The sequence below is a fragment of the Ranitomeya imitator genome, chromosome 2 (genome assembly GCF_032444005.1).
Source record: "Ranitomeya imitator isolate aRanImi1 chromosome 2, aRanImi1.pri, whole genome shotgun sequence".
In the NCBI taxonomy this organism is placed as follows: domain Eukaryota; kingdom Metazoa; phylum Chordata; class Amphibia; order Anura; family Dendrobatidae; genus Ranitomeya; species Ranitomeya imitator.
This window is the reverse complement of record NC_091283.1, coordinates 284,674,778-284,746,866: the sequence shown is the minus strand read 5'-3', so window position 1 is coordinate 284,746,866 and position 72,089 is coordinate 284,674,778. Positions and strand designations below refer to the sequence as shown.

The window sequence follows — 72,089 nt, the reverse complement described above, 5'->3', positions numbered from 1 at the left end:
GTTTCTCATAGGACATGGTTTGCAGACCAGTCACCATTCTGGTCGCTCTTTTCTGAACTTGCTCCAGTTTGTTGATGTCTTTTTTAAAATGTGGTGCCCAAAACTGGACACAGTATTCCAGGTGAGGTCTGACCAAAGAGGAGTAGAGGGCAATAATTATTTCGGGTGATCTAGACTGTTTGCTTCTGTTAATACATCCCAGAATTGAATTTGCCTTTTTTTTGCTGCTACATCACACTGTTGACTCATATTCAGTCTGTGATCAATTAGTATACCCAAGTCTTTTTCACATGGGCTGTTGCTTAGCCCTATTCCTCCCATTCTGTATATGCTTTTTTCATTTTTATTGCCCAGATGTAGTACTTTGCATTTTTCTTGGTTAAAAACCATTCTCTTAGTTGCTGCCCACTGCTCCAGTTTATATATATCTTTTAGAATCCTCTCTCTCTCTTTTCTCTAGTATTAGGTATCCCTACTAGCTTTGTGTCATCAGCAAATTTAATCAGTTTACCCTCAATTCCTTCATCTAAATAATTGATAAAGATGTTGAACAATACAGGGCCCAGGACAGAGTCCGGTGGTACCCCATCTGAGAAATTCTTCCAATTGGATGTGCAGCCATTTACGACCACTCTTTGGGTCCGATCACTAAGCCAGTTAAAAATCCACCTAACAGTTGCCTTGTCCATTCCATACTTAGACATATTTTTTTCAATAAGGATTGTGTTAGATACTTTGTCAAATGCTTTGCTGAAGTCAAGATATACTATATCTACATCATTTCCCTGATCCACCCAGTCAGTGATTCTGTCATAGAAGGAAATTAAGTTAGTCTGACATGACTTATTAGTTACAAACCATGCTGACTGTTTAATCACTTAATTCTTATCCAGATACTTACATACATGTTGTTTAATAATTTGTTCAAATATCTTTCCTGGTATAGAAGTCAGACTCATCAGCCTATACTTCCCTGGGTCCACCTCCTTCCCCTTTTTGAAGATAGGAACAACATTTGCTCTTCTCCAGTCTTGTGGGACTTCTGTTCTCCAAGAATTTTCAAAGATTATGGAGAGTGGTTCAAAAATTTCTTCTGCTATCTCCTTCAGTACTCTGGGGTGTAATTCATCTGGACCTGGAGACTTGAATTCATTTATGTTAGCTAAGTGTTTCCTAACTATCTTTCTGTTAAGTTCATATATATTTGGACAGAGACAACATTTTTCTAATTTTGGTTATATACATTACCACAATGAATTTTAAACAAAGCAATTCAGATGCAGTTGAAATTCAGACTTTCAGTTTCATTTGAGGGTATCCACATTAAAATTGGATGAAGGGTTTCGGAGTTTCAGCTCCTTAACATGTGCAACCCTGTTTTTAAAGGGACCAAAAGTAATTGGACAGATTAAATAATTTTAAAGAAAATGTTCATTTTTAGTACTTGGTTGAAAACCCTTTGTTGGCAATGACTGCCTGAAGTCTTGAACTCATGGACATCACTAGACACTGTGTTTCCTCCTTTTTGATGCTCTGCAAGGCCTTCACTGCGATGGATTCCAGTTGCTGTTTGTTTGTGGGCCTTTCTGTCTGAAGTTTAGTCTTTAACAAGTGAAATGCATGCTCAATTGGGTTGAGATCAGGTGACTGACTTGGCCATTCAAGAATATTCCACTTCTTTGCTTTAATAAACTCCTGGGTTGCTTTGGCTTTATGTTTTGGGTCATTGTCCATCTGTAGTATGAAACAACGACCAATCAGTTTGGCTGCATTTGGCTGGATCTGAGCGCACAGTATGGCTCTGAATACCTCAGAATTCATTCGGCTGCTTCTGTCCTGTGTCACATCATCAATAAACACTAGTGACCCAGTGCCACTGGCAGCCATGCATTCCCAAGCCATCACACTGCCTCCGCCGTGTTTTACAGATGATGTGGTATGCTTTGGATCATGAGCTGTACCACGCCTTTGCCATACTTCTCTCTTTCCATCATTCTGGCAGAAATTGATCTTGGTTTCATCTGTCCAAAGAATGTTCTTCCAGAACTGTGCTGGCTTTTTTAGATATTTTTTAGCAAAGTCCAGTCTAGCCTTTTTATTCTTGATGCTTATGAGTGGCTTGCACCGTGCAGTGAACCCTCTGTATTTACTTTCATGCAGACTTCTCTTTATGGTAGATTTGGATATTGATACGCCTACCTCCTGGAGAGTGTTGTTCACTTGGTTGGCTGTTGTGAAGGGGTTTCTCTTCACCATGGAGATTATTCTGCGATCATCCACCACTGTTGTCTTCCGTGGGCGCCCAGGTCTTTTTGCATTGATGAGTTCACCAGTGCTTTCTTTCTTTCTCAGGAGGTACCAAACTGTAGATTTTGCCACTGCTAATATTGTAGCAATTTCTCGGATGTTTTTTTTTCGCAGCTTAAGGATGGCTTGCTTCACATGCATGGAGAGCTCCTTTGACCGCATGTTTACTTCACAGCAAAACCTTCCAAATGCAAGCACCACACCTCAATTCAACTCCAGGCCTTTTATCTGCTTAATTGCGAATGACATAACGAAGGGATTGCCCATACCTGTCCATGAAATAGCCTTGGAGCCAATTGTCCAATTACTTTTGGTCCCTTTAAAAACAGGGTGGCACAAGTTAAGGAGCTGAAACTCCTAAACCCTTCATCCAATTTCAATGTGGATACCCTCAAATGAAAGCTGAAAGTCTGAACTTCAACTGCATCTGAATTGTTTTGTTTAAAATTTATTGGGGTAATGTCTATAACCAAAATTAGAAAAATGTTGTCTCTGTCCAAATATATATGGACTTAACTGTACATATCTTGTATTTTTCTATTCCCTTAATAGGACAGTGAAAATCAGTTGATGTAACATTTCCTTTCTGAGAGAAAACAGATGAAAAATAGGAATTTAAAAGTTTGGCCTTCTCAACATCCTTTCTTACCATTTTATCATTTCCATCCTGTAAAAATCCTATAGCATATTTGACTTTTCTTTTACTTTTGACATATCCCCCAAATCCTTTTTTATTACTTTTGACATCTCTTGCAAGCCTTAATTAATTGTCAGCTTTAGTTAATCTGACTCGTGCCCTGCAGGTTCTGCAGACAGCATTATATTCTTTATATATACCTCCCTCTTTCCATTTGATAAACATTTCTTTCTTCCTTTTTAGCATGTGTTTAAGTTCTGTGTTCATCCATCCTGGTTTCCTTAAATGCTTCCTATTCTTCCCTCTTTTTGGAATTGTTAACGATTGTACTTTCAGAATCTCGTTTTCAAGATTTCCCAAGTAATTTCAAATGGCAGCTTTCTGGCTTTAACCCCTTAACGACCGCCGATACACCTTTTAACGGTGGCAGTTAAGGGTACTTAAACTACAGCGCCATTAATTAACGGTGCTGTGGAAAAAGTGTACAGCGACCCCAGAGTCGGATTTTCTCTGGGGTTTCGGTTGCCCGGGGTAGCCGAGACCACAGTGAATATGATTTGGGTCGGTTTTTACCGACCCCCAGGTTGCGATCGTCAGTAATTAACCGCTTACCGGCGACCACAAAAAAACCCCCAAAACACGATTTCCCATTTAATTTCTCTGTCCTGCGATGTGATCGCACAGTTTACCGGTAACCACAAGAAAAAAAAAAGGCGGTTTGTCATTCTCTGTCCTCTGATGTGATCAGAGGACAGAGAAATAGGTGGATTGGGGACCCTGTTATACTTACAGGTGTCCCTGGGTCCTCCTGCTTCCCCTCCTGGCCGACGGCTTCTTCCTCCGGAAAGAAAATGGCGGGCGTATGCGCAGTGCGCCCGCCGTGATCTGCCGGCTGGCAGAGGAAGATTCTTCCTCTTGTTTTATTTTGATCACTGTGAGATTCTATCACAGTGATCAAAATAAAAAAATAGTAAATAACCACCCCCCTTTATTACCCCGTTAGTTAGGAAAAAACAATGAAATAAAAAAGTATATATTTCTATTTTTCAATTAGGGTTAGGGTTGGGGCTAAAGTTAGGGTTAGGGTTGGGATTAGGGTTTGGATTAGAGTTAGCATTAGGGTTACGTTTGGGATTAGGGTTAGGTTTGGGATTAGGGTTAAGGTTAGGGTTGGGATTAGGGTTAGGGGTGTATTTTGATTAGGGTTAGGTTTGAGGTTAGGGTTGAGATTATGATTCGGGGTGTGTTGGGCTTAGAGATTTGATTAGGGTTATGATTAGAGTTAAGGGAGTTTTGGCATTAGGGTTTGATTAGGGTTATGGATTGGGTTGGGATTAGGGGTGTGTTGGGGTTAGGGTTGGAGTTAAAATTGGGGGGTTTCCACTGTGAAGGTACATCAGGGGGTCTCTGACGCGACAGCCAATTTTGTGCTCAAAAAGTCAAATGTGCTCCCTCCCTTATGAGCTCTGCCGTGCGCCCAAACAGTGGTTTACCCCCACATATGGGGTATCAGCATACTCAGGACTAATCGGACAACAACTTTTGTGGTCCAGTTTCTCCTATTACCCTTGCAAAAAAAAGGGGGCATAAAAAATAATTTTTGTGGAAAAAATATGATTTTTTTATTTTCACTACTCTGCGTCAAACTTCTGTGAAGCAATTGGGCATTGAAAATGCTCACCACATATCTAGAAAAGTTCCTTGGGGGGGTCTGGTTTCCAAAATAGGGTCACTTGTGTTTTTTTTTACTGTTTAGGTACATCAGGGACTCTGCAAATGCAACGTGACACCCGCAGACCATTCTATCAAAATCTGCATTTTAAAACGTCACTACTTCCCTTACGAGCCTTATATGTGCCCAAACAGTGGTCCCCCCATATATGGGGTATCAGCGTATTTTTGTGGAAAAAAAATATATTTTCATGACTCTGCAGTATAAACTTCTGTGAAGCACTTGGACATTCAAAGTGCTCACCACACATCTAGATAAGTTTCTGGTTACCAAAATGAGGTCACTTGTTGGGGGTTTCTACTGTTTAGGTACATCAGGGGCTCTGCAAATGCAACATAATGCCCGCAGACCATTCTATCAAAGTCTGCATTCCAAAACGGTGCTCCTTCCCTTCCGAGCTCTACCATGCGCCCAAACAGTGGTCCTTCCCCACATATGGGGTATCAGCATACTCAGCATAAATTGCACAATACATTTTTGGGATCCAATTTCTCCTTTTACCCTTGTGAAAGTAAAAATTTAGGGGTAAAAAAATGTTTTTTGTGGAAAAAATAATTTTTATTTTCATGGCTGTCCATTATAAACTTCTGTGAAGCAGTTGGGGGTTCATAGTGCTCACCACACATCTAGTTAAGCTCTTTGGGGGTCTAGTTTCCAAAGTGAGGTCACTTTTGTGGGGTTTCTACTGTTTAGGTACATCAGGAGCTCTGCAAATGCAACATGACGCCCACAGACCATTCCATCAAAGTCTGCATTTTAAAACGTCACTACTTCCCTTCCGAGCTTTGATGTGTGCCCAAACAGTGGTCCCCCCCACATATGGGGTATCAGCGTACTCAGGAAAACTGGACAATACATTTTGGCATCCAATTTCTCCTGTTACCCTTGAGAAAATAACAAATTGTGAGCTAAAAATCATTTTTGAGGAAAAAAAAAGGATTTTTTATTTTCTCGTCTCAGCATTATAAAGTTTTGTGAAGCACTTGGGCGTTGAAAGTGCTCACCACACATCTAGATAAGTTCCTTAAGGGGTCTAGTTTCCAAAATGGTGTCAATTGTGGGGGGTTTCCACTGTTTAGGCACATCAGAGGCTCTCCAAACGTGACATGGCATCCGATCTCAATTCCAGCCAATTCTGCATTGAAAAAGTCAGAAGTGCTCCTTCTCTTCCAAGCCCTGCCGTGCGCCCAAACAGTGATTTACCCCCACATATGGGGTACCGGCGTATTCAGGAAAAATTGGACAACAAATTTTGTGGTTCATTTTCTCTTTTTACACTTGTGAAAATAAAAAATTTGGTTCTGAAATAAAATGTTTGCAAAAAAAAAGTTAAATGTTCATTTTTTCCTTCCACATTGTTTCAGTTCCTGTGAAGCACGTAAAGGGTTAATAAACTTCTTGAATGTGGTTTTGAGCACCTTGGGGGGTGTAGTGTTTAGAACGGTGTCAAGTTTGGGTATTTTCTGTCATGTACACCCCTCAAAGCAGGCTCGGACTGGCCCACCAGAGAACCGGAGGATCCTCCGGTGGGCCCAGGCACTGACACCTGCTGGCATACTGGCCAGCAGCTGCCTAGGGCCCCCACTGCTCCAGGGCCCCCCCGGCTGCCCGTCTGCCTCCCACCCACCCTCCTTGAAGACGATACTCACCCTGCTCCAGCGATGGTCACGGCGTCTGCAGCTCGTCCTGAATGAGCGTTCACGTGGTACCGCTCATTATGGTCATGGATATGCGCATATTCATGACCTTAATAAGCGGTATCACATGACCGCTCACGCAGGAAGAAGGTGCTGCACCGCCGCCGGGAGTCGGGACAGAGCCAGAGGGATGTCGGCCAGCCGTGCAGTGTGGGACAGGTGAGTATGAGGGCCGGGGGGATGAAGGAGGACATAAGCCGACACACCATGCAATATGGGAGCAGGAGCGGGGGGGTGGAGAGATAAGCCATGCATACGGGGAATATGAGCCATGCATACAGCAGGGGGGATATGAGCCATGCATACAGGGGGGAATATGAGCCATGCATACAGGGGCGGAATATGAGCCATGCATACAACAGGGGGGGGAATATGAGCCATTCATACAGGAGGGGGGGAATATGAGCCATGCATACAGGAGGGGGGAATATGAGCCATGCATACAGGGAGGGGGGGTATGAGCCATGCATACAGGAGGAGGGGAAATATGAGCCATGCATACAGGGGGGATATGAGCCATGCATACAGGAGGGGGAATATGAGCCATGCATACAGGGGAGATATGAGCCATGCATACAGGGAGGGGGGATATGAGCATGCATAAATGGGGGTATGAGCCATGCATACGGGGGGAATATGAGCCATGCATACGGGGGGATATGAGCCATGCATATAGGAGGCGGAATATGAGCCATGCATATGGGATGGGAGGGAGATGAGCCATGCATACAGGAAGGGGGGGGGTCATTATACAGTATTGAGCATCATGTGTGGCCGTTATACAGTATGGAGCATCATGTGTGGCCATTATACAGTATGGAGCATCTTGTGTGGCCATTATACAGTATGGAGCATCATGTGTGGCTGTTATACAGTATTGAGCATCGTGTGTGGCCAATATACAGTATGGAGAACTGTGTGTGGCCATTATACAGTATGGAGCATCATGTGTGGTGGCCGTTATACAGTGTTGAGCATCATGTGTGGCCATAATACAGTATGGAGCACTGTGTGGCCATATTTTTGTTTGCTTATAATTATTTTATATAAAACAGTGTGATCAGCAGTGCTAAATGGCTGTGGTTGGGACGTGGATATGGGTGTGACTAGTTGTGAAATGGGTGTGGTCAGAGGCGTGGCCTAAAATTTTTCGCGCCGCAAACTTTATACCTCCTTCCCTTCTTCAAAAGTTGGGAGGTATGGTACCGCATTTGCCAGATCATGGCAAGTGCCGTAAATCCCATAGGGAATGAATGAGGCCGAACGCAGTGTTGCTGTAAGTGATACGTTACGCGGCAGATGCAGAAAAACTGCCGGATCTGCTGCAAAAGGCGACTTTGACATCAGCGATTCTTGCCAAAGTCACTGCCGATAGTGTCATACTCACCAAAGGGGGAGGCAGCACTAAAAGTGCCTAGGGCAGCAGAAACTCTAAATACGGCCCTGGGGGGCTACATTATATTCTGTGGGGGGACTGCATTATACTCAGTGTACTACATTATATTATGGGGGGCTACATCATACTATGTGAGGGGTTACAGTATACTCTATGGGGGACTGCATTATATTCTGTGGTGGGGCTGCATTATTCTCTCAGGGGACTACATTATATTATGGGGGGCTACATCATACTATATGAGGGGGCTACAGTATACTCTATGGAGGGGCTGCATTATATTCTGTGGTGGAACTGCATTCTCTCAGGGGACTACATTATATTCTGTGGTGGGTTGCATTATACTATATGAGGGGGGCTGCATTATACCCTATGGGGGTGCTACATTATATTCTATAGTGGGGACTGCGTCATACCTGAGAGGGTTGTATTATATTTTGTGGGGTGCTGCATTATATTCTATGAGAGGGGACCGCATTATATTTTATGAGGGGGCTACCCCAACCCTTGCTACATAATTAAGACGTGAACTACTTTATATTATACCCTGATATTAGCGCTTTTTACCGCACAATTAGTGGTCTTGTATCTATTTCTATGTAGCTACATAGCGGGCCCCAAGAATGATTTTCTCTGGTGTGCCCAAGGTGCTCCAGTCCGACGCTGCTTCAAAGTGACATTAAATGTGAGATGGTCCCTAAAAAAAATGGTTTTGCAAATTTTGTTGTAAAAATGACAAATCGCTGGTCAACTTTTAACCCTTATAAATTCCTAACAAAAAAAAATTGTGCTGATGTAAAGTAGACATGTGGGAAATGTTATTTATTAACTATTTTGTGTGACATATCTCTCTGATTTAAGGGCATAAAAATTCAAAGTTTGAAAATGGCAAAATTTTAAAAATTTGCCATATTTCCGTGTTTTTTTCCATAAACAATTGCAAGTAATATCGAAGAAATGTTATCACTAACATGAAGTACAATATGTCATGAAAAAACAATGTCAGAATCAGCAGGATCCGTTAAAGCGTTCCAGCGTTATAACCTCATAAAGTGATAGTGGTCAGAATTGCAAAAATTGTCTCTGTCATTAAGTACCAAATTGGCTGTCACTAAGGGGTTAAGAAACACTTAAAGAAATCAAGAACGAAAAATGTGATAGTCAGTAATGGTTACTTTTTTTAACCAAGCATAGGGAAAAAATTATGGAATCACTCAATTCTGAGGAATAAATTATGGAATCATGAAAAACAAACACTCCAACACATCACTAGTATTTTGTTGCACCACCTCTGGCTTTTATAACAGCTTGCAGTCTCTGAGGCATGGACTTAATGAGTGTCAAACAGTACTCTTCATCAGGCTGGCTCCAGCTTTCTCTGATTGCTGTTGCCAGATCAGCTTTGCAGGTTGGAGCCTTGTCATGGACCATTTTCTTCAACTTCAACCAAAGATTTTCAATTAGATTGAGATCCAGACTATTTGCAGGCCATGACATTGACCTTATGTGTCTTTTTTTCAAGGAATGTTTTCACAGTTTTTGCTCTATGGCAGGATGCATTATCATCTTGAAAAATGATTTCATCATCCCCAAACATCCTTTCAATTGATGAGATAAGAAAAGTGTCCAAAATATCAACATAAACTTGTGCATTTATTGAAGATGTAATGACAGCCATCTCCCCAGTGCCTTTACCTGACATGCAGCCCCATATCATCAACGACTGTGGAAATTTGCATGTTCTCTTCAGGCAGTCATCTTCATAAATCTCTTTGGAACGGCACCAAACCATAGTTCCAGCATCATCACCATGCCCAATGCAGATTCATCACTGAATATGACTTTCATCCAGTCATCCACAGTCCTCATTAGCCCATTGTAACCTTGTTTTTTCTGTTTAGGTGTAATTGATGGCTTTCTTTTAGCTTTTCTGCATGTAAATACCATTTCCTTTAGGCGTTTTCTTACAGTTTGGTCACAGATGTTGACTCCAGTTTCCACCCATTCGTTACTCCAGATTTTAGACACAGCTGACAGTTGATTTGCCCTCTTTTAAGAGTTTGATAATCCTCTCCTTTGTTTCAATTGACATCTCTCGTGTTGGAGCCATGATTCATGTCAGTCCACTTGATGCAACAGCTCTCCAAAGTGTGATCACTCCTTTTTAGATGCAGACTGACGATCAGATCTAATGTGATGCAGGTGTTATTTTTGGGTATGAAAATTTAAAGGGTGATTCCATAATTTTTATCTCAGAATTGAGTGATTCCATAATTTTTCCCTTACGCTTGGTTAAAAAAAGTAACCATTACTGACTACCACATTTTTTGTTCTTGATTTCTTTTAGTGTTTCTTAAAGCCATCAAGTTGCCATTTGAAATTACTTTAGTTTTGTGCCATGTCTGTGATCTGCTTTTTTTCCTACTAAATTAAACAACTAAATGAACATCCTCCAAGGCCGGTGATTCCATAATTTTTGCTAGGGGTTGTACATACACACACACAAGTGCATCTCACTAAATTAGAATATCATCAAAAAGTTAATTTATTTCAGTTCTTCAATACAAAAATTTAAACTGCTATATTCTATAGTCATTATAAACTGAGCGATCTATTTCTAGTGCTTATTTCTGTTAATTTTTATGATTATGGCTTACAGCCAATGAAAACCCAAAAGTCATTATCTCAGTAAATTAGAATACTTTATAACAGTAGCTAGAAAAATGATTTTAAAATCCAAAATGTTGGCCTACTGAAATGTATGATCAGTAAATGCACTCAATACTTGGTCAGGGCTCCTTTTGCGTCAGTTAGGCTAAGTACATATTTGCATTAGGCAGTCCTGCATAGGGCTGCATACTATTTCCCTTCACATCCGCACAGCTGCGCCTGCGTCCTGCGTACCTATCTTTAACATTGGGTATGCAGGGACATGCGTTTGTCTGAAGATGTTTCCACATGCATCGTTTTGACGTGCCGCCGAACGCAACATGTTACGTTCCCGTGCAGTCTGCAGGCACATCAAAATGAAGCATGCAGACGTATCTGCAGACAAACGCATGTTCCTGAGTACCCAATGTTAAAGATAGGTATGCAGGACGCATGCGCAGCTGTGCGGATATGAACAGAAAAAGTATGCAGCCCTATGCAGGGCTGTTGAACGCAAATGTGTACTTAGCCTTACTGCATCAATGTGGCGTGGCATGGGGGCGATCATCATGTGACACTGCTGAGGTGTTATGGAAGCCCCAGCTCATCCGCAGCCTTCAGACGAGCTGATAGCAGGCTGATAGCAGCCTTCAGCTCGTCCGCATTGTTGGGTCTGGTTTCTCCCATCTTCCTCTTAACAATACCCCATAGATTCTCTAAAGGGTTAAGGTCAGGCGCCTTTGCTGGCCAATCAAGCACAGTGACACTGTTGTTTTTAAGACGGGTATTGGTACTTTTGGCAGTGTTGACGTGTGCCAAGTCCCGCTGGAGAATGAAATTTCCATCTCCAAAAAGCTTGTCGGCAGAGGGAAGCATGAAGTGCTCTAAAATTTCCTGGTAGATGCCTGTGCTGATTGTGCTGTGCAGTTGACATGGCTCCCCAAACCATCACAGATTGTGAAAACTTCACACTAGACCTCAAGCATCTTGGATTGTGTGCCTTTCCACTCTTTCTCCAGACTCTGGGACCTTGATTTCCAAATAAAATGCAAAATGTACTTTAATCTTAAAACAATACCGTGGACCATTGAGCAACAGTCCAGTTCTTTTTCTCCTTGGCCCAGGTAACATGCTTCTGGCGTTGTCTATTGGTCATGAGTGGCTTGATACAAGGAATGCGACAATTGTAGCCCATGTCCTGGATACGTCTGCGTGGTGGCTCTTGAAGCAATGACTCCAGCAGCAGTCCACTCCTTGTGAATCTCCCCAAATTTTTGAATGGCCTTTTCTTAACAAACCTTTCAAGGCTGCGGTTATCCCGATTGCTTGTGCGCCTTTTTCTACCACACTTTTTCCATCCACTCAACTTTCCATAAATATGCTTGGATTCAGCACTCTATGAACAGCCAGCTTCTTTAGCAATGACCTTTTATGGTCAACATGTGCCCCAGAGGGTAAGCGGAAATACATAAGCAATAAAATAGATAGATGGACAGTGAGATGCATTATCAGATGTTAAGGAATCAAATATATATAAGCACATGAGCACGTGATATCATCTGCACTGATGCACTTTATGTGAATTCTAGCAAATAGAAATAATCTGTAATGCACTTGGATTATTGTATATGTATTGCACTTTTTTGTACTCTATAAGATAATTGGCTGTAATTGAGGATTGGTGAAACCCCTATATATATGCACTTTGGGGACAAACCCACTGCTTGAGAAAGGCTCATTTGGAGCCGAAACGTTGCCCAGACATGTGGGTCTAATAAATCCTGCACAGTATTCAAAGGAGATGGACTGCATATATATATACAGTACAGTATAGACCAAAAGTTTGGACACACCTTCTCATTTAAAGATTTTTCTGTATTTTCATGACGATGAAAATTGTACATTCACACTGAAGGCATCAAAACTATGAATTAACACATGTGGAATTATATACAGTACTTAACAAAAAAAGAGTGAAACAACTGAAAATATGTCTTATATTCTAGGCTCTTCAAAGTAGCCACCTTTTGCTTTGATGACTGCTTTGCACACTCTTGGCATTCTCTTGATGAGCTTCAAGAGGTAGTCACCGGAAATGGTTTTTACTTCACAGGTGTGTCCTGTCTGGTTTAATAAGTGGGATTTCTTGCCTTATAAATGGGGTTGGGACCATCAGTTGTGTTGAGCAGAAGTGTGGTGGATACACAGCTGATAGTCCTACTGAATAGACTGTTAGAATTTGTATTATGGCAAGAAAAAAGCAGCTAAGGAAAGAAAAATGAGTGGCAATCATTACTTTAAGAAATGAAGGTCAGTCAGTCCGAAAAATTGGGAAAACTTTGAAAGTGTCCCCAAGTGCAGTGGCAAAAACCATCAAGCGCTACAAAGAAACTGGCTCACATGAGGACTGCCCAAGGAAAGGAAGACCAAGAGTCACCTCTGCTTCTGAGGATAAGTTTATTCGAGTCGCGAGCCTCAGAAATCGCAGGTTAACAGCAGCTCAGATTAGAGACCAGGTCAATGTCACACAGAGTTCTAGCAGCAGACACATCTCTACAACAACTGTTAAGTGGAGACTTTTTGCAGCAGGCCTTCATGTTAAAATAGATGCTAGGAAACCACTGCTAAGGACATTCAACAAGCAGAAGAGACTTGTTTGGGCTAAAGAAAACAAGGAATGGACATTAGACCAGTGGAAATTTGTTCTTTGGTCTGATGAGTCCAAATTTGAGATCTTTGGTTCCAACCACCATGTCTTTGTGTGATGCAGAAAAGGTGAATGGATGGACTCTACATGCCTGGTTCCAGGTTCATTTATTTTTCAACAGGATAATGACCCCAAACACACCTCCAGGCTGTGTAAGGGCTATTTGACCAAGAAGGAGAGTGATGGGGTGCTACGCCAGATGACCTGGCCTCCACAGTCACCAGACCTGAACCCAATCGAGATGGTTTGGGGTGAGCTGGACCGCAGAGTGAAGGCAAAAAGGCCAACAAGTGCTTAGCATCTCTGGGAACTCCTTCAAGATTGTTTGAAGACCATACCTGGTGACTACCTCTTGAAGCTCATCAAGAGAATTCCAAGAGTGTGCAAAGCAGTCATCCAAGCAAAAGGTGGCTACTTTGAAGAACCTAGAATATAAGACATATTTTCTGTTGTTTCACACTTTTTTGTTAAGTATATAATTCCGCATGTGTTAATTCATAGTTTTGATGCCTTCAGTGTGAATGTACAATTTTCATCGTCATGAAAATACAGAAAAATCTTTGAATGAGAAGGTGTGCCCAAACTTTTGGTCTGTACTGTATATATATACAGTATATATACACTGATTGAAACCATATCAATAATTAGTATTAATTAATTGGAGCGTTGAAACCATTAAAAATAACTCTTACTACACATTACACCCCTGGTTTAAACATCTTAAATTGATTAACCTGTCACTAAACTATGCTAATTCCTCTCAAACCATTTAACATTGATTGCATTGTTCCCTATATATTTATTTATTTGCTACCAATAGAAAACCACTTTAGTAAAAAACAACCTGGGAGAGAGAGAGTAAATAAAAAAAAATTGGACATAAAAAACAAAAAACATTGGACCAACAGGTACTGAAATATCAAATGTCTTTGTAGAAATCTTCTCTCTTCGGATCTTCTTAGACCACACACCTACTGGGTCTCTGGAAAGCACGGGGATTATTGAGCCCTCATCACCAATGGCCTGCTGCCATGGTAACTTCACTACATTCCCTGGATAGCAAAAGAACAGACTCTAAAGAGTAATCTGTCCCTGCCCTTTATGATATTAACCCCTTGTTTTCTTCAAAACAATGGGTGAGGGGAGTGCAGGTGTCCAGGGCTGAACATTAGAGTCCCTTCATCTTCTATTGCTGCAGCTGGTCAGGGCCTCACTTTATACGCCATTTTGATTCAGGCAGAAGCTTCTAGGGTTCGTTCTCCCCTTGTTTGTTATCAGCTGGTGGTTCTGAGGTTTCACAGCATCTGGGCTCAGTCTCCAGGGCCGCCATCAGGGCATTACTACCCTGACTGGCGTATGGGGCCCTGTGGGCAGAGGGGGCCCGCATCGGGCCCCATCTCATCTGCTCACCGGGACCCCACTACAGGCGCTGAGGCACGCTATTGATGTGCGGGTCTGTGCCCGCACGTGAATAGTTAACAGCCGCCAGCCAATCAGAGGCTGGCAGCTGAATTCAGCCGCAGCGCGCACTTCGCCGGCGTCTGACGTCATTGTCAGCCGCCGTTGAGAGCGCGCTTCACCTGCATGGAGGGAGTGAGCTTTGCCCACCGCAGGAGCGTGGCCAGGTAAGAACTCTTGTTTTGTTTTTTTTGAGAGCGGCGATACAGGGGTCCCCGGGGCAGAATGCGGGACATGCTGGAGCAGAGATGCTGGACACACTGGGGCAGAGATGCTGGTGTCAGTATTCCGGGTTTTCCAAGTCGCCTTGTGAATGATTTTGCCCTTTGTTAAGATGGAGTTTGCTGTTTTTGTCTGCCCTACTTCCTGTTCGTTTGTTTAAAACCCGCGTCCGGTGTCAGCCTCTTTGCTGGAGTATTCTGATTCTTTTCTCATTTAGCTCAGCTGCTGGTTCTGAGTTTGTATCTACCTCTGGCTCTGGACATTCCCTGCATATGTAAGCTACACTCTCTATGTTATCATTAGTCTGCTAACTTGGAACTTAACCCTTGGTTCATTCCTCCTGGTAAGAACTGTGTTTTTGAACTATGTTTATGGACTTTGTTTCTGGACTGTGTGTTGCTACTTAATCCTTCATTTACTCCCCCCGGTGGGAGCTGTTGGAAACAACACCAGTAAAATACTTATGTGAACCTGTTTCTCAACTTACCCGTGTTTATGCCACATCTGGGATCAACTTGTGAACTAGTGTCTGAACTTACCCGTGTTTATGCCACATCTGGGATCAACTTGTGAACTAGTTTCTGGACTTACCCGTGATCATGCCTGTTATGATCTGGTGGCCTAGGAGCAGCATGAGATGGACTCTGGAGAAGGTGGTCCCTGTACTGACCGCAAACCCTGAACCTAGAGCGCAACTAGAAGTAGCCGTGGGGGGTACCTAACACTCCCTAGACCCCTCGGCACAGCCTAAGATCTAACTACCCCTAAAGACAGAAACAGGAAACCTATCTTGCCTCAGAGAAAATTACCAAAGGATAGATAGCCCCCCACAAATATTGACTGTGAGAGGAGAGGGAAATAACATACGCAGATATGAAATCAGATTTTAGCATAGGAGGCCATACTAGCTAAAAAGAAAGAATAGAACAGAGTACTATGCGGTCAGTATAAAAACACTAGAAAATATCCACCGCAGAAAATACGGATCACCACATCTGACTAAAGGCATGGGGGGTATATCTGCATCTCCAGAGAAATATCTAGGCTGCAAAAAATCCTTCACAGACTAAGCTGGACAAAACCAAAACATGAAAATGCACAGAACTATAAAGTCCACTGCAGGTGGACAGCAAAAACCAAGCCAGGACTTATCTTAGTAGAAAAGCACAGCAAACTGGAGAGACCAGCAGGGAAGTGAATCCTTCCAGAACAATGGACAACTGGCACTGACTAAAGGATCCTGCAAAGCTATATACCCCAGTCAGTTTTGCAATTAGTAGATACACCTGTCCACTCCTGCAGTCCAGGCACAACTGCATTACCCTCTACAACCACCGGAGGGATCCCAAAAGCTGAATTCACAACAGTACCCCCCCCTTGAGGAGGGGTCACCGAACCCTCACCAGAGCCCCCAGGCCGATCAGGATGAGCCCGATGAAAGGCACAAACCAAATCAACGGCATGGACATCAGAGGCAGAAACCCAAGAATTATCCTCCTGGCCATAACCCTTCCACTTGACAAGGTACTGAAGCTTCCGCCTCGAAAAATGGGAATGCAAAATCTTCTCAACAACATATTCCAACTCCCCATCGACCAATACAGGGGCCAGAGGATCAACAGAGGGAACAACGGGCTCCACATATTTCCGCAACAAAGATCTATGGAAGACATTATGAATAGCAAAAGAGGCCGGAAGCGCCAGGCGAAAGGACACCGGATTAATAATTTCAGAAATCCTATAAGGACCAATAAATCGAGGCTTAAACTTAGGTGAAGAAACCTTCATAGGAACATGACGGGAAGATAACCAAACCAGATCACCAACCCGAAGCCGGGAACCAACACACCGACGACGGTTAGAAAAACGCTGAGCCTCCTCCTGAGACAGCACCAAATTGTCCACCACATAAGCCCAAATCTGCTGCAACATGTCGACCACAGAATCCACACCAGGAAGGTCAGAAGGCTCAACCTGCCCAGAAGAAAAATGAGGATGAAAACCAAAATTACAAAAAAAAGGCGAAACCAAAGTAGCCGAACTAACCCGATTATTAAGGGCAAACTCGGCCAATGGCAAAAAAAGCCACCCAATCATCCTGATCAGCAGACACAAAGCATCTCAAATAGGTCTCCAAGGTCTGATTAGTTCGCTCAGTCTGGCCATTTGTCTGAGGATGAAATGCAGAGGAAAAAGACAAATCAATGCCCAGCTTGGCACAAAAGGCCCGCCAAAACCTGGAAACAAACTGGGAACCTCTGTCGGACACAATATTCTCCGGAATACCATGCAAATGCACCACATGCTGAAAAAACAACGGAACCAAATCAGAAGAAGAAGGCAATTTAGGCAAAGGTACAACCCAGATAACCGACATTCTTTGGGAAACAGGAAGATCGGAAATAAAATCCATAGAAATATGCGTCCAAGGTCTCTCAGGGACCGGCAATGGCAAAAGCAACCCACTAGTGCGGGAACAGCAAGGCTTAGCCCGCGCACAAATCCCACAGGACTGCACAAAAGAACGCACATCCCGTGACAAAGAAGGCCACCAAAAGGACCTACTAACCAAATCTCTGGTACCAAAAATCCCAGGATGGCCAGCCAACACAGAACAATGAACCTCAGAAATCACTTTACTAGTCCATCTATCAGGAACAAACAGTTTCCCCACAGGACAGCGGTCAGGCTTAGCCTGAAATTCCTGAAGAACCCGTCGCAAATCAGGGGAGATGGCAGAAAGAATCACCCCTTCCTTCAAAATGCGGACCGGCTCAAGAACCCCAGGGGAATCAGGAAAAAAACTCCTAGAGAGGGCATCCGCCTTAACATTCTTAGTACCAGGAATGTACGAGACCACAAAATCAAAACGGGAGAAAAACAGGGACCATCAAGCCTGTCTAGGATTCAGCCGTTTGGCAGACTCGAGGTAAATCAGATTCTTATGATCGGTCAGGACCACAATACGGTGCTTGGCCCCCTCAAGCCAATGTCGCCACTCCTCAAATGCCCACTTCATAGCCAACAACTCCCGATTGCCGACATCATAATTGCGTTCCGCAGGCGAAAACTTCCGAGAAAAGAAGGCACACGGTTTCATCAAGGAACCATCAGAATTCCTCTGAGACAAAACGGCCCCTGCCCCAATCTCAGACGCGTCAACCTCAACCTGAAATGGAAGAGAAATATCTGGCTGACGCAACACAGGGGCAGAAGTAAATCGGCGTTTAAGCTCATGAAAAGCAAAAACAGCCGCGGAGGACCAATTCGTCACATCAGCGCCTTTCTTGGTCAAATCGGTTAGAGGTTTAACCACACTGGAGAAGTTGGCAATGAAACGACGATAAAAATTAGCAAAGCCCAAGAATTTCTGAAGGCTCTTCACAGATGTGGGCTGAATCCAATCATGAATGGCCTGAACCTTAACCGGATCCATTTCTATAGATGAGGGAGAAAAAATGAAACCCAAAAAAGAAACCTTCTGCACTCCAAAGAGGCACTTTGACCCCTTCACAAATAAAGCATTATTACGGAGGATCTGAAATACCATCCTGACCTGTTTCACATGAGACTCCCAATCATTGGAAAAAATCAAAATATCATCCAAATATACAACCATGAATTTATCAAGATAACTCCGAAAGATATCATGCATGAAGGATTGGAACACAGATGGGGCATTAGAGAGTCCAAATGGCATCACAAGGTATTCAAAATGGCCTTCGGGCGTATTAAATGCAGTTTTCCATTCGTCACCCTGCTTGATACGAATAAGATTATATGCCCCTCGAAGGTCAATCTTAGTAAACCAGCTAGACCCCTTAATCCTAGCAAACAAATCAGTAAGCAAAGGCAAGGGGTATTGAAATTTAACCGTGATCTTATTCAAGAGGCGATAATCAATACAGGGTCTCAAGGAGCCATCCTTCTTGGCAACAAAAAAGAACCCCGCTCCCAACGGTGAAGAAGATGGCCGAATATGCCCTTTCTCCAAAGACTCCTTAATATAGCTCCGCATGGCGGTATGTTCAGGCACAGACAGGTTGAAAAGTCGGCCCTTAGGGAACTTACAACCTGGAATCAAGTCAATAGCACAATCACAGTCCCTATGCAGTGGAAGGGAACTGGATTTGGGCTCATCGAATACATCCTGGAAGTCAGACAAAAACTCAGGAACTTCAGAAGAGGGGGAAGAGGAAATTGACATCAAAGGAACCTGATCATGAACCCCCTGACAACCCCAACTAGTCACAGACATGGATTTCCAATCTAAGACCGGATTATGTAGCTGCAACCATGGAAAACCCAGCACAATATCATCATGCAAATTATGCAACACCAGAAAACGACAATCTTCCTGATGGGCTGGCGCCATGCGCATGGTCAGCTGTGTCCAAAACTGGGGTTTATTTTTAGCCAAAGGTGTAGCATCAATGCCCCTCAAAGGAATAGGGTTCTGCAAAGGCTGCAAGGGAAAACCACAACGTCTGGCAAATTCTAAGTCCATTAAGTTCAGAGCGGCGCCTGAATCCACAAATGCCATGACAGAAAATGATGATAATGAGCAGATCAAGGTCACGGATAACAGAAATTTAGGTTGTATAGTACTGATGGCAACAGAACTAGCGATTCTCTTAGTACGCTTAGGGCAATCAGAAATAACATGAGCAGAATCGCTGCAGTAAAAACACAACCTATTCTGACGCCTGAATGTTTGACGTTCAGCTCTAGACAAAATCCTATCACACTGCATAGGCTCAGGGCTCCGCTCAGAGGGCAACGCCACAGTGTGCACAACTCTGCGCTCGCGCAAGCGCCGATCAATCTGAATGGCCAGAGACATAGAATCACTCAGACCAGCAGGCGTGGGGAACCCCACCATAACATCTTTAACGGATTCAGAAAGACCCTTTCTGAAAATTGCGGCCAAAGCATCCTCATTCCATTTAGTCAGTACAGACCATTTTCTAAATTTCTGGCAATACAATTCTGCCGCTTCTTGACCTTGACACAGGGCTAACAAGATTTTTTCAGCCTGATCCACAGAATTAGGCTCATCATACATCAACCCCAATGACTGAAAGAACGAATCAACATTAAGCAAAGCAGGATTGCCAGATTCCAGGGAAAATGCCCAATCCTGTGGGTCACCACGCAGCAGAGATATGATGATTCTAACCTGCTGAATAGGATCACCAGAAGACTGGGGTCTTATTGCAAAAAACAGTTTACAATTATTTTTGAAACTCAAAAATTTGGATCTGTCACCAAAGAATAAATCAGGAGTGGGAATCTTAGGTTCTAAGGCAGGAGTTTGAACAATGAAATCTGAAATACCCTGTACCCTAGCAGCAAGCTGATCCACCCGAGAAACTAACTCCTGAACATTCATGTTAATACTAGACTCCATAGCCACCCAGAGGTAAGGAGGGAGGAAAATACCAAACAGGCTAAGGAAAAAAAAATGGCTCAAAAGCTTCCCACCCTTCTTCTGAGATGCAATTAACTCATTGTTGGCCAGTTGTACTGTTATGATCTGGTGGCCTAGGAGCAGCAGGAGACAGACTCTGGAGAAGGAGGTCCCTGTACTGACCGCAAACCCTGAACCTAGCAGCGCAACTAGAAGTAGCCGTGTGGGGTACCTAACACTCCCTAGATCCCTCGGCACAGCCTAAGATCTAACTACCCCTAAAGACAGAAACAGGAAACCTATCTTGCCTCAGAGAAAATTCCCAAAGGATAGATAGCCCCCCACAAATATTGACTGTGAGAGGAGAGGGAAATAACATACGCAGATATGAAATCAGATTTTAGCATAGGATGCCATACTAGCTAAAAAGAAAGAATAGAACAGAGTACTATGCGGTCAGTATAAAAACACTAGAAAATATCCACCGCAGAAAATACGGATCACCACATCTGACTAAAGGCATGGGGGGTATATCTGCATCTCCAGAGAAATATCTAGGCTGCAAAAAATCCTTCACAGACTAAGCTGGACAAAACAAAAACATGAAAATGCACAGAACTATAAAGTCCACTGCAGGTGGACAGCAAAAACCAAGCCAGGACTTATCTTAGTAGAAAAGCACAGCAAACTGGAGAGACCAGCAGGGAAGTGAATCCTTCCAGAACAATGGACAACTGGCACTGACTAAAGGATCCTGCAAAGCTATATACCCCAGTCAGTTTTGCAATTAGTAGATACACCTGTCCACTCCTGCAGTCCAGGCACAACTGCATTACCCTCTACAACCACCGGAGGGAGCCCAAAAGCTGAATTCACAACACATGCCACACCTGGGATGAACTTGTGGACTTGTTCTGGAATTCCCTGTGTTTACTTCTAAGTGTGTGTGAAGCTATTATTCTCAATGCTCTGCCCTGTCTACCTGGATTTGACTCTTTCTGCACCGACAGTGTTTGGATCTGCATCATGTCACCTGTCACACTCACCTTTTGAGATGCAGGATACACTGGGGCAGAAATGCTGGACACACTGGGGCAGAGATGCTGGACGCACTGGGGCAGAAATGCTGGACACACTGGGGCAGAAATGCTGGACATTGGGGTCAGAGATGCAGGACATGCTGGGGCAGAGATGCAGGACGCTGAGGCAGAAATGCTGGACACACTGGGGCAGAAATGCAGGACACCCTGGGGCAGAAATGCTGGACACACTGGGGCAGAGATGCTGGACACTGAGGCAGAAATGCTGGACACACTGGGGCAGAAATGCTGGACACACTGGGGCAGAAATGCTGGACATTGGGGCAGAGATGCAGGACACACTGGGACAGAAATGCTGGACACGCTGGGGCAGAAATGCTGGATAGTGGGGGTAGAGATGCTGGACACGCTGGGGCAGAGATGCTGGACACGCTGGAGCAGAGATGCCGGACACGCTGGAGCAGAGATGCTGGACACACTGGGGCAGAGATGCTGGACACACTGGAGCAGAAATGCTGGACACACTGGGGCAGAAATGCTGGACACACTGGGACAGAATTTCTGGACACGCTGGGGCAGAGATGCTGGACACACTGGGGCAGAAATGCTGGACACACTGGGGCAGAAATGCTAGACATTGGGGGCAGAGATGCACGACACACTGGTACAGAAATGCTGGACACGCTGGGGCAGAAATGCTGGACAGTGGGGGCAGAGATGCTGGACATGCTGGGGCAGAGATGCTGGACACGCTGGAGCAGAGATGCTGGACACGCTGGAGCAGAGATGCTGGACACGCTGGAGCAGAGATGCTGGACACACTGGGGCAGAAATGCTGGACATTGGGGGCAGAGATGCTGGAGACACTGGGACAGAAATGCTGGACACGCTGGGGAAGAGATGCTGGACACACTGGAGCAGAAATGCTGGACACACTGGGGCAGAGATGCTGGACACACTGGGGCAGAGATGCTGGACACGCTGGGGCAGAGATGCTGGACACGCTGGAGCAGAGATGCCGGACACGCTGGAGCAGAGATGCTGGACACACTGGGGCAGAGATGCTGGACACACTGGAGCAGAAATGCTGGACACACTGGGGCAGAAATGCTGGACACACTGGGACAGAATTTCTGGACACGCTGGGGCAGAGATGCTGGACACACTGGGGCAGAAATGCTGGACACACTGGGGCAGAAATGCTGGACATTGGGGGCAGAGATGCAGGACACACTGGGACAGAAATGCTGGACACGCTGGGGCAGAAATGCTGGACAGTGGGGGCAGAGATGCTGGACATGCTGGGGCAGAGATGCTGGACACGCTGGAGCAGAGATGCTGGACACGCTGGAGCAGAGATGTTGGACACACTGGGGCCGAAATGCTGGACATTGGGGGCAGAGATGCTGGAGACACTGGGACAGAAATGCTGGACACGCTGGGGAAGAGATGCTGGACACACTGGAGCAGAAATGCTGGACACACTGGGGCAGAGATGCTGGACACACTGGGGCAGAGATGCTGGACACACTGGGGCAGAAATGCTGGACACACTGGGGCAGAGATGCTGGATAGCAAATGAACAGACTCTAAAGAGGAATCTGTCCCTGCCTGTCACGATATTGTATGGAATGTAATATGATTCAAAACTTTCCTGTGGGCTAAACCCCTCCCCCTTCTCTCTTTGCTTCTAAGTGTGTGTGAAGCTATTATTCTCAATGCTCTGCCCTGCCCCCAATCCCAGGGAGGTTTATTGCGCTTGTAGAGGCACAAATCTCCCTCCAGCTGAAAACTGGTCTGATATCCTTCTCAAGACATGCGGCCCTTTGTTCTGTTATAGTAAGATATTGGGCCAATGGTTTGAGCCAGGAAAATAATACATCCAGTTTGTGAATCTCCATCGGCGGATCTATCGGCCACGGTAAACGCGAGCTTCTAGTTCCAACCGGGACAGAGTATGGATTTCTCTGGGACTGAGTGTCTCTACTAGCCCGAATTTAATATCTATAGAGAGCAAATCTTAATACAAGATGAATCAGGGGTGTGTTATGACTCTACCAGATTCTCCAGCGAAGATATGACAGTCATAAGAATGGTTGGAGAAAACTGTACAGCTGAGGAAGGAGGAGGGCGATCCTAACTCAACCCCTTTAGTGATGTCACGAGGCTGGAGTGTTATGATCTGGTGGCCTAGGAGCAGCATGAGACGTACTCTGGAGAAGGTGGTACCTGTACTGAACGCAGACTCTGAACTTAACAACACAACTAGATGTAGCCGTGGGATGTACCTAACGCTCCCTAGACACCTCGACACAGCCTGAGGACTAAATACCCCTAAAGATAGAAACGGAAAACTATCTTGCCTCAGAGAAAATCCCCAAAGGAAAGACAGCCCCCACAAATATTGACTGTCAGAGGAGAGGGAAATGACATACGCAGACTGAAATCAGAATTTAGCAGAGGAGGCCATTCTAGCTAAATAGAAAGTATAGGACAGAGTACTATGCGTTCAGTATTAAAACGCTAGAAAATATCCACCACAGAAAATACAAAAACTCCACATCTGACTAAAGACATGGAGGGTATATCTGCATCTCCAGAGATTCCAGCAAGGCTGAAAGAATCCTAACACAGACAAAGCTGGAAAAGACAAAACAAGAAAATGCACTGAACCATTAAGCCCACAGCATGTGAACTGCAAAAACAAAGCCAGAACTTATCTTTGTAGACATGGACTGCAAAACAGGAGAGACCAGTCAGAGATGTGAATCCTCCAAAAACAATGGACAAGTGGCACTGACTAAAGTATCAAGCTGGACTAAATAGCTGAGTCCAAATTGCAAAAAGTGAAAACACCTGATAAATGCTGCGATCCACAGACAGCAGCACTGCCACTCATAACCACCGGAGGGAGCCCAAGAGCAGAATTCACAACAGTACTTCCCCCTTGAGGAGAGGTCACCGAACCCTCACCAGAGCCCCTAGGCCGGTCAGGACGAGCCAGATGAAAGGCACGAACCAAATCGTCAGCATGAACATCGGAGGCAACAACCCAAGAATTATCCTCCTGGCCATAATCCTTCCATTTGACCAGATACTGAAGCTTTCACCTCGAAAAACGAGAATCCAAAATCTTCTCAACTACATACTCCAACTCCCCATCAATCAACACCGGAGCCAGAAAATCAACAGAGGGAACAACGGGGACCACATACTTCCGCAACAAAGATCTATGGAAAATATTATGGATGGAAAAAGAGGCTGGAAGGGCCAAACGAAAAGACACTGGATTGATAATCTCAGAAATCCTATAAGGACCAATAAACCGAGGCTTGAACTTAGGGGAAGAAACCTTCATAGGAACATGACGGGAAGACAACCAGACCAAATCCCCAACCCGAAGCTGGGAACCAACACAGCGACGACGGATAGCAAAACGCTGAGCCTCCTCTTGAGACAACACCAAATTATCCACCACATGAGTCCAAATCTGCTGCAGCCTGTCAACCACAGAATCCACACTAGGACAATGAGAAGGCTCAACCTGCCCTGAAGAAAAACGAGGATGAAAACCAAAATTACAAAAAAAAGGCGAAACCAAGGTAGCAGAACTAGCCCGATTATTAAGGGCAAACTCGGCCAATGGTAAGAAAGCAACCCAATCATCCTGATCAGCAGACACCAAGCATCTCAAATAGGTTTCCAAAGTCTGATTAGTTCGCTCGGTTTGGCCATTTGTCTGAGGATGAAATGCGGAAGAAAAAGACAAATCAATGCCCAGCCTAGCACAAAAGGCCCGCCAAAACCTAGAAACAAACTGGGAACCTCTATCAGACACAATATTCTCCGGAATGCCATGCAAATGAACCACATGCTGAAAAAACAACGGAACCAAATCAGAAGAGGAAGGCAATTTAGGCAAAGGTACCAAATGAACCATTTTAGAAAACCGGTCACAAACCACCCAGATAACAGACATCCTCTGGGAAACCGGAAGCTCTGAAATAAAATCCATAGAAATATGCGTCCAAGGTCTCTCAGGGACCGGCAAAGGCAGAAGCAACCCACTAGCGCGGGAACAGCAAGGCTTAGCCCGCGCACGAATCCCACAGGACTGCACAAAAGAACGCATATCCCGCGACAAAGAAGGCCACCAAAAGGACCTACTAACCAAATCTCTGGTACCAAAAATCCCAGGATGGCCAGCCAACACAGAACAATAAACCTCAGAAATCACTTTACTAGTCCATCTATCAGGAACAAACAGTTTCCCCACTGGACAGCAGTCAGGTTTATTAGCCTGAAATTCCTGAAGAACCCATCGCAAATCAGAGGAGATGGCAGAAAGAATAACCCCTTCCTTCAAAATGCCGACCGGCTCAAGAACCCCAGGGGAATCAGGAAAAAAACTCCTAGAGAGGGCATCCGCCTTAACATTCTTAGTACCAGGAAGGTATGAGACCACAAAATCAAAACGGGAGAAAACAGGGACCATCGAGCCTGTCTAGGATTCAGCCGTTTGGCAGACTCGAGGTAAATCAGATTCTTATGATCGGTCAGGACCACAATACGGTGCTTGGCCCCCTCAAGCCAATGTCGCCACTCCTCAAATGCCCACTTCATAGCCAACAACTTTCGATTGCCGACATCATAATTGCGTTCCACAGGCGAAAACTTCCGAGAAAAGAAGGCACACGGTTTCATCAAGGAACCATCAGAATTCCTCTGAGACAAAACGGCCCTGCGCTTAGTAACCCGATGTTTACCCTGGTTACCAGTGAAGACATCGCTGGATCGGCGTCACACACGCCGATCCAGCAATGTCAGCAGGGAGTCCAGCGACTAAATAAAGTTCTGGACTTTCCTCAGCGACCAACGATCTCCCAGCAGGGGCCTGATCGTTGGTCGCTGTCACATAACGATTTCCTTAACGATATCGTTGCTACGTCACAAGAAGCGTTATGTGTGACGGTACCTTTAAGCAGTGTGAAGTCCCTCTCCAGCTGAGACAGGCATTCTCTAAGGGTGTCCAATGAGGGGAGTGCATTCTTAGGGCTTTGGGCTGCAGGGGGGTTCCTGGTGGTCTTTTGTGTACGTGTGGACCCATCACTCTTTCTACATGCTGGCTTTACTATTTTATATTTTTGAGCCTTGACTTTGATATGAGGGAAGATTTCCTCAAATGCCTCAAGGTTGTCCTCTATTATGCCAGAGTGGTATAGATTAATGGTGAGTGAGACATCCTCATTTTGTGGGTCTTTTACTCTGATTTGTCGGCCCCTGTTGAGGCCACCATTTAGAATGTTTTTATAGTATTTGCACAAGGCTGTATGCCAGGCCTCTGGTTGCTCACTATAGAAGAGGTAATTTGTCTTTCTATTCCAATTTCCATTTAGTGTCTTCACCCCAGATATCAATCACTGAGGCCCCTGATCACGTGACCCCTGACTCCTCCCCTCCTGTGACCTCATCACAGGTCCTGTGCGCACAGAGCAGCCATAGATGTGGAGTGCGGCTCTGCAGGTGGAGGTAGGTGGTGGAGATTCCCCATTACTGAGCTCGGGGGACATTAACCCCTTCTGCACTGAGTCTCTTTTGGGGGTTTTGTTGCCACTTTATAAGAATCATTGCGTTTTTGTTCCATTTCCTGTAATAGATACATACGACCCAACTATGGAAGACAGGAAGTGAGGTAACGGATTGTTCTCACAGTACAGGGCCCCTTTCTTTGCCCCCACAGTGTAATGCCCCTGTAAGCAGGGTTCTGCCCCACAACCAGCTGCCTCGGGCACTTTACCATGAGCTGGTACCTCAGATTCTTCCCCGCACCCCTTTCCTTTGTTTGGCGCCAAATCTGTTCTGCCTTTGGGGCTCTGGCCTTTATAATATCAGTAACTGCGTCATCAAGGTCTCCTGACCAGGTGCACCCTCTAGACTCTTCCCTCCGGAAACCCTCCCTCTTCCCATTGATGTCACGTGGTCCCGTCTGGACGGCAGATAGCAGTCTTTTTGTACAAATGCAGCACAGCCCTGAGGAGTCTTTTTTATCATACTCCTTTTTACACCCCTTATGCAATATATATGATGCCGCTCCTACAGTATAATGTTTCCACAGTACTGGCATCTCGTAAAAAAGGTATTTTCACAATACCGCCATACCCCCACACAGTATAATGTTCTCATAGTACCGCCATCCCACCACACACAGTATAATCTTCTCATAGTACCGCCATACCCCCACACACAGTATAATCTCATAGTACCGCCATCCCACCACACACAGTATAATCTTCTCATAGTACCGCCATACCCCCACACACAGTATAATCTCATAGTACCGCCATACCCACACACACAGTATAATGTTCTCACAGTACCGCTATGCCCCCTCACACGGTATAATGTTTCCACAGTCCTGGCATCTCTCACATAAAAGATATTTCCACACTACAACCATCCCACCACACAGTGTAATGTTTCCATCCACTTCACTGACGGTGGAGGCGCAGTGTCCCAGCAGCATAGAGCATTTCAGTAATACCATTTAGTTACAAATTGTATAGAAGGAGTCATGTAGAGCGGCATTAGTTGTAGCTGTATAAATAGGTATAAAGTGAACAAGGCATTGTCAGGGTGACACTGTAACACAGAGTGAAATGATTCCTGGGTTGGAGAAATCCGTCTTGTGTTTCTTTTTCTAATCTGTGTTTGAAGGTTTAAAGGTACCGTCACACTAAGCGACGCTGCAGCGATACCGACAACGATGTCGTTCGCTGCAGCGTCGCTGTTTGGTCGCTGGAGAGCTGTCACACAGACAGCTCTCCAGCGACCAACGATCCCGAAGTCCCCGGGTAACCAGGGTAAACATCGGGTTACTAAGCGCAGGGCCGCGCTTAGCAACCCGATGTTTACCCTGGTTACCAGCGTAAAAGTAAAAAAAACAAACACTACATACTTACCTTCAGCTGTCTGTCCCCGGCGCTCTGCTTCCTGCACTGACTGTGAGCACAGCGGCCGGAAAGCAGAGCGGTGACGTCACCGCTCTGCTTTCCGGCTGACCAGCGGTCACAGCCAGTGCAGGAAGCAGAGCGCCGGGGACAGACAGCTGAAGGTAAGTATGTAGTGTTTGTTTTTTTTACTTTTACGCTGGTAACCAGGGTAAACATCGGGTTACTAAGCGGCCCTGCGCTTAGTAACCCGATGTTTACCCTGGTTACCAGTGAAGACATCGCTGAATCGGCGTCACACACGCCGATTCAGCGATGTCTGCAGGGAGTCCAGCGACAAAATAAAGTTCTGGACTTTCTGCAGTGACCAACGACATCACAGCAGGATCCTGATTGCTGCTGCGTGTCAAACTGAACGATATCGCTGTCCAGGACGCTGCAACGTCACGGATCGCTAGCGATATCGTCCAGTGTGATGGTACCTTAAGTTAATGAGATGCTTCATGCCAAAGAGAAGTTCCTGATTCTGGGCCCCCTGCAGTCTGTGGCAGAGGGTGGTCTGTGTCGGCACGGTAATAAATTGTGTTATTTCCAACTTTACAGAAGGACGATAACACCATAGAAATGAGAATAATAGGCCTCAGTTACCACAACTGTCTACGAGGAAAACTGTTGCTCATAGCAACCAATCACAGCTCAGCTTTCATCTTTTAAACCGCTCTGGTGAAAGTAAAGATGCTTAGTGATTGGTTTCTATGGGCAACACAGGCAGTGGAACCTGTTGTGGTCAAAAAGATGTGCCTATGAAATATATATATATATATATATATATATATATATATATATATATATATATATATATAGAGCATATTAAAGAAAAACCTTCCTTCTCACCCCCACCTGGATGTTTGAGGGTTCTGTGCAGGATCTTAGTTGTTCCCAATATTGCGCTTTTCTGGACAGAGACCTCAGATGTTGCTCCTGGGATCTGTTGTAGCCATTCCTCCAACTTAGGGGGTCACTGCTCCAACTGCTCCTATCACCACTGAAATCACTGTTGCCTTCATCTTCCACATTTTCTCCAGTTCTCCTTTGAGGCCCTGGTATTTCTCCAGATTCTCATATTCCTTCTTTCTGATGTTGCTCTCACTTGGCACTGCTACATCTATTATCATTGCTGTCTTCTGATCATTGTCTACTATTACAATGTCTGGTTGGTTAGCCAACACCTGCTTATCCGTCTGGATCTTGAAGTCCCACAGGATTTTAGCCCATATTTTAGCCCATATTTTCTTGGGTCTCCCACCTGGACTTAGGGGCACTTAGCCATATGTGGCATTCGGTATACGCTGTTCCTGCTTGCATTTTGCATCCTGCCACTATGTGTTGGAAGATTTCTGAGGCTTCTTTGCATAGTCTCCATCTTGGGTCTTAACAAAAGAAAGTCAAAACTGCACCCTTTTATATAAAGATTGAAGGTCTCAGCGGACACAAGGGTGCACGTCCAAAACCAGGGAGCCCATCCCGGACAGTACCAAGACCACCTAAAAACAAAGAGACAGCGCCACAATGGATGGTGAAAAAATACACTCCTGCAGCGACGTTTCGGTCAACAGACCTTTATCAAGCACAGTATACAGCGTTCTAACCACCATTATATACACATAACCCCACCCACTAATTAGCCTAGCACCAATAGGGTGTTAATACAAAAGTGAAAAAACACACATACAAAAATATTAAAAACAGTCCCATAGAGTCATTCCCACTGTTAGGGCGGTCTGCAAGTCAGACCCTCAGGGATATTGGATGGCTGCCAAATGGGTAAGTTCTCCGGAGAAATGATGGACAGAGACAGATGTGAATCTGTATCAAGCCAAAACGTTTACTGGTTACATGTGGTTATATACACTTTTGAGTAGTTGTATACATCATGTTTGTGCGCAGATCAGCTGTTTATTACATATGAGATCATTCTTAATTTATCAGGTTTATTCCTAATAAGGACAGAACTGTGGACAGTTAATCATAAGAGGTAACTTGGGTTTAGACACGTAGGGGCTAAGGTTCCAAGTCCCATCCCAACCTTGTCAACAACTTTAATCAATAGTCAGCGGAATTAGTCTCAGCAAGGTGAAACATGTCTGGACATATTCAGAGACATATGTTTGAATTATAAAAACACATTAAGGTGGTCCCTGATTTCCCTATCAACACAAAGGCCCTTCATATACTAGGCAGTTAAATAGCTCTGGTTGCCCTTATAAGTAAAACATATCATTTTAGAGCTGCTATCCCTTAAAATGTAAACAAAGCGATACCACCAATCAATAGACAGCATTATAGTCCCCATGGGGATAACCACCCCCACAGGTATGTCCTTTTAATGCACAAACCAATCATATTAGTAGCTACGCCCCAACCCACAGCACACACCAGTGTGAATGTCCACTTGCAATGTCCAGACACTATCAATCAAACTCTGATAGGCAAGATCGATGTAGCTGTGAAACATGAGTTCCTCCATGTGCGTAGTTGTATCAATCCTCTGTTGAACACACAGCTGGCCAAACTGCGCACGTCCAAGATAACCCCGGCTTGCGCTTCTTTGGTGAAGGTATTGTGCATGTCATCCGAAGTCCTTCTCAGTCAGCGGTGTCTATGTACCGAAAGGCACTCGCTGCGTATGTCCCGATCCAAAGGCTCCCTTTGGCCTGCCAAACCGCGCACACCTACCAGAGTTATAACAGCGAACCCATTTTACGCAGACAGACTGACCATAAACCCGTATCCCTCACTGCTATCTGCCCAGCCTCAAGCCGCATAGCATTCACAATCCGACACGGGCATAAGCATACTACAAATTCGACGTTCCAGTTGGGTCTGCTGCAAACAACACTCCACCACAAGAGGCAATCATCACAGAATAAATACAATAACATATTTTGTAGGTATATACATATATTAATGCTGTCATAAATGTGGATCAATTATCAAAACGAACTTACATATCCATATACATCTACACTACGTATCATCTGTGTAATCATTATGTTCAACACAATAAATGCATGCACACGCAAAAATGCATGTGCATGCAAAAAAACAAACAAATATTTTTGTATGTGTTTAAAGGTTATGATGTTTTTTTCACTTTTGTATTGACACACTATTGGTGCTAGGCTAATTAGTGTGTGGGGTTATGTGTATAATGGTAGTTAGAATATACTGTGTATACTGTGCTTGATAAAGTTGACCGAAACGTCGCTACAGGAGGTAGAATAACAAAACCACTTTCCCATAAACACGGTATATTAGGAATAAAGAGGCTATGGCTTGAATCATAAATTAAAATAATATTTATTGATAAAGAAAAAGAAAACAGCAGAAAAAATTCTTCCATAAAAATTTGTACACTGGGAACAACACACAGCTAAGTCACTATAGTCCAAATGACATAATGTAGAATAAACTAGTACAGCCATATAAATAGGAGCAAGAGCATAATAGAGAAACCGCAAGGATATACCAATGCATTACTAGCAGACCAGAGAACATACAGGGAAAAATTAAGATTAAAAATAACCAAACTCTGAGTGAGGATAAAGCAAAAAAATGCTAAAAAATATCCCCACAGAGAATCTAAATTAATCCCTATATATTTCAATGTCCGCAGAAAATATGCATAATAGTGATACAGACAGAGTTAAATATAACACAATTTAACACCAAGGCGGGCTAAAAAGCCTCTCAAAGCCATATGGAACACTGTGTAAAATACTCCTGCCTTATAATGCAAATAGCTATACATAACCAGCACCTCTGAATGTTAACCATATAGAGTACTGTGCAAAATACTCCTGCCTTATCGTGCAAATAGGTATACACAACCAGCACCTCTGAGTGCTAACAGAGAATACTATAACAGTCTCTGTAAAAAGCTCCTATTAAGCTCCTAATACTAGATAGTGAATAGTGTAAACTTACATGGACTAGTGATCCCAAGAAGGTGCGTCCCACAGCGACCCCGACAGCGCCGTTTCGCCTGACTGGCTTCCTCAACAAGGGGGCGTAAGTGTCTCAAGGAGGTAGAATAATTGTAAGCTCTTATTTTTTCACCATCCATTGTCTTGCTGTCTCTTTGTTTTTTTGTGGTCTCCATCTTGAGTCTTGTCTTGTGTGGTAGATTCCTGCTTCTATGGATCTGGTACTTAGTGCTTGCTCTTGTGCCGCTGTGATTAGGGCCTCTGTGCTGTCTCAGAGTCCAGCTTCCTCCAGCCATTGGTAGGATTTCTCCATGTCAGCCATCTCCATTATCTGTCGGTGATACATCCAATGCAGCGGCTTGTCTTGCCATGGCGCTTCATGTTCTTGTTCTTCCTTCCAGATCTGTTGTTGTTGCTGCCTTAGGCTTTGTCTCAGCATCTCATCTTTTTATGCAATTTTTCTGATTTATTCCTGGATACTCCTTGTTTCATCCGTGATGGTGTCTTGGATGCTTATCAAGCCTCAACCACCCTCCTTTCTGTTGGTATACAATCTTTGGGTGCTAGACTTAGGGTGGAGTCCTCCATGCATTGTGAGAAGCTTTCGGGTTTTCACATCTGCAGCTTCCAACTCCTCATTGGCCAGCACACTATGCCAGCAGGGTGTCTGATAACTGGCAGGGCATATATATTGATGACGCGGATTTTATTCTTCCCATTGAGCTAGCTCTTCAGGACCTGTCTTACCCTTTGATGGTATTTGGATGTTGCTGCTTGCCTGCCTCCTCATCATGGTTTTAGCATCTTGTTAGTTGTATTAGGATTTTCTGCATTGATGACTGTTTAATGTCAAAGCTGCAGAATTATGGTTAATATGTAAAAATATTTAGAATTGAGAGTCCTCAGTGGTTGATACCTTTTAATGGCTAACTGAAAAGATGGTAACAAATTGCAAGCTTTCGAGACTACACTGGCCTCTTCATCAGGCATATGTAATAATTAGATTAAATATTTTATATATACATATTAGATATTTATTATCCGGGGCTTTGTGTGTAGAGTGGCTGGGGCTATGTGGAGTGGGCGGGGCTATGTGGAGTGGGTGGGGCTTGATATACATGCATACATACACTAAGTTTAATATACAGTTATGGCAAAAATTAAGAGACCACTACACAATTTTATAAAAATCAGCTTCTCTACACTTCTGACAGCCATTCCATTTCAGTGTCAGTTGAATTCGAACCAGAGTACCCCTCATTCTTCTTAATGTTCTTCTGATTAGGTGATCACCTGAACCAAAAATTATTTAACGAAGGAAAGTATAAAAAAAACCCTGCTGTGGTGTTCACAATCCTCTTGCAATAGGAAAAGCTGGATGGCAAAACAAGTGCTAGTAATATCCCAAAAGTAATAGGAATGAAAAAATAACTTTTAACCATGCCAAAGTAGTTGAAAAGAAAAGTCTTGAGTGAGGAAAAGAAGGGCTCAATTCTGGCTTTACTAGCAGAGGGACTCTGAGTGTCATGATGCCTCCATCCTTAAAATTTCTAAGATGGTAGTCCATTACAACAAGGTCAAGCAGCAGACAAAGGGGACAACAAAGCTACAGACCAGCAGAGGGCGAAAATGACTCTCCACTGACCGGGATGACCGTCATCTTATTCGATTGTCACTCAGCAACCGTAGGATGACATCAAGTGACCTACAAAAGGGATCACAAATGGCAGCTGGGGTGAAGTTCACGGCAAGAACAATTTATAACAGGCTCCTAGAGGCATGGCTCAAGTCATATAAAGCTAGAAACAGCCTTTCATCAATGAGCAGCAAGGAGAGCCAGGCTGAAGCTTGCCAAAGACCATAAGGATTGGACGATAGAGGACTGGAGTAAGGTAATCTTCTCTGAGGAGTCTAATTTTCAGCTTTGCCCAACACCTGATCATCTAAGGGTTAGATGGAGACCTGGAGAGGCATACAAGCCACAGTGTCTTGCACCCACTGTGAAATTTGGTGGAGGATCGGTGATGATCTTAGGATGCTTCAGCAAGGCTGGAATTGGGCAGGTTATTCTTTGCGAAGGACGTATGAATCAAGCCGCATCCAAGGTTATCCTTGAAAAACAGTTGATTCCTTCTGCTCAGGCAATGTTCCCCCAACTCTGAGGGCTGGTTTTTCCAGCAGGACAATGTGCCATGCCACACAGCTAGGTCAATCAATGTGTGGATGAAGGAGCATCACATCAAGACCTTGTCATGGCCAGCCCAATCTCCAGACCTGAACCCCATTGAAAACCTCTGGAATGTAATCAAGAGGAAGATGGATAGTCACAACAAGCCATCAAACAAAGAAGAACTGCTTAAATTTCTGTACCAGGAGTGGCATAAGGTCACCCAAAAGCAGCGTGAAAGACTGGTGGAAAGCATGCCAAGACGCATAAAAGTTGTGATTAAAAATCATGGTTATTCCACCAAATATTGATTTCTGAACGCTTCCTGAGTTAAAACATTATTATTGTTGTTTCTATGATTATGAACTTTTTTTTCATTATTTGAGGTCTGCAAGCAATGCATTTTTTTTGTTATTTTGACCATTTCTCATTTTCTGAAAATAAATACAAAATTTATTGCTTGAAACTTCGGAGACATGTTGTCAGTAGTTTATAGAATAAAAGAATAATTTACATTTTACTCAAAAATATACCTATAAAGAGAAAAATCAGACAAACTGAAAATTTTGCAGTGGTCTCTTAATTTTTGTTAGAGCTGTATATGGATGTTTGATTTCATTATTTATTTCATGTGCATTTTTTCTTTACATTGTTATTACACTGATGAAGGTCACTGTTTGACCGAAACGTCTGGATACTGTACTACAGTTTTGACTGCATTAAAATTACCTCGTATCTTCAAAAGTTGAGTGCCAAGTTTCTTTATCACAGACACCATTTTTAGGCCTGTAATTATCGTAGTAACTAGACTGCAACATACTATCGAGTACTTGGGGAAGAGGGCATTCAGCCAAACACTGTCACATCTTCTTCGATGCCATGTTTGCAGCAAGTGGTTAAACTGCCAGGATTCTTGTTGCAGCCGCCCCTGTGCCGTCCCTGCGGTGTACATCTATGTCCTGGGGCCCAGAAGAGTTAATTTTTTTTTTAAACAATTGTTTATTGTGTGAAAAAAATAAAATGTGTCTTCTGCTTTTTCCATGTTTTTTTTTTTTTTTCTTTTTGCAAGAATTGTTGGAGCCAATTTATTTTAGAAACATTTTAAAATCTGTTTTTTTTTTCTGGTGTATTTCTTGCAATATAGAAAGGCCTAAATCCCATAAATTACTGTACATGGAGACTTTGGGATCAGATAATTTCTGTCCTCGGTGTTTGTGAAGACGAAAAAAAATTTATAAAAGCTTCAAACTTCTGTGTGTGAATCAGACCTGAGATCTAACGTGATAGAAGATTACAGTGCGGGGAAGACGGGAAACCTTCATACAGACGGCCGGTGGTGATGGAGTCAGTGACCGACTCTGGACAAATATGTTTCTAGAGCCGTAGTAGAAGATGAAGATGTCGTCCTCATCATGAAGTAGTTATTTCTCCTGTCACGTGTAATGAATATCTCCTGCAGTATTGCTAATGCCGATTCCAGTGTCGGTAAATGAGACGAGAATTAGCGTTATGGAGGATGAGTCTATGAGGAACGAATTCAGCTGCCGACTCCGAGGAGGAAACTGCTTGTTGTCTGTGGCCTAAATATATAGGTTTTATTAGTAGATGTAAAGAAGAAAACTAAATACTGTAAAATAATAAATCTCCTCATTTGTTTCCCTTATTATCTCCAGTAATTGTATTATTTCACAGGATTTTTATGATGTTACATCGGCTCATCTTCTTATTCAGGTTTTTACAATATCGGATCCTCTCAGATCTTCTATATAAGAGAATTTTCCTGATTTGCCCACCAAAGATGGATATGGCCAGAGACAAGATGGCGGAGAGGATATTACACCTCACCCTAGAGATCCTCTTCCGGCTTACTGGAGAGGTGAGAGATTCTGATGATGTCACATTACATCATTCTTATCTATGGGAATAACAGATGGGCAGAATTGGAGAGGTGAGGACTCTGGAAATTTCTGTAGTGAGATTTATTAATGTGTCTCTCCATAACCAGGATTACACAGTAGTGAAGAAGACCTCTAGTGAGCGCTGTCAGGACCCTGTGTCTGAGGGATGGGGAAGACCCCTGAGCCCAATCACGCGGCCTCCACCTCACCCCCTGATCCATGAGAACATCAATGACCAGAAGATCCTAGAACTCACCTACAAGATGATTGAGCTGCTGACTGGAGAGGTGACACTGCTGGGAATGCTGGGACATTGTACAGTAATGCTATGAAGGGATCGGGGGGGATGACGATATCATTGTATGTGTCAGGTTCCTATAAGGTGTCAGGATGTCGCTGTCTATTTCTCCATGGAGGAGTGGGAGTATTTAGAAGGACAAAAAGATCTGTACAGGAACGTCAGAATGGAGGTTCCCCAGCCCCTCACATCACCAGGTAATAGACAGGACTAAATACACACGGCCTATAATTATCTGTATGTAAAGAATTCAGTCCCTGTATGTGTTTCCTCCAGATCTATCCAGTAGGAGGACAACACCAGAGAGATGTCCCCGTCCTCTTCTTCCACAGGACTGTAAACAAGAAGATCCCAATGTTCCTCAGGATCATCAGGTAGATGGAGAGAAGGTGTCAACTCATGATATCTCCAATATGATCTGTAGACGGCTGTGAAGGTCTTGTGCTCAGTCTTGTTTTATCCACCAGTATTATATGTTTTAGACTCGTGTAATGAAAACGGTGAAGATGGCAGGATTAGAGCTGATCATACATGTGACTTTTACAATATTTGTTTCAGGGTGAAGATCTGACCCATATTAATACTACAGAGATATATGTGAGGGGTGATGAGCGGTGTAAAGAGGAGATTCCTACATATGACTACCCAGGTGAGGAATAACCACTAAATGCAGAGAAGTCACAGATTCTTCTCGGTCACCGGCTGTGGCTGCTTTATTGGTGGCGTAGTCTGGCCGTATTACAATCGTGTGATCAACATTTTGCCTCTAGACCACAACATTCTCCTCTTCCCAAAACTCTTCAAATGACTTTGGGCATTGAAAGCCCTTTCATATAGAACTTACAACCTGGAGGATCCACCTACCCCCTGGGATTAGAAGACGCTGACTGTTACCTGCCCAGATCTGTAAACTACAAAGCCAAATGACAGCGTACGTAGAATGTGCTGACAAGTTAGAAAATCACTTAAAGAAAATTATTATAATGGCCTGTAAGAGAAAGCAGAGGGTAATGATGCTGTTGGTTTCCTAGATCCCTGATATCTTATCGGATGAATCTCCCTTCTCTCCCTTCTGTGCTGCTGAATGTGATCATATGGTCCCTACAAGACCAGGTCCAGTCTTTCTGGTCAAACTTTGCTTTTATGATCAACAACATTGAATGTGCAGTGAGGCCAAGTGTGAATTTTTGTACAATAACAGTTTCCCTTTATCCTGACTTTTCAATTTGTCTTAAAAACTAACCAATTTCAAGGAAGATTGTGATAAACTACATAAAACACATTACACCTGTGCCATAATATATCTCTGAGCTGTGTGTGGCTGATGGCTGTAATATACATTTATTCATATCTGCAGGAGATGTGTTGGCTCCAGCCCTGGTTTCATGGATTCACTCTGCGTCATGCATTACATTATGTTTTCAACCCTAAGGAGTTCAGATTACTGCACAATCTCTCTGAAATGTGGAGCAATATTATTTTCTCTACTCTTCTGGTCAGGACTCATAGTAGCTCCAATAGTCCACCATAAATGAATGCAAGTCCAGTTTATTGTTGGAGTTCTCCCCTCATGCATACGTTGTTGTTGGGGACGTAACATAGAATTTTAAAATGTCTCTTTTTTATCTGTTCATTCTGTATGATAGTTTGGGGTGGGATTGACCTGCGTCACTTATGTGAGTCTGTAGCTTGTTTAATCTATATTTGTAGTTTTCAGTTAATGAGATTCTCGTGCTCTGGGGCGGGGTTGCGGGCGGGGCTTTATGTGGTGCTCTAATTACATATTCATCTGTATTGGCTTATGACAGGTTGCTGATCCCTCAGTGACCTGCCCCCCATTTTTACATAATGCACATAATATTGTTGATATTATTGTTGATAATGCCAGTATTATTGTGGCCATTGTGAGGCTTAGGCCGGCGTTACACTAGAGAGGAATACAGACGTATAAGAGGTGCAATAACAACGCAGTGCACAAGGACCAATGATTCTCTATGGGGCAACTCCCATCTGCCGTATATTTCTTGGCCGTATTTTACGGGCTGAGAAAATCGCAGCATGCTGCGTTTGTCAGCGTTTGGCGCAAAAAATCCGGCAATGGAAGTCTATGGGGGCGAGAAAAATACGGATTACACACGGACCATCAGTGTAACTTGCGAGAAATACGCAGCGGTGTTCTAGAGAAAAGCCGTAATTCAGTGCGGTGTACAGTAAAATGGTCCCTCTCTAGGCTATTAATATCTGCCTTCAGTCACTGGCTTTCCCCCTCTGGCGGAGAAAATTGTACGGGAGCCCACGCCAGTTTTTTCCGTGATTTAACCCTTTATTTTAACACCTAGAGCTTCCAAATTTTCCACACAGACACTTCTAACATTAGTAGTGAGGAATATGTAAAAAAATAAGGGATATGAAATGGTTTACTGTATGTAAACCATGTTTCATATCCTGTTGGGTTTAATAAGGAGATAGCAAAAGCCGACAATTGAATTACCAGCTTTTCTGCTATCTAGCTCTGTATTATATATATATATATATATATATATATATATACAGTATAGACCAAAAGTTTGGACACACCTTCTCATTTAAAGATTTTTCTGTATTTTCATGACTATGAAAGTTGTAAATTCACACTGAAGGCATCAAAACTATGAATTAGCATATGTGGAATTATATACTAAACAAAAAAGTGTGAAACAATTGAAAATATGTCTTATATTCTAGGTTCTTCAAAGTAGCCACCTTTTGCTTTGATCACTGCATTGCACACTTTTGGCATTCTCGTGATGAGCTTCAAGAGGTAGTCACCGGAAATGGTCTTCCAACAGTCTTGAAGGAGTTTCCAGAGATGCTTAGCACTTGTTGGCTCTTTTACCTTCACTCTGCGATCCAGCTCACCGCAAACCATCTCGATTGGGTTCTGGTCAGGCGTAGCACTCCATCACTCTCCTTCTTGGTTAAATAGCCCTTACACAGCCTGGAGGTGTGTTTGGGGTCATTGTCCTGTTGAAAAATAAATGATGGTCCAACTAAATGCAAAGCGGATGGAATAGCATGCCGCTGCAAGATGCTGTGGTAGCCATGCTGGTTCAGTATGCCTTCAATTTTGAATAAAACCCCAACAGTGTCACCAGCAAAGCACCCCCACACCATCACACTTCCTCCTCCATTCTTCATGGTGGGAACCAGGCATGTAGAATCCATCCGTTCACGTTTTCTGTGTCGCACAAAGACACGGTGGTTGTAAGCAAAGATCTCAAATATGGGCTCATCAGACCAAAGCACAGATTTCCACTGGTCTAATGTCCATTCCTTGTGTTCTTTAGTCCAAACAAGTCTCTTCTGCTTGTTGCCTGTCCTTAGCAGTGGTTTCCTAGCAGCTATTTTACCATGAAGGCCTGCTGCACAAAGTCTCCTCTTAACAGTTGTTGTAGAGATGTGTCTGCTGCTAGAACTCTGTGTGGCATTGACCTGGTCTCTAATCTGAGCTGCTGTTAACCTGTGATTTCTGAGGCTGGTGACTTGGATAAGCTTATCCTCAGAAGCAGAGGTGACTCTTGGTCTTCCTTTCCTGGGGCGGTCCTCATGTGAGCCAGTTTCTTTGTAGCGCTTGATGGTTTTTGCAACTGCACTTGGGGACACTTTCAAAGTTTTCCCAATTTTTCGGACTGACTGACCTTCATTTCTTAAAGTGATGATGGCCACTCGTTTTTCTTTACTTAGCTGCTTTTTTCTTGCCATAATACAAATACGACAGTCTATTCAGTAGGACTATCAGCTGTGTATCCACCAGACTTCTGCACAACACAACTGATGGCCCAACCCCATTTATGAGGCAAGAAATCCCACTTAGTAAACCTGACAGGGCACATATGTGAAGTGAAAACCATTCCTGGTGACTACCTCTTGAAGCTCATCAAGAGAATGCCAAGAGTATGCAAAGCAGTCATCAAAGCAAAAGGTGGCTACTTTGAAGAACCTAGAATATAAGACATAATTTCAGTTGTTTCACACTTTTTGTTAAGTATATAACTCCACATGTGCTAATTCATAGTTTTGATGCCTTCAGTGTGAATGTACAATTTTCATAGTCATGAAAATACAGAAAAATCTTTAAATGAGAAGGTGTGTCCAAACTTTTGGCCTGTACTGTATATATGTTTTCACTAATATTTGAGACCATGGATCCATTCTATGTCCATTTTGCAAGCCGGCGAGAGAATCTCGCCATATGGATGCCATACGGATGTTTACATGCTTAAAATACGCAGCCACACCTTGCCTACGGATGACATACGGATCACTGTTCAGGGAACTCTTATGCGTATTTGGTCTGTCAAAAACAGACCATATTTTTATGCATTGTGTGTGACTCCAGCCTTAGAAAAAAATGACACCGGCGGCGACTGTCCACTAGCATCTATTACTTATAGATGCTAGTGCGCAGGCACCGCCATTGCCGGTGACATTTTGCTGGATGTAATTTTTTTCTAAGCCTCACAATTGCCACAATATTATCTGTGTTGTCATCTTCGCACCTCCAGCATACATATGGGGAGCTGCGGTAGATCTTAGACAATCTGTATGGTGTGTAGTAACACCTGTACAGCAGTTTTCTGGCGTTCTCCAGGTGATTGCATGAATTACCATATATACTCGAGTATAAGCCGAGGCACCTACTTTTGCCACGGAAAATTGGGTAAACTTATTGACTCAAGTATAACCCGGCTATGCATTGTCCCCCCATCCTGTCCTGCTATGCGTGGCTCCCTGTCCTGTCCTGGTATGTGTGGCTCCCCGTCCTGTCCTGCTATGTGTTACTCCCCTGTCCTGGTGTGTGGCTCCCCTTCCTGTCTTGCTATACATGGCTCTCGCATCCTGTCCTGGTATGCTTGGCTCCCTGTCCTGTCCTGGTTTGCATGGCTCCATCCTGTCCTGGTATGCGTGGCTCCCCCGTCCTCTCCTGGTATGCGTGGCTCCCCCGTCCTGTCCTGGTATGTCGCTCCCCCATCCTGTCCTGCTATGCGTGGCTCCCCCATCCTCTCCTGCTATGCATGGCTCCTGCGTCCTGTCCTGGTATGCATGGCTCCCCCGTCCTGTCCTGGTATGCATGGCTCCTGCATCCTGTCCTGGTATATGGCTCCCCCATCATGTCCTCGTCCTATCCTGGTGTGTGGCTCCCCAGTTCTGTCCTGCTATGTGTGGCCCCCTGTCCTGTTCTGGTATGTGGCTCCCCCGTCCTGTCTTGGTATGTGGCTCCCCCATCCTCTCCTGGTATGTGGCTCCCCCATCCTCTCCTGGTATGTGGCTCCCCCATCCTATCCTGGTATGTGGCTCCCCCGTCCTGTCCTGCTATGCGTGGCTCCCCTGTCCTGGTGTGTGGCTCCCCTTCCTGTCCTGCTATGCATGTCTCCCGCATCCTGTCCTGGTATGTGGCTCCTCCATCCTGTCCTGCTATGCGTAACTCCCCCGTCCTGTCCTGGTATGCGTGGCTCCCCTGTCCTGGTATGTGGCTCCGCCGTCCTGTCCTGATATACGTGGCACCCCGTCCTGTCCTGCTATGCATGGCTCCTCATACTGTCCTGGTATGTGGCTCCCCGTCTTGTCCTGGTATGTGGCTCCCCATCCCGTCCTGGTATGTGGCTCCCCCGTCCTGTCCTGCTATGTGTGGCTCCCCATCCTGTCCTGGTATGTGGCTCCCCGTACTGTCCTGGTATGTGGCTCCCCCTTCCTGTCCTGGTTTGTGGCTTCCCCATACTGTCCTGGTATGTGGCTTTCCCGTTCTGTCCTGCTATGCGTGGCTCCTCGTCCTGTCCTGGTATGTGGATCCCCCTGTTGTATGCATGGCTCCCTCGGTTCTGCATTGCTCAGCTTCTCTGGTCCCACATAGCTCGACTCCCCTGGTCCCGCATTACTCAGCTCCCCTGCTCCCGCATTGCTCAGCTACCCCGGTCCTGCATTTCTCAGCTCCCCCGGTCCCGCATTGCTCGGCTCCCCTGGTCCCGAATTGCTCAGCTCCCCTTGTCCGCATAGCTCGGCTCCCCCGGTCCCGCATTGCTCAGCTCCTTCGGTCCCTCATTGCTCAGCTCCCCAGTCCGCATTTCTCAGCTGCGCCCTTTCCCTGGTAGTATGCATAGCTCACATTGCCCCCCTACCCATCATACTCACTCTCCTCACGACAACATCTCCGTTGTCCTGGCGGCTCTCCTCTCCTCTGCTCAGCGGTCATGTGGTACTGCTCATTGAGGTAATGAACATGTTCTCCACTCCTATGGAAGTGGAGATGCATCCATATTAATGACCTTAATGAGCGGTACCACGTGACCGCTGAGCAGAGGAGAGGAGAGCCGCAACGGAGGGCGAGTATGACTGGGGGCAATGTGAGCTATGCATACTACCAGGGGAAGGGGGGAGCCAAGCCATGCGGACCGGGGAGCTGAGCCATGCGGGACCGGGGGAGCTGAGCCTTGTGGCCACGAACTGCGCCTGCGCAATTGACACTGCCGCGGTGCCTTATGGGATTCGGAGACAGCGGCTGGAAGTCCCAACTGGGGATTATTATATTAGATATGCAATTTTCTTTGTACTTCATAGATTTGATTGCAGGGATAATTTAGTTTAGGAGATTTTGATTCTGGCTTCTGAAAAGATTTTACTCTAATTTTACAAACTTAGCACAATTTATTTTCTTTTCACGATTCTCATGTTTTCTAGCAATATCAAGGGATTGCACACATTCAAATAAAGAATGCTTTTGTGACGCAATAACACGAGATGCAGAATTTAGGAATCCAAATTTGTTTACAAAACATTTTATCATTGATTGTGTTGACATTTTTAATGAGAGTTTTGTACAATCATTCAAATATGGACATGAATGTAAAAGTACATTCTTTCTGACGAATCCATATTTTTTGAAGAATATCAATATCTGGACAATTTTCTTTCAAAACACAGAAAATCGGAATTTTACCCTTCGCCACGACAGCACCCACTTTGAGAGAGGGACCCGCCCATAGGAACAGGAAACCTACAGAGACAAAAGGGCGGTCCCCCTCTCCTCCTCAGTTGGTTTCCTGTTCCTATCGGAAGATCTAGGGATTCCAACAGTTGGAGGTGGTTGGAGCACCTCCGCATTACCTGATGCCTGGCACCCGCTTGTGTGGTCCTGCGGGGACAGCAGGGGCTGCGGCGTTGGAAGCAGCGGCGGGGGAGCCACTGCACGCATCCTCCCCCCTCGTCTGTGGAGATCCGGCAGGTTCCGGGTGATCGAACCCGGCCTATGGAGGGCCCAGGTGTGGGGTATCGTCGGCCGCCAGCAACGCTGTAGAGGCGGCGGCGGCTGCATCGCGCGGGTAAGTCCGCACTAATCCATTGAACCGGAAGTGATTGGTACACTTCCGGTTCGCGGCAGGAGCAAAAAAAAAAAAAAAAACCGCACTTTACAAATGCAGGCCGGGGACGCCGAGCAGGTCTCTCACCATGCTGTCCCTGGCACATGAGGAGCTCCCACCTATGGTGGAAGATAGCACAGAGAAAAGCAGCGCTAGATTGTCTGCAAAGAAGAGTGGTCGCTCCATGGCAGTGGCAGGATCTGACACTCATTCCAGGACCAAGACGAAGAGTAGAGATACGGATCTACTCACACCCCACACAGCGGCTTCACCTCCGAGACCGATATGACAATAGCTTCACTGGGTGAGTGTCTATAAATCCTCTACCTATAAGCTGATCCCCTCCTTCTCTGCCTCTCCCCTTAGGCTAAGAAGACCAGTAAATCTAGGCATAAGCAGTGTGCCCTATGTATGCAACCCCTGCCCGACACGTATACCAAGAGGTTGTGTCAGACCTGCATTAATCAGACTTTACAGGATGAGGCGGCTGTTACGGCAACAAAAATCCGTTCCATGATAAGACAGGAGATCCAGTCTCTCGGAGCGAAATCTCATAAAAAACATGGAAGTAGGCACCACTCTCCCATCTCCAGTTCAGAATCTGAAGAGGGCCTTATCCGATCCTCTAATACCTCAGGATCATCCCCTAGTTCTTCTGAGGATGAAGGCGGTGCATGTTTTCCTGTCGACAGCATAGATAACCTCGTAAAATCCGTTAGGAACACCATGGGGTGCCCGGATACTAAGGAGGTTAGGTCGGTACAGGATATAATGTTTGCTGGACTAGGCCAGAAAAAACGCCGTGCCTTCCCGGTCAATACCACTATTAAGGACCTTGTTAAGAAGGAATGGGACAAACAAGGGAAAGGGTTTCTCCCATCATCCTCTAAAAGGCGTTACCCTTTTAGTGATGAGGATTTGGCGGTGTGGTCCAAAGTCCCTAAAGTGGACGCGGCAGTGGCGTCAACCTCAAGACAGTCCTCCCTTCCGGTAGAGGATACGGGAGTTTTACTGGATCCATTAGACCGTAAAACAGAAGCTCTCCTCAAAAGATCTTGGGAGACAAATACAGGAGCCTTTAAGGCAGGAATATCAGGCACGTGCACAGCCAGGTCTTTACTAGTCTGGATAGACCAGCTGGAGCAGCAAGTAAAGGGCAAGGTGACGAGAGAAGAAATTCTCCAATCTGTGCCTTTAATCAGGAGTGCTGCAGCATTTTTAGCCGACGCTTCAGCGGACTCCCTCCGGTTGGAGGCGAGGTCAGCAGGTATGGTCAATGCGGCTCGTCGAGCCCTCTGGTTAAAAGGATGGAGGGGAGATGCACAATCGAAATCCAGATTATGTTCAATCCCATGCCAGGGTGAGTTCCTGTTTGGGAAGGTCCAGGATGACCTACTGAATAAAGCAGGAGAGAGAAGGAAGGGCTTTCCTAAACAATTTCTTCCTTCTTATAGGAGAGCGTTTAGAAGACGGCCATTTAACAGGAGGAGGCCGTACGAGCCACAGAAAGACCGTTGGGAGTCAAAGGAATCAAAACCGAAAGGTGCCTTATACAGTAACCCTGAGACATCTAGACGTGGTAGATACCATCAGTAGAGACATCCCAGTTGGTGGAAGACTGAAATATTTTTATCATCAATGGGAAAACATAACCTCAAATCAATGGATCCTCCGTCTAATAAAATCTGGACTAAGATTAGATTTCTTTAAATTGCCACGAGATAAATTTATCATAACATCACTGAAAGCGCCGGATCAACAAGAAGCGCTTCAGTTAGAAATTCTGAGCCTTTTGGCTAAGAATGTTCTCGTTGAAGTACCAAAAAATCAGGAAGGGAGGGGATTTTATTCCCCTTTATTTCTGGTTTCAAAACCTGATGGTACTTTTCGGACCATAATAAATCTGAAGAAACTCAATTCCTTTTTGTATAAAAACACCTTTAAAATCGAATCAATAAGATCTACTATTAAACTTTTGTTTCCTAGGTGCTTTATGACGGGTCTGGATTTAAAGGATGCATATTACCATCTTCCAATCCATGCAGACCACCAAAAATATCTCAGGGTGGCAGTAAACCTACAAGGCCGGATCCGTCACTTCCAGTTTATGGCCATGCCATTCTGCCTTTCTATGGCCCCTCGAATTTTCACGAAAGTCATGCTAGAGGTGATGGCCTATCTACGTCATCAGGACACGCTAATTGTGCCCTATTTAGATGATTTCCTAATAATTGGTAATTCAGCATCTCAGTGTGAAGAACGCTTGTCTAATACCATTTCATCATTACAGGCTCTAGGCTGGATTGTAAACTTCAAAAAATCAAGGCTGCATCCAGAAACTCTTCAGTCCTTCCTAGGACTACTCTTGGACTCTGTAAGTCAAAAATGTCTCTTACCAGAATCCAAAAAATCTACCATAATTTCAAAAGTCACTATGGCAAGATCTAGGCCTCACATGCCATGTCTCTTCTAGGGTCTCTCTCCTCCTGTATTCCTGCGGTGCAATGGGCCCAATTCCATACTAGGGCTTTACAACACCAGATACTTCATGCTCAAACACATTGCCGGGGTCATCTAAATTCTAAGATCACCTTATCCGATGAAGTGCTTCAGTCTCTCCTTTGGTGGTTAAATAAAGACCATTTGTCCAGAGGTGTCTCTTGGACAATAAGGTCCTCTAAAATACTCACTACCGACGCAGGTCCAGAAGGGTGGGGGGCCCATCTAGACCAAAATATAGCCCAAGGTCGCTGGAATTCTTTAGAAATTCAGCACTCCTCAAATTGGAAGGAACTAAATGCAGTTTATTATGCCTTAAAATTTTTCCTTCCTCAGCTCCGAGGGTCTCATGTGAAAATCCTGTCGGACAACACAACAGTGGTCGCATATTTAAATCGGCAAGGCGGAACGCGATCAGGAAGTCTGATGTGTTCAGCAGCAGACATCTTCGAGCTAGCAGAACCCAATTTACTTTCACTCACGGCTCTACACATCAGAGGAGTAGAAAATTTAGAAGCCGACTTCCTAAGTCGCCACACGCTTCGCCAGGGAGAATGGACTCTCAATCCTCGGATATTCAGGAAGATAGTGGACATATGGGGCCTTTTGCAGATAGATTTGTTTGCGACCAGGAACAACAGGCAGGTACCGATGTTTGCTTCCCTGAATGTGTCAGATCATCCAGATATAATAGACTCTCTCCAGTATCCATGGAAATACGATCTGGCCTACGCTTTTCCACCAATGATGCTACTTCCAATGGTGATCAAGAAAATAAGGGAAGAAAAAGCAAAAGTAATATTAATAGCTCCGTTTTGGCCAAAGAGACCCTGGTTCTCCTGTCTTCGAGCGATGTCAGTTTGCGATCCATGGATTCTGCCAATGACACCAGACCTCTTGTCTCAGGGTCCATTCTACCATCCACGAGTAAAGGGACTCCACCTTACGGCGTGGAACTTGAAAGGCAGATACTAACGCTAAGGGGATTTTCTCAAGAGCTTATTAACACACTGCTGCTAAGTAGAAAGAGGTCTACAACTCTAATATATAGCAGAGTATGGAAGAAATTCCTTACCTTCTATACAAAGCCCTTCTCTAGTAAGGTTCCTATTAAAGCTATCCTAGAGTTCCTACAAAAGGGACATGAGCTCGGTCTTTCAGTTAATACCTTAAGAATTAGGCCATGTTCACACAGTGCGCTTTTTACCGCGGAACCGCGGCGGTTTTGCCGCTGCGGTTCCGCAGCTGTTTTCCATGCAGGGTACAGTACACTGTACCCTATGGAAAACAGGACACACTGTGCACATGGTCCGGAAATTGTAAAAAAAAAGACGCGCTGAATAGCTCCCGGAAAAAAGAAGGAGCATGTCAATTCTTTTTCCGGAGCCGCAGCGGTTCTGCACCCATAGACCTCCATTGTGAGGTCCAAACCGCAGTAAAACCCGCAGATCAAAAATATATCTGCGGGTTTTACTGCGGTTTGATGTGCAGAACCGCTGCAGCAGGAAGTGCGGGGGAGCGGGAGGAAGTGCGTGGGCGGAGTGTGGCTGCCCCCCCGTGCTCCGATCCCGCCCCCCCGTGCTCCGATGCCCCCCCCCAGTGCTCCGATGCCCCCCCCGTGCCCTAATCTCCCCCCCTTATACTCACCCGGCGTCCCGGTGTCCGTCCGGCCGTCTTCTCCCTGGGCGCCGCCATCTTGCAAAATGGCGGGCGTATGCGCAGTGCGCCCGCCGAATCGGCCGGCCGGCAGATTCGTTCCAAAGTGCATTTTGATCACTGAGATAGGTTATATCTCAGTGATCAAAATAAAAAAATAGTAAATGACACCCCCCCCCCTTTGTCACCCCCATAGGTAGGGACAATAAAAAAAATAAAGAATTTTTTTTTTTTTTTTTTTTTTTTCACTAAGGTTAGAATAGGGGTAGGGGTAGGGTTAGGGGTAGGGTTAGGGTTAGGGGTAGGGTTAGGGTTAGGGGTAGGGTTAGGGTATTTTCAGCCATTTTAACCCTAAAAAAATTCCTAGAAAACACACAGACTCTGGCTAGAAAACTGCATCAAAAAACGCATCAAAAAAACGCATCAAAAAACGCATCAAAAAACGCATCAAAAACGGACCAAAAAAGGACCAAAAAAAGGACCTGCGTTTTCTGCCAAGAGCTGCAGTTTTTTAAAAAACAGTCAGGAAAAAAAAAGGATGGAAATCCTGAACGTGTGAACATACTCTTAAGGTGTCTGCTTTAGGAGCCCTTTACAGTGCTAACATAGCGGGTGACAGATGGATTGCCAGATTTATTAGAGCAAGTGAACGATCTACTCCAGTTCATGTCCCACGTCTACCACCTTAGGACTTGAATCTAGTTCTAGACGCCTTAACTGGACCTCCTTTTGAGCCTTTAGATTCTATCCCTCTAAAAAATATCACATACAAGGTAGCTTTATTGGTAGCCTTAACATCGGCCAGACGAGTAGGAGACATCCAAGCCCTCTCCATAGACCCTCCATTCTTAACCCCTTCATGACCCAGCCTATTTTGACCTTAAAGACCTTGCCGTTTTTTGCAATTCTGACCAGTGTCCCTTTATGAGGTAATAACTCAGGAACGCTTCAACGGATCCTAGCGGTTCTGAGATTGTTTTTTCGTGACATATTGGGCTTCATGTTAGTTAGTTTTCCTCTGAAAGCCGGAGGAGTGACTGCTCCAGTAAGGAGGGAAATAGGAGAGCAGGGCAGGCCAGACAGGTGCTGGTAGTGGGCGACTCAATTATTAGGGGAACAGATAGGGCAATCTGTCACAAAGACAGGGATCGTTGGACGGTGTGCTGCCTACCTGGTGCTCGAGTCCGACACATCGCTGATCGGGTGGACAGATTATTGGGAGGGGCTGGTGAGGACCCAGCGGTCATGGTGCACATTGGCACTAATGACAAAGTTAGAGGTAGGTGGAAGGTCCTTAAAGATGATTTCAGGGAATTAGGCTGCAAGCTGAAAGCAAGGACCTCCAACGTGGTATTTTCCGAAATACTGCCGGTACCACGTGCCACGCCAGAGAGGCAACGGGAGATTAGGGAGGTTAATAAGTGGCTCAAGAATTGGTGTAGGAAAGAGGGGTTTGGGTTCCTGCAGAACTGGGCCGACTTCTCAGTTGGCTACAGGCTCTACGCTAGGGACGGGCTGCACCTCAATGGGGAGGGTGCAGCTGTGCTGGGGGAGAGAATGGCTAGAAGGTTGGAGGAGTGTTTAAACTAGGAATTGGGGGGGAGGGTATTCATTTTATAGGAGGGGAAGATAGTGCAGACATAGACCTGGGCACAAATAAGGAAGTTGGGGGTGGCGGTGGCATGGGGGGTGGGGTCAGAACAGTTAATAATTTAAGAAATAGAAGTACAGAGAGGAACATAAAGTGCATGTATACTAATGCTAGAAGCGTCGCCAACAAAATGGACGAATTAGAACTAATGTTGTTGGAGCATAATTATGACATGGTGGGGATATCTGAAACGTGGCTGGATGAGAGCCATGACTGGGCTGTTAACTTGCAGGGCTATAGCCTGTTCAGAAATGACCGTACAGATAAGCGAGGGGGAGGGGTGTGTCTATATGTAAAATCGTCCTTAAAACCCATCCTGCGCGATAATATAGATGAATTTAATGAAAATGTAGAATCCCTGTGGGTGGAGATAAGGGGAGGGGGAAATTACTGATAGGGGTTTGTTATAAATCTCCAAAAATAATGGAAGCAATGGAGAATATCCTCGTAAAGCAAATAGATGAAGCTGCGACTCAAGGAGAAGTCATTATTATGGGGGACTTCAACTACCCTGAAATAGATTGGGGAACAGAAACCTGCAGTTCCAGCAAAGGTAATCGGTTTTTGACAACTATGAGAGACAATTACCTTTCACAACTGGTTCAGGACCCAACAAGAAAGGGGGCACTGCTAGACCTAATATTAACCAACAGGCCAGACCGCATATCAAATATAAGGGTTGGGGGTCACTTGGGAAATAGCGATCACAAAATAATAAGTTTTCATGTATCCTTTAAAAAGATGTGTAGTAGAGGGGTTACAAGGACACTAAACTTCAGGAGGGCAAATTTCCAACGGATGAGAGAGGATCTTGGTGCAATTAACTGGGATGATATCCTGAGACACAAAAATACACAAAGAAAATGGGAGACGTTTATTAGCATCCTGGATAGGACCTGTGCACAGTATATACCGTATGGGAATAAACATACTAGAAATAGGAGGAAACCAATATGGCTAAATAGAGCTGTAAGGGGCGCAATAAGTGACAAAAAGAAAGCATTTAGAGAATTAAAGGAAGTAGGTAGTAAGGAGGCATTAAATAAATCAGAAAATTAAATAAATTCTGTAAAAAGCAAATCAAGGCAGCAAAGATTGAGACAGAGAGACTCATTGCCAGACAGAGTAAAAATAATCCTAAAATATTCTTTAACTACATAAATAGTAAGAAACTAAAAAATGATAGTGTTGGCCCCCTTAAAAATAGTCTGGGTGAGATGGTGGATGAGGAAAAAGCCAATATGCTAAATGCCTTTTTTTTAATCAGTATTTACACAAGAAAATCCCATGGCAGACAAAATGTCTAGTGATAAAAATTCCCCAAAAAATGTCACATGCTTAACCCAGCAGGAAGTGCGGCGGCGTCTAAAAATCACTAAAATTGACAAATCTCCGGGCCCGGATGGGATACACCCTCGAGTACTGCAGGAATTAAGTACAGTCATTGATAGACCATTATTTTTAATCTTTAAAGACTCAATAATAATAGGGTCTGTGCCACAGGACTGGCGTATAGCAAATGTGGTGCCAATATTCAAAAAGGGAACAAAAACTGAACTCGGAAATTATAGGCCAGTAAGCTTAACCTCTACTGTGGGTAAAATCCTGGAGGGCATTCTAAGGGATGCTATACTGGAGTATCTGAAGAGGAATAACCTCATGACCCAGTATCAGCACGGGTTTACTAGGGACCGTTCATGTCAGACTAATTTGATCAGTTTCTATGAAGAGGTAAGTTCCGGATTGGACCAAGGGAACCCAGTGGATGTAACGTATATGGACTTTTCAAAAGCTTTTGACACGGTGCCACACAAAAGGTTGATACATAAAATGAGAATAATGGGGATAGGGGAAAATATGTGCAAGTGGGTTGAGAGCTGGCTCAGGGATAGGAAACAAAGGGTGGTTATTAATGGAGCACACTCGGACTGGGTAGCGGTTAGCAGTGGGGTACCACAGGGGTCAGTATTGGGCCCTCTTCTTTTTAACATATTTATTAACCCCTTAAGCCCCGAGGGTGGTTTGCACGTTAATGACCGGGCCAATTTTTACAATTCTGACCACTGTCCCTTTATGAGGTTATAACTCTGGAACGCTTCAACGGATCTTGGCGATTCTGACATTGTTTTCTCGTGACATATTGTACTTCATTTTAGTAGTAACATTTATTCGATATAACTTGCGTTTATTTGTGAAAAAAACGGAAATTTGGCGAAAATTTTGAAAATTTCGCAATTTTCCAACTTTAAATTTTTATGCCCTTAAATCACAGAGATATGTCACGCAAAATACTTAATAAGTAACATTTCCCACATGTCTCCTTTACATCAGCACAATTTTGGAACCAAAATTTTTTTTTGTTAGGGAGTTATAAGGGTTCAAAGTTGACCAGCAATTTCTCATTTTTACAACACCATTTTTTTTTAGGGACCACATCTCATTTGATGTCATTTTGAGGGGTCTATATGATAGAAAATACCCAAGTGTGACACCATTCTAAAAACTGCACCCCTCAAGGTGCTCAAAACCACATTCAAGAAGTTTATTAACCCTTCAGGGGTTTCACAGGAATTTTTGGAATGTTTAAATAAAAATGAATATTTAACTTTTTTTCACACAAAATTTATTTCAGCTCCAATTTGTTTTATTTTACCAAGGGTAACAGGATAAAATGGATGCCAAACATTGTTGTACAATCTGTACTGAGTACGCTGATACCCCATATGTGGGGGTAAACCACTGTTTGGGCGCATGGCAGAGCTCGGAAGGGAAGGAGCGCCATTTGACTTTTAAATGCAAAATTGACAGGAATTGAGATGGGACACCATGTTGCGTTTGGAGAGCCACTGATGTGCCTAAACATTGAAACCCCCCACAAGTGACACCATTTTGGAAAGTAGACACCCTAAGGAACTTATCTAGATGTGTGGTGACCACTTTGACCCACCAATTGCTTCACAGAAGTTTATAATGCAGAGCCGTAAAAATAAAAAATCATATTTTTTCACAAAAATGATCTTTTCGCCCCCAATTTTTTATTTTCCCAAGAGTAAGAGAAGAAATTGAACCTCAAAAATTGTTGGCCAATTTGTCCTGAGTACGCTGATACCCCGTATATGGGTGTAAACCATTGTTTGGGCGTATGGCAGAGCTCGGAAGGGAAGGAGCGCCATTTTACTTTTCAATGCAAAATTGACTGGAATTGAGATGGGATGCCATGTTGCGTTTGGAGAGCCCCTGATGTGCCTAAACATTGAAATCCCCACAAGTGACACCATTTTGGAAAGTAGACCCCTTAAGGAACTTATCTAGAGGTGTGGTGAGCACTTTGACCCAACAAGTGCTTCACAGAAGTTTATAATGCAGAGCTGTAAAAATAAAAAATCATATTTTTTCACAAAAATAATCTTTTCGCCACCAATTTTTTATTTTCCCAAGGGTAAGAGAAGAAATTAGACCACAAAAGTTGTTGTGCAATTTGTCCTGAGTGCGACGATACCCCATATGTGGGGGTAAACCACTGTTTGGGCGCATGGGAGAGCTCGGAAGGAAAGGAGCGCCATTTGACTTTTCAATGCAAAATTGACTGGAATTGAGATGGGACGCCATGTTGCGTTTGGAGAGCCCCTGATGTGCCTAAACATTGGAACCCCTCACAAGTGACACCATTTTGAAAAGTAGACCCCTTAAGGAACTTATCTAGATGTGTGGTGAGCACTTTGACCCAACAAGTGCTTCACAGAAGTTTATAATGCAGAGCCGTAAAAATAAAAAATCATATTTTTTCACAAAAATGATCTTTTCGCCCCCAATTTTTTATTTTCCCAAGGGTAAGAGAAGAAATTAGACCACAAAAGTTGTTGTGCAATTTGTCCTGAGTGCGACGATACCCCATATGTGGGGGTAAACCACTTTTTGGGTGCATAGCAGAGCTCGGAAGGGAAGGAGCGCCATTTGACTTTTCAATGCAAAATTGACTGGAATTAAGATGGGACGCCATGTTGGTTTGGAGAGCCCCTGATGTGCCTAAACATTAAAAACCCCCACAAGTGACACCATTTTGGAAACTAGACCCTCTAAGGAACTTATCTAGATGTGTTTTGAGAGCTTTGAACCCCCAAGTGTTTCACTACAGTTTATAACGCAGAGCCGTTAAAATAAATTTATTTTTTTTTCGCAAAAATTTTTTAGCCCCCAGTTTTGTATTTTCACAAGGGTAACATAATAAATTGGACCCCAAAAGTTGTTGTCCAATTTGTCCTGAGTACGCTGATACCCCATATGTGGGGGGGAACCACTGTTTGGGCTCATGGCAGAGCTCGGAAGGGAAGGAGCGCCATTTGGAATGCAGACTTAGATGGATTGGTCTGCAGGCGTCACGTTGCATTTGCAGAGCCCCTGATGTACCCAAACAGTAGAAACCACCCACAAGTGACCCCATATTGGAAACTAGACCTCCCATGGAACTTATCTAGATGTGTTGTGAAAACTTTGAACCCCCAAGTGTTTCACTACAGTTTACAACGCAGAGCCGTGAAAATAAAAATCCTTTTTTTTCCCACAAAAATGATTTTTAGCCCCCCAAATTTTTATTTTCCCAAGGATAACAAGAGAACTTGGACCCAAAAAGTTGTTGTCCAATTTGTCTCGAGTACGCTGATACCCCATATGTTGGGGTAAACCCCTGTTTGGGCGCACGGGAGAGCTCGGAAGTGAAGGAGCACTGTTTTACTTTTTCAATGCAGAATTGGCTGGAATTGAGATCGGACGCCATGTCGCGTTTGGAGAGCCCCTGATGTGTCTAAACAGTGGAAACCCCCCAATTATAAATGAAACCCTAATCCAAACGCACCACTAACCCTAATCCCAACTGTAACCCTAACCACACACCTAACCCAGACACACCCCTAATTCTAATCCCAACCCTAATCCCAACCGTAAATGTAATCCAAACCCTAACCCTAGCCCCAACCCTAGCCCTAACCGGAAAATGGAAATAAATACATTTTTTTTAATTTTATTATTTTTCCCTAAGGCTAGGTTCACATTGCGTTAGGGAAATCCGTTTAGCACTAGCGGATTGCGCTAACACAATGTCTTTTTAGGTGTCGTGTTTAGTGGTCGCGTTAACGTCCCCGCTCTGGAAGATCGGGGATCGGACCTCGGGCGCGCCGCGGACGCTGCAAGCAGCGTCTGAGGCGCGCCACAAAAGAATGGCACCTTGCTAGCGCGAGCCGAAAATCGCACGCTCTAGCGATGCGCTACACCCGAAAATCACATTGCTGTCAATGGTTGTGCTAACGGACCCGTTGCACGGCGTTAATTGTGACATTTTCGCCGTGCAACGCTGTCCGTTAGCGTTAACCCATTAACGCAATGTGAACCTAGCCTAACTAAGGGGGTGATGAAGGGGGGTTTGATTTACTTTTATAGCGAGTTTTTTAGCGGATTTTTATGATTGGCAGCCGTCACACACTAAAAGACGCTTTTTATAGCAAAAAAGTTTTTGCGTCTCCACATTTTGAGACCTATAATTTTTCCATATTTTGGTCCACAGAGTCATGTGAGGTCTTGTTTTTTGCGGGACGAGTTGACGTTTTTATCGGTTACATTTTCGGACACGTGACAGTTTTTGATCGCTTTTTATTCCGATTTTTTTGTGAGGCAGAATGACCAAAAACCAGCTATTCATGAATTTCTTTTGGGGGAGGCGTTTATACCGTTCCGCGTTTGGTAAAATTGATGAAGCAGTTTTATTCTTCGGGTCAGTACGATTACAGCGACACCTCATTTATATCATTTTTTTTATGTTTTGGCGCTTTTATACGATAAAAGCTATTTTATAGAAAAAATAATTATTTTGGCATCGCTTTATTCAGAGGACTATAACTTTTTTATTTTTTTGGTTATGATGCTATATGGCGGCTCGTTTTTTGCGGGACAAGATGACGTTTTCAGAGGTAACATGGTTATTTATATCCGTCTTTTTGATCGCGTGTTATTCCACTCTTTGTTCAGCGTTATGATAATAAAGCGTTGTTTTTTGGCTCTTTTTTTTTTTTTTTTTCTTACGGTGTTCACTGAAGGGGTTAACTAGTGGGCCAGTTTTATAGGTCGGGTCGTTACGGACGCGGCGATACTAAATATGTGTACTTTTATTGTTTTTTTGTTTTTTTTTTATGTAAAGAAATGTATTTATGGGAACAATATTTTTTTTTTTCTGCTTTATTTAGGAATTTTTTTTTTATTTTTTTTTTTACAAGTGTGGAAATTTTTTTTTTTACTTTTTCACTTTGTCCCAGGGGGGGACATCACAGATCACCGATCTGACAGTGTGCACAGCACTCTATCAGATCGGTGATCTGACATACAGCCGGGCAGGATTAGAGCTGCAGCTGCAGCCTGATCCTGACCCGGAAGTGCTCCCTGCAGGACCCGGATGCAGCCCGGCGGCCATTTTGGATCCGGGGACTGCAGGGAGAAGACACTCGGTACACGGTGAGCACATCACCGTGTACCGATCGTCTCAGGGAAGCCCGCAGGGAGCCCCCTCCCTGCGCGATGCTTCCCTGCACCGCCGGCACACCGCGATCATCTTTGATCGCGGTGTGCCGGGGGTTAATGTGCCGGGAGCGGTCCGTGACCGCTCCTGGCACATAGTGCCGGATGTCAGCTGCGATAGGCAGCTGACACCCGGCCGCGATCGGCCGCGCTCCCCCCGTGAGCGCGGCCGATCGCATATGACGTACTATCCCGTCCATGGGAATTAAGTCCCAGGTCACCTGGACGGGATAGTACGTCATATGGGATTAAGGGGTTAATGACCTTGTAGGGGGCATTCAGAGTAGAATTTCAGTATTTGCAGATGACACTAAACTCTGCAGGGTAATCAATACAGAGGAGGACAATTTTATATTACAGGATGATTTATGTAAACTAGAAGCTTGGGCTGATAAATGGCAAATGAGCTTTAATGGGGATAAATGTAAGGTCATGCACTTGGGTAGAAGTAATAAGATGTATAATTATGTGCTTAATTCTAAAACTCTGGGCAAAACCGTCAATGAAAAAGACCTGGGTGTATGGGTGGATGACAAACTCATATTCAGGGGCCAGTGTCAGGCAGCTGCTACAAAGGCAAATAAAATAATGGGATGCATTAAAAGAGGCATAGATGCTCATGAGGAGAATATAATTTTACCTCTATACAAGTCACTAGTTCGACCACACTTAGAATACTGTGCACAGTTCTGGTCTCCGATGTATAAGAAAGACATAGCTGAACTGGAGCGGGTGCAGAGAAGAGCAACCAAGGTTATTAGAGGACTGGGGGGTCTGCAATACCAAGATAGGTTATTACACTTGGGGCTATTTAGTTTGGAAAAACGAAGACTAAGGGGTGATCTTATTTTAATGTATAAATATATGAGGGGACAGTACAAAGACCTTTCTGATGATCTTTTTAATCATAGACCTGAAACAGGGACAAGGGGGCATCCTCTGCGTTTGGAGGAAAAAAGGTTTAAGCATAATAACAGACACGGATTCTTTACTGTAAGAGCAGTGAGACTATGGAACTCTCTGCCGTATGATGTTGTAATGAGTGATTCATTGCTTAAATTTAAGAGGGGACTGGATACCTTTCTGGAAAAGTATAATGTTACAGGGTATATACACTAGATTCCTTGATAGGGCGTTGATCCAGGGAACTAGTCTGATTGCCCTATGTGGAGTCGGGAAGGAATTTTTTTCCCCAATGTGGAGCTTACTCTTTGCCACATGGCTTTTTTTTTGCCTTCCTCTGGATCAACATGTTAGGGCATGTTAGGTTAGGCTATAGGTTGAACTAGATGGACATATAGTCTTCCTTCAACCTTAATAACTATGTAACTATGTTAGTGGTAAATTTAGGTCAATAAATTCTGCGTTTATTTGTGATAAAAACGGAAATTTGGCGAAAATTTTGAAAATTTCGCAATTTTCACATTTTGAATTTTTATTCTGTTAAACCAGAGAGTTATGTGACACAAAATAGTTAATACATAACATTTACCACATGTATACTTTACATCAGCACAATTTTGGAAACAAAATTTTTTTTGCTAGGAAGTTATAAGGGTTAAAATTTGACCAGCGATTTCTCATTTTTACAACGAAATTTACAAAACCATTTTTTTTTAGGGACCACCTCACATTTGAAGTCAGTTTGAGGGGTCTATATGGCTGAAAATACCCAAAAGTGACACCATTCTAAAAAATGCACCCCTCAAGGTACTCAAAACCACATTCAAGAAGTTTATTAACCCTTCAGGTACTTCACAGCAGCAGAAGCAACATGGAAGGAAAAAATGAACATTTAACTTTTTAGTCACAAATTATCTTTTAGCAACAATTTTTTTATTTTCCCAATGGTAAAAGGAGAAACTGAACCATGAAAGTTGTTGTCCAATTTGTCCTGAGTACACTGATACCTCATATGTTGGGGTAAACCACTGTTTGGGCGCACGGCAGGGCTTGGAAGGGAAGGAGCGCCATTTGACTTTTTGAATGAAAAATTGGCTCCACTCTTTAGCGGACACCATGTCGCGTTTGGAGAGCCCCTGTGTGCCTAAACATTGGCGCTCCCCCACAAGTGACCCCATTTTGGAAACTAGACCCTCCCAAGGAACTTATCTAGATGCATATTGAGCACTTTAAACCCCCAGGTGCTTCACAAATTGATTTGTAAAAATGAAAAAGTACTTTTTTTTTCACAAAAAAATTATTTTCGCCTCAATTTTTTCATTTTCACATGGGCAATATGATAAAATGGATCATAAAATTTGTTGGGCAATTTCTCCCGAGTACGCCGATACCTCATATGTGGGGGGTAAACCACTGTTTGGGCACACGGCAGGGCTCGGAAGGGAAGGCGCGCCATTTGACTTTTTGAATGGAAAATTAGCTCCAATTGTTAGCGGACACCATGTCGCGTTTGGAGAGCCCCTGTGTGCCTAAACATTGGAGCTCCCCCACAAGTGACCCCATTTTGGAAACTAGACCCCCCAAGGAACTTATCTAGATGCATATTGAGCACTTTAAACCCCCAGGTGCTTCACAGAAGTTTATAACGCAGAGCCATGAAAAAAAAAAAAAATATTTTCTCAAAAATGATCTTTTAGCCTGCAATTTTTTATTTTCCCAAGGGTAAAAGGAGAAATTTGACCCCAAAAGTTGTTGTCCAGTTTCTCCTGAGTACGCTGATACCCCATATGTGGGGGTAAACCACTGTTTGGGCACATGCCGGGGCTCGGAAGTGAAGTAGTGATGTTTTGAAATGCAGACTTTGATGGAATGCTCTGTGGGCGTCACGTTGCGTTTGCAGAGCCCCTGATGTGGCTAAACAGTAGAAACCCCCCACAAGTGACCCCATTTTGGAAACTAGACCCCGAAAGGAACTTATCTAGATGTGTGGTGAGGACTTTGAACCCCCAAGTGCTTCACAGAAGTTTATAACGCAGAGCCATGAAAATAAAAAATAAAAATTATTTTCTCAAAAATGATCTTTTAGCCTGCAATTTTTTATTTTCCCAAGGGTAACAGGAAAAATTTCACCCCAAAAGTTGTTGTCCAGTTTCTCCTGAGTACGCTGATACCCCATGTGTGGGGGTAAACCACTGTTTGGGCACACGTCGGAGCTCAGAAGGGAAGTAGTGACTTTTGAAATGCAGACTTTGATGGAATGGTCTGCGGGCGTCACGTTGCGTTTGCAGAGCCCCTGGTGTGCCTAAACAGTAGAAACCCCCCACAAGTGACCCCATTTTAGAAACTAGACCCCCCAAGGAACTTATCTAGATATGTGGTGAGCACTTTGAACCCCCAAGTGCTTCACAGACATTTACAACGCAGAGCCGTGAAAATAAAAAATCATTTTTCTTTCCTCAAAAATGATGTTTTAGCAAGCATTTTTTTATTTTCACAAGGGTAACAGGAGAAATTGGACCCCAGTAATTGTTGCGCAGTTTATCCTGAGTATGCTGGTACCCCATATGTGGGGGTAAACCACGGTTTGGGCACACGTCGGGGCTCGGAATTGAGGGAGCACCATTTGACTTTTTGAATACAAGATTGGCTGGAATCAATGGTGGCGCCATGTTGCGTTTGGAGACCCCTGATGTGCCTAAACAGTGGAAACCCCTCAATTCTAACTCCAACACACCCCTAACCCTAATCCCAACTGTAGCCATAACCCTAATCACAACCCTAACCCCAACCCTAACCCTAAGGCTATGTGCCCACGTTGCGGATTCGTGTGAGATTTTTCAGCATCATTTTTGAAAAATCCGCGGGTAAAAGGCACTGCGTTTTACCTGCGGATTTTCCGCGGATTTCCAGTGTTTTTTGTGCGGATTTCATCTGCGGATTCCGCACGGTATTTTCCGCACCATGGGCACAGCGGATTTGGTTTTCCATAGGTTTACTTGGTACTGTAAACCTGATGGAACACTGCTGCGAATCCGCAGCGGCCAATCCGCTGCGGATCTGCAGCCAAATCCGCACCGTGTGCACATGGCCTAATTCTAAAGGTATGTGCACACGCTGCGGAAAACGCTGCGGATCCACAGCAGTTTCCCATGAGTTTACAGTTCAATGTAAACCTATGGGAAACAAAAATCGCTGTACACATGCTGCAGAAAAACTGCACGGAAACGCAGCGGTTTACATTCCGCAGCATGTCTCTTCTTTCTGCGGATTCCGCAGCGCAGCGGTTTTACAACTGCTCCAATAGAAAACCGCAGTTGTAAAACCGCAGTGAAATGCGCAGAAAAAACATGGTAAATCCGCCATAAATCCACAGAGGTTTAGCACTGCGGATTTATCAAATCCGCAGCGGAAAAATCCGCAGAGGACCAGAATACGTGTGCACATACCAAAACCCTAACCCTAGCTCTAGCCCTAACCCTAGCCCTAGCCCTAACCCTACTCTAACATTAGTGGAAAAAAAAAAATTCTATATTTTTTTTATCGTCCCTACCTATGGGGGTGACAAAAGGGGGGGGGTTCATTTATCATTTTTTTTATTTTGATCACTGGGATAGATTATATCTCAGTGATCAAAATGCACTTTTAACGAATCTGCCGGCCGGCAGATTCGGCGGGCGCACTGCGAATGCGCCCGCCATTTTGGAAGATGGCGGCGCCCAGGGAGAAGACGGACAGACCCCGGCAGGATCGGTAAGTATGATGGGGTGGGGGGGAGCACGGGGGGGGGGGGAAATCGGAGCATGGGGGGGTGGATCGGAACGCGGGAGGGGTGGAACGGAGTACGGGGGGAGTGGAACGGAGCACGGGGGGTGGATCGGAGTGCGGGGGGGTGGATCGGAGTGCGGGGGGGTGATTGGAGCACGGGGGGGGGGTGATTGGAGCACGGGGGTGAGCGGACAAGAGCACGGGGGGGGAGCGGAGCACAGGACGGAGGGGAGCGGGGCAGTGTACCGGGCAGATCGGAGGGCTGGGGGGGCGATCGGTGGGGTGGGGGCACATTAGTATTTCCAGCCATGGCCGATGATATTGCAGCATCGGCCATGGCTGGATTGTAATATTTCACCCGTTATAATAGGTGAAATATTACAAATCGCTCTGATTGGCAGTTTCACTTTCAACAGCCAATCAGAGCGATCGTAGCCACGGGGGGGTGAAGCCACCCCCCCCTGGGCTAAACTACCACTCCCCCTGTCCCTGCAGATCGGGTGAAATGGGAGTTAACCCTTTCACCCAATCTGCAGGGACGCGATCTTTCCATGACGCCACATAGGCGTCATGGGTCGGATTGGCACCGACTTTCATGACGCCTACGTGGCGTCATGGGTCGGGAAGGGGTTAATGACATATCAGGACAGGGTGGTTCTCAAACCAGATCCATCATATCTCCCTAAAGTAGCGACAAAGTACCATAGATCTCAGGAAATGTTCCTGCCTTCCTTTTATGATAATCCACTAAATCCAGAGGAAGAGAAGCTACATATGTTGGACATAAAAAGAGCAGTCCTAAGCTACATAGAGAGAACCCAGTCCTGCAGACAGAGTAGGGCTCTGTTTGTATCTTTTCAGGGTCACCAAAAGGGCCACGGTGTCACGAAAGCTACCTTGTCCCGTTGGATCAGAGAGGCTATTCATCTTGCATACTTGTCAAAAGGCAAAGATCCTCCAGAGGGAGTGAAAGCACATTCAGCTCGGGCTGTGTCATCCTCGTGGGCGGAGAATAAAGACATCTCCATCGAGCTCATATGTAAATCCGCAACCTGGTTGTTGCCTTCAACTTTCTATAGACATTATAGACTTGATCTGTCTTCTGCATCTGACTTGGCATTCGAGAGAGCCGTCCTTAGTACGGTAATCCCACCCAGGTGAAGGTTCTCTGAAAATCTCTCAAAGTGGGTGCTGTCGTGGCGAAGGGTAAAAAGCCGTATTACCTACCGGTAATGCCCTTTTAATGAGCCACGACAGCACCCTGTCACTTCCCACCCTAATAGTTATTGATACAAGATATTCTCATGGGTGAATATAGATATAATAAGATGTACTAAAAATTACGGAGATATACTAATCTAACAACGATGGTTCCTCTCGTACTCTGAAAAACAACTGAGGAGGAGAGGGGGACCGCCCTTTTGTCTCTGTAGGTTTCCTGTTCCTATGGGCGGGCCCCTCTCTCAAAGTGGGTGCTGTCGTGGCTCATTAAAAGGGCATTACCGGGAAGTAATCCGTTTTTTTTAATCTGCCTTTATCATTTAAATTTTCATGTGACTCATTATCACAAGACATTTTTAATGTTAACCTTCTGGAAAAAGTTACAGGAAGCCACATTTTAAACAACCGATTCTTCTCCTCATTATTTAAATCAAACTTGTCAGCAAAACTCTCAAATAGCTCTGAATTTCTACACACATGGATTTTGTTATCGTATGCAGGAATGATTTTGCATCATTTCAACAAATTTTTCCAAACTTTAATTTGGAGTTGGGCCTCTGAGTTGTCATCTGTTTTTAGTGCTCTTTGGACGTCTGTTCCTCATACATCATCTACGTCAGCTGCTAAATCTCCACCTATGTTTCCTCCATCTTTTTCCATTTCTTTGGACATAAGGTCACCTTGAGTGACTGTTACAAACATGTGTCTGACATCTTGTAACTGTTTCTCCACATATTACAATCAATCTCTGGAACATCATTACTTTCCTCTGACACTATTTCTGCACAATCATTTTTGGATTTTTCTGACACAAACTTGTGAAATACGTCAAGCAACTGTAAAATATGTTTCAATTTCTCTCTTTCTCTTTTTTAGATTTTCCATTTCACATTCTGCATATAAGCGGAGCCATAAAACTTCTAAGTTAGACTTGTCTACAGACATACATCTCAGTCTACTTTGCTTAGATAAAGAAGTAATTACATCTATTTTTCTTACCTTGAAGTATCTCAGCTTGTAGTTCCTTTGTTGGACAATGCTGGGCTCTGGTCATCAGCACGTCTATCTTCAGTATGTCTGGCACTAGGAGTGCTTCTGATACTTGTCAATCCATCTGGCTTAGTCCTCACTCATAGGTTTTGTCTGATCCTTGTGACTTGAAGTATCATAGTGGAATTCCTGACAACTTGCACAACAGATTTAGCTGAGCTCGCCGAAATGTTAAAAATACTTATTTTGTATATTTATTTATTAAGAAATCTTTACCAGATGCGATACTCTAAAGAAAATGTCACAATGTTTCTTATAAAAAATGTAGAGGTTTATTGGATTGTCCACCAAAAAGAATAATTGCAACAAAACTGTGATGCTACCAAGGAGGTGTGGCTAGACTGGATCCTCTGGACCGTGGAAAAGACCTACCCCTGGGCGAGCTGACGTAGTGAGACCGACCCCTATACAGGGACCGTCAGGAGCAGACCCAGAGGTCACCAGACTACAGTAGCTAATACCGAGAGGGACGCCTCAGAAGGAGGGAGGAAGGGATTAAAGAACGGAAAACGGACGGTAGGAGATGCTAAGATGAGTCCGGGTAGAGCACGGACACAGGTTAGCGATGGACGAAGTGAAAAGCACGAGGATGCCAGACACTGAGAACAGAGGGGCCAGAGACACAAGCAGACAGCTAATGACAATCAGGAGCCCCCATGCAGGGGAGACAGCTTGAAATACTAAATACCTCACCCGGATTGGCTGTAGGGGATCACCGGGACCTGGTATCCTATAGCAGAGGAATTGTAGCGCGTGCGCACTCTAGAGAAGCCAGGACGCCTGCGCAGAAGACGAATCCTTGCAGTAGAGCCAGAGGCAGGAAGCAGGGAAGGAGCACCATGGAGACAAGCATGCCGGGACCCGGAAGCAGAAGGAGCAGGCGCCACTGAAGTAGCACAGAGAACAGCGCGCCAGGATCGTGGAGCTGAGCGGCAGGAACGAGCAGGAAGAGCAGCCACTGAAAAAGCAGGACGAGTGCGCCGGGACCCAGAGGTGGAGCGACGGAGGCGAGTAGGAGCAGCGATGCTAACAGTACCCCCCTCCTTATGACCTCCTCCTCCCAAACTAGAGAGACATTTGTTTAGAAGACGAGGTGCATTGATATTTTCTAACGGTTCCCACGACCTCTCTTCAGGACCGAAACCCTTCCAATCAAGAAAAAAATCTCTCCCACGAACCTTTTTCATGGCTAAAATATCCCTCACCTCAAAAATGTTATTGGCACGGACAGATTGAGGAGAGGAACAGGAAGAAGGGTGGAAGCGGTTAAGGATAACGGGTTTGAGCAGAGACACATGAAAGGTATTGGGAATACGGAGCGAGGCAGGCAGCTTCAGCTTGTAAGCGGCATCGTTGACTCGACTCAGAATCTCAAAAGGACCGAGGTAGCGAGGACCAAGTTTATAAGATGATATCTTGAGTCTAATGTATCGTGAGGAGAGCCAGACCTCTTCTTCGGTGCCTCCTCTCTCTCTCCATTTTCCTATAGAGTGTTCAATCCATTTGCGCTTCAGAAAACTCATCATAACAGCCTTCCAGCTCGTCGGCTTTCAGTAAGCCCATCTGCCTTCAATACCATGAACTGTGTCTCCACCAGGGGGGTCCAATGTATTCTATACCGCACACCTTCCTTACATCAGATTCAACCTGAGTGGTTGTGAATAAGAAGATGTTTGGGGCTCAATATAATATACTATGATCATCATTATAAGGTACTAATCAGGTCCCAACACAACTTATATATATATATATATATATATCTCCTGCATTATATGCAAAAAAACAGAGCAGCACAGCAAGCAAATAAAGAGTCGGTGTGCAAAAAGCTCCCAAAGGCATAGACCAAACCTCCAATGCAGGAATCCAAAAAGCAGGAGCAGAACACCATTATAAGTGAAAAAAGGGCTATTTTATTTAGCCCATGACAGCGACGTTTCGGTCCAGTGAAGTGAACCTTTCTCAAGCCTTTCTCACCTTTTGCAGTAGATTTTTTAAAAGCTATTTTATATATCCACTGGGGGTTTATTTATCTATCATTATTGATTCGCAAACTTAGGTGGAACAAGAAAAGGATAAGATAATAATTTTAGATATTTACATAGAGTCCTACTGTACCTCATGTGGGCACAGTCCATACATTTAGAGTGCCGGTGTTCTGCATTATATGTGGTTTAGAGAAGGTTACCGGTCGGACCTTATGGAAAGCATTTTACTACTCAGTATTATTTAAACTGGGAGGATCTTATATAATGTAAGTCTGGCCATCCTACAAGAGGTAGCCATTAGCTTCATATGGTTAGATCTTTTACTGGGACTCAGGCCAAATATCAATTTCCTGTACTATTTAAATATTAATGATTTTCATGAAAGTGGTTTTCCCCTTTACAGGGTACACTTAATCTACAAAGGACATATATACTCAAATAAAGTCCGTATATTTTCAAAGGAAGGCAGTTTATAGCCGTAGGGCGTCTTCTATTAAAGCGAAAAATGCAATTTGTCTCCAGTGGTAGCAACATTTTATCCAAGTCGCCCTTTCTAGGGCCCAAAAGGACATGTCTTATTCCCCATACCTTTATACTAAGAGGATTCTGATGATGACAGGGTCTCATGTGGGTGGAGAGGGGATTATCCAATTCTGAATTGATAGAACTATGATTCTGGGGAGTGGCAACGGAGATGGTGTATATTCTCAACGTCTGATGTTAACTGGATAGAGAACATTTCCTCTGATATCGCAGTAGCAGATGGACTGCCTTCAATTTCATCTAAGGTTTGAAAAACTATATCTGTCCTCCAGCATCCTAGTATTACATCCCATCCAATTACCGATGTCTTTTTTGGACAATTTCTTCTTCCTTGCTTTGTATTCTAATTTTAATATTTCTGGATAGATTCATAATTTCGGGATGATTATATATGGTCTTAATTTGCATATAGTTTAGATATCTTATTCTTAGTATCCATCAATTGTTTTTTCCTTTTCTCAATGATAAAGGAAAGGTTTTCAACCTAGTATCCCATTCAGTCAGGGTGACTTTATCACCTATATCTACAGATACAGATTTGTATGCTGACAGCCCCTTTGGTATGCTATCTATCATAAGCCAAATCGTTTTTAAGAGTGGCAGTTTCCCATCAAACAAACAGTTGAACACCACGATCCACTGGTTTATCCTATAAGGTTTTTTTTATTAGACTGTGAACTGTCATTGTCTTAGTGAATAATTAAATATTTTTACATAAGTTGCCATTTGTACAAACATTTTAAGTAGAAAAATATTAAATTCAAGGATATTTCATTAAAAAATAATAATTGTTTTTTTTTCTTGACAGATGACTGTACCAGGAGATCAGAGGGACAGCTGACATCTTCAGTTTTTCAATCAGATGATCTTAATATCCCACAGGATACAATTGAAGTGAATGCCATTACTCCAGATATACCATCATCCCTTCACAGCAAAGATCTGTCATCTGATACTATGAAACAGGTCTTGTCTTCTGATTCATTACCGACTACTAAGGAAAATCAAAGTCACAAAATAAGTATTAAAAAACTAATTGCTCCTAAAGCAAAAAAGCTGGTTTCGCATTCAGAATGTGGAAGTAGTTTTCCCCTTGAAAACTGTGCTCTTAAGCATAAAAAAATTCACAAAGCAGAGAAAAGATTTTCTTGTTCCATGTGTGGAAAATGTTTTAGCCAGAAATCAAAACTTGTTAGACACCAGAAAAGTCACACAGGGGAGCAGCCTTTTCCATGTTCAGAATGTGGGAAATGTTTTACCCAGAAATCAGATTTTGTTAGACATCAGATGACTCACACAGGGGAGAAACCATTTTCATGTTCAGAATGTGGGAAATGTTTTACCCAGAAATCAGGTTTTGTTAGACATCAGAGAACTCACACAGGGGAGAAGCCATTTTCATGTTCAGAATGTGGAAAGTGTTTTACAAGTAAAAGGAGTCTTATCACACATCAGAGAACTCACACAAGGGAAAAGCGATTTTCATGTTCAGAATGTGGGAAATGTTTTACAGAGAAAGCAACTCTTGCTAAACATAAGAGATCTCACACAGGGGAGAAGCTATTTTAATGTTCAGAATGTGGGAAATGTTTTAGGCTGGGTTCATATTGCGCTAGTGGCATCAGTTAGACAGACTACGTTACACCGCGGCATAACGCAGTGTAACGTAGTTCGTTAACGCCGCCATAATTTCCTATGTCAGACGCATCCACAATGGGCGTGCGCTAGCCATGTGCCGTCATTGATTGACGGACCCTGGAATACGGGCTGCAGCGTTTCCGGGTCCGTCACTGTTAGCGCAGATAGAGCTAGCAGATGCCCTATCTGCGCTAGCGATGTGACAAGTCGGCACTTGCGTTAACAGCAGCCCGTTAACGTATGTGCGGAACAGGCTGCTGTTAACGCAGTGTGAACCTAGCCTTACAGAGAAACCAACTCTTGCTAAACATAAGAGATCTCACACAGGAGAGAAGCCATTTTCATGTTCAGAATGTGGGAAATGTTTTAACAAGAAATAAGGTTTTGTGACACATCAGAGAACTCACACAGAGGAGAAGCCATTTACATGTTCAGAATGTGGGAAATGTTTTACAGAGAAAGCATCTCTTGTTAAACATCACAGAATGCACACAGGGGAGAAGCCATTTTCATGTTCAGAATGTGGGAAATGGTGTACAAATAAAAGTGGTCTTATCAAACATCAGAGAACTCACATATAGGAGAAGCCATTTTCATGTTCAGAATGTGGGCAATACCCTCTGATAAAGGAGACAGCAGTATCTCCGTAAAGTGTAAGAGAAAGTACGACCCTTTGGACCTCCATACACAAGCAACGAGTGATGTTACACGCCGACTACTCCTACACGTGGCACAAACCACATCTGGTGAGTCACCGACTGGGGCTCCCTGCTTTGAGATTTGCTGCAGCGAACTTTTGAGACTTATTTCCAACAGCTCGTGCGAGTATCTTCCCTATACCAGTGGAAATGTAGATGTAAGTTATTTCCCACAAGGATTTCTACTTGTGTTACAAGTTTAACACCATGGTTCATTATTTGCAAGTATCAATATAAAGCCACTGACACATGACTTTATAATTCGTGCTGCATAGAACTGACACAAGATTAAATGCTACATTATTTTGTTGTCCTGTGGCTAAGGCAACATGGAGAATCAAAACTGTGCATGACTATTGAACTGTGTCTGCCAGCTGTGGCTAATAACTATTAAAGAATTGTCCCTACAAAGGGTTTAACTAAAATCAAGGAAAATTATATGGACAACTCCATTAACAATTGATCTTAGTAAATAAGAACTGTGCCTGCCAACCGTGGTATTGACTTGATCAACTACGGCTATTGGATAACGAATTTTCCTTGCATGGTGTATGATGTTTAACTATATGTGTTTGTTGTTTTGAATATATCCTTTATTGTAATTTTTTGATACAATATTGCTATGTGTTACTAACCATTCAATTTATCAAGTAGGCATTTGCACAATTAATGGGGATTAGTGTGGATGATATCTTATAAGACTAAATTCAGCAATTATTCACACTATATAGCGCAGAGAAGATTTTTCATTTTCATTTTAATATCATTAGTAATACACCACCAGGGGTGTTTTTTTTGTCTTGTGCAACAATTATATATATTTGTCTTTGCACATGTATCCCTTTCCCTAGATGTCCTATAGGTAAGAATAGCGTGTGTAGCAATATCTAAATTCTTGTTTCTAATGAAAATTTTTAGTTGGCTCTTGTTTCTGTGACATCAAAGAGTTTTCCTGTCAATGCTACATATTATTAATGCATAAAAGTTTCAGTACTTTGAAACATTATTATTTTTGCAAATATAAAGATGCAGAATATTTGGTTGTGCCATTTTCCTGATAATTATTTAGAGGAAACTTGGCAAAAATTCAAATAACTAAAACCTGCCTAAGCAATTTTGTAAAATACAGTTACAGAAATTGCACTACAACATTTGCTCCTTATTCATTGACAACTCTTTTTTGCTCGTCTCTTGTACTTCTGCATTGGATCATCTCTTACAATTGTCCAAGAGTAATCTGCAAGCAGTGATGGATTCCATTTTCCTTGCTATCTTTTCTCCAAAGTCGCAAAATTTTGGTGAAATCTCTAACCGTGCTTGTCACTCACTGCTCCACAGTTTGGTGGAAAAAAGTCAAGATGCGAATGTAAAAAATTATTCTTGAAGGACATGTTACAGCCAAGATCCTTATATGTTTTGATGAGATTTTTCACCAACTCTTCATAGTTATCTTCTCTTAAGTTTCCCAAAAAATTTAGTTACCACTAATGTGTATGCTATTGTGGAGCCCCAGTGTCCTGGTCGTCACAGTGGCATTGCTTTCCTCACGGGGAGAGTGATGTTACGTTTGGAAGCGATGAAGGATATCCTTCACCAGGTAATCACAATGCACACAACATGTTCACACTCCAGGCCACAAGGGGGAGCTTTTGATCCTATTCCTAGGTGACTCTCCTATACTGTATATATATATATTGTGGTTTGGAGGGAAAGAGTGAGTTAGTTAGTGCCGGACAGCAGACTGGAGAAGTCTGAGGCAGGAGAACGTATGAGGAGCCATGTAGCCACAATTGCTACAGCTCCTGGAAAGGAGATAATACAGAAGGAAAGGACATCGCTCAGTGAGCGTGATGGGGAGAGAGAAGCACAGGAGAGTGATATCAGGGGAGACCAGATACGAGCAGGCTGCCTCTTTCTGAAGCGCAGATTGCCGGTAGCCGGAATACCGAGGTTGTAAGGGACTCTACGACTTACAGCAGAGACTGGCAGGACAGCTGAACTGCAAGTTACCTGTCCGCCTTAATACCCAGGAGACACAGTGACACTTATAGAGCCCGGGGCATGATAGAGTCCCTGTAAAAAGGCTCGATTCACCTGTCATACGGATTTATGTCCTATCCTATATGGGGACAGAGAAGAACAGTGAGGACCTTATCTGAAGCCATAGGCAGTAAGGGACTACAACACCACCGAGCTTTGAGGAAGTCTTTTAACTCCACCTGGTAAAGGGGACTCTGGATTCGCTTCCAAGCTGGCCGGACCCTGCCTGCCCTGTGATCTGGTGCCCTGGACTGTGGCTGCCTGAAGTCTTCAGTAAACCAGGTAAAGAGACTGCAAACCTGTGTCCCCGTTCTTTACTGCACCACTCACCATCTGCCATCTACACACTGGGAGCCCTGGGGATATACTTCACCTGTCCAAAGTTATACCATCTAGCTGCCATAACATCACCCCAGAGGACCTCTTAAAGCAGCATTGGTCCCCACTGACCAAATACCACAGGTGGCGTCACGAACATAAACTTTATAATATTAATAATAATTTTTATTTATATAGCGCCAACATATTCCGCAGCGCTTTACAAATTATAGAGGGGACTTGCACAGACAATAGACCTTACAGCATAACAGAAATACAGTTCAAAACAGATACCAGGAGGAATGAGGGCCCTGCTCGCAAGCTTACAAACTATGAGGAAAAGGGGAGACACGAGAGGTGGATGGTAACAAATGCTATAGTTATTCGGACCAGCCATAGTGTAAGGCTCGGATGTTCATGTAAAGCTGCATGAACCAATATTCAATTTCCCCCATTTCATGGGCGCTGTGGTGATACACTACCTGAGTGTTTTGGGGGACACTCGCTTGGCACGGGATTCAAGCACTCAGGCACGATATCTCACACAAATCAGTCCATTTTGGTTTATTAATTGTCATAAACCGCGCCGTAAGTCAGGTTGTACATCACCAGTTTACACATAGTCTGTTACTTTAACATGTGTGGCTTTACAAAGCATTCAATAGTCATGCCTTATCTCTCCAGTCACCAAGTGACTGCACAGTTCAGCAACTGTCATATGTTAGCGCACAGTTCTTTTCGTTCATATTATATATCAACGGAACACATTATCCTCGACAGTCTGTTCCAATGGCAGATAAGCTTCTCTGCCGTACATTACAGTTCTTTCCCCATACCAGGGGTTACCTCTCAGGAGCTCACACACTGACCCATGCCAGTGCTAGTTCACACAGGGGAAACTGCCTCACTGGGATCACCGTCCTTGTGAGCAGGGCACCTAGGATAGTCCAGACCCACAGTAAGAACTGTAGCTTCCCCAACCCAGTAGCCAACACAGGCTCTGTAGATGCAGCCTCTCCGTATGCTTTCAGGAAGTCCAGTCACAGGCACTTCCAACACACAGGCCTCCAGTCCATGGTCTTACCAGGTGATTTACGACTCCAGTCCATCCCAGGACAATCCAACACCCTGACCATTCCAAGACTCACACTCTTACCTGGTGCTTGCAGGACTCCAGCCAATACCAGGACAATCCAACACCTTGAGCATTCAGTCCATAGCCTCAGCAGTGCTTCCATGACTCCAGCCCACTTCAGGACAATCCAACACACAGGCTATTGTAGGACTCACAGTCTCTCCAGTGCTTCCAGGACATCTCCATTGCCAGGAGACTCCAACACTGACCGCCTACTCAGTGCCAAAACCCAACCATGGCCTATTCAGGAATCCTATTCCCCAGGACTTCCAACACAGGCTTCCAGGGCCTTGCACTTGGACAATTCAGATCCACACACAGGAACCTTGTGACCCACACCCTGGTCACATTACATACCTGTAACCACTCCCCTGTGTGGGTGTGTGTGGCTAGTTTGACCCTCCCATCTCTCATAACTAGCCCTGCCAATCTCCCATTAGAACTACACAATTACTTGTGGGGCTACAGGTCCCAGAACCCA

General features: G+C 44.2%; 1 protein-coding gene across 1 annotated transcript; it reads left to right on the top strand.

Annotated features, from left to right (window-relative positions):
- The first annotated feature begins 26,724 nt into the window (after window positions 1-26,724).
- Window positions 26,725-70,453, top strand: LOC138663185 (oocyte zinc finger protein XlCOF8.4-like). Its single transcript, XM_069749337.1, has 7 exons — window positions 26,725-26,784; window positions 36,087-36,231; window positions 36,361-36,540; window positions 36,625-36,748; window positions 36,828-36,925; window positions 37,110-37,200; window positions 66,588-70,453. The coding sequence occupies exons 2-7, from the start codon at window positions 36,154-36,156 to the stop codon at window positions 67,346-67,348; spliced, it is 1,332 nt and encodes a 443-aa protein (XP_069605438.1). The 5' UTR covers window positions 26,725-26,784; window positions 36,087-36,153; the 3' UTR covers window positions 67,349-70,453.
- The last annotated feature ends 1,636 nt before the right edge of the window (window positions 70,454-72,089 follow it).

What these genes read in the sequence shown, in the direction of transcription:
- LOC138663185 (XM_069749337.1), top strand. Translation starts at nt 36,154, where the DNA reads ATGGATATGGCCAGAGACAAGATGGCGGAGAGGATATTACACCTCACC. An exon ending in CCAGCCCCTCACATCACCAG is followed by an intron (nt 36,749 to 36,827) that starts GTAATAGACAGG and finishes TGTTTCCTCCAG; the next exon opens with ATCTATCCAGTAGGAGGACA. An exon ending in TCCTACATATGACTACCCAG is followed by an intron (nt 37,201 to 66,587) that starts GTGAGGAATAAC and finishes TTTTCTTGACAG; the next exon opens with ATGACTGTACCAGGAGATCA.